The sequence below is a fragment of the Bidens hawaiensis genome, unplaced genomic scaffold (assembly GCF_021521415.1).
Source record: "Bidens hawaiensis isolate Kalapana, Puna unplaced genomic scaffold, B.hawaiensis_p1.1 tig00004743_1, whole genome shotgun sequence".
Lineage (NCBI taxonomy): Eukaryota > Viridiplantae > Streptophyta > Magnoliopsida > Asterales > Asteraceae > Bidens > Bidens hawaiensis.
Genome location: NW_027491293.1, coordinates 1401133 through 1473221, shown reverse-complemented (window position 1 = coordinate 1473221; position 72089 = coordinate 1401133). Strand labels below are relative to the sequence as shown.

The 72089-nt window shown below is 36.4% G+C and overlaps 3 protein-coding genes, 3 non-coding genes and 5 pseudogenes across 7 annotated transcripts; 5 read left to right on the top strand and 6 right to left on the bottom strand.

Annotated features, from left to right (window-relative positions):
* The first annotated feature begins 18519 nt into the window (after window positions 1-18519).
* Window positions 18520-21537, top strand: LOC143627850 (uncharacterized). The gene is made up of 5 exons (XM_077097571.1): window positions 18520-18679; window positions 19124-19281; window positions 19522-19919; window positions 20666-20886; window positions 21005-21537. Exons 1-5 carry the CDS (start codon window positions 18520-18522, stop codon window positions 21535-21537), a joined length of 1470 nt encoding a protein of 489 aa, XP_076953686.1.
* A 228-nt stretch (window positions 21538-21765) lies between these two features.
* LOC143627849 (uncharacterized) lies at window positions 21766-22556 on the top strand. The gene is made up of 2 exons (XM_077097570.1): window positions 21766-22431; window positions 22545-22556. The coding sequence occupies exons 1-2, from the start codon at window positions 21766-21768 to the stop codon at window positions 22554-22556; spliced, it is 678 nt and encodes a 225-aa protein (XP_076953685.1).
* A 4383-nt stretch (window positions 22557-26939) lies between these two features.
* LOC143627869 (cytochrome P450 84A1-like) lies at window positions 26940-29874 on the top strand (annotated as a pseudogene). Its single transcript, XR_013152658.1, has 3 exons — window positions 26940-27040; window positions 28153-28954; window positions 29041-29874. The product of XR_013152658.1 is annotated as a cytochrome P450 84A1-like (transcript).
* Window positions 29875-31506: 1632 nt separating this feature from the next.
* On the bottom strand, window positions 31507-33174 carry LOC143627814 (cytochrome P450 84A1-like; annotated as a pseudogene).
* A 4693-nt stretch (window positions 33175-37867) lies between these two features.
* TRNAK-CUU (transfer RNA lysine (anticodon CUU)) lies at window positions 37868-37940 on the bottom strand. The gene has a single exon. It is a non-coding gene; the product is annotated as a tRNA-Lys (tRNA).
* Window positions 37941-38465: 525 nt separating this feature from the next.
* On the top strand, window positions 38466-40229 carry LOC143627870 (cytochrome P450 84A1-like; annotated as a pseudogene).
* Window positions 40230-40365: 136 nt separating this feature from the next.
* TRNAQ-UUG (transfer RNA glutamine (anticodon UUG)) lies at window positions 40366-40437 on the bottom strand. The gene has a single exon. It is a non-coding gene; the product is annotated as a tRNA-Gln (tRNA).
* A 1210-nt stretch (window positions 40438-41647) lies between these two features.
* On the bottom strand, window positions 41648-41720 carry TRNAK-CUU (transfer RNA lysine (anticodon CUU)). Its single transcript has one exon. It is a non-coding gene; the product is annotated as a tRNA-Lys (tRNA).
* A 21392-nt stretch (window positions 41721-63112) lies between these two features.
* On the top strand, window positions 63113-64915 carry LOC143627813 (FBD-associated F-box protein At2g26860-like; annotated as a pseudogene).
* A 432-nt stretch (window positions 64916-65347) lies between these two features.
* LOC143627812 (putative pentatricopeptide repeat-containing protein At3g08820 pseudogene) lies at window positions 65348-67443 on the bottom strand (annotated as a pseudogene).
* Window positions 67444-69709: 2266 nt separating this feature from the next.
* LOC143627811 (GDP-mannose 4,6 dehydratase 1-like) lies at window positions 69710-71740 on the bottom strand. The gene is made up of 2 exons (XM_077097544.1): window positions 71194-71740; window positions 69710-70557 (listed from the first exon to the last, which is right to left on the bottom strand). The coding sequence occupies exons 1-2, from the start codon at window positions 71733-71735 to the stop codon at window positions 70017-70019; spliced, it is 1083 nt and encodes a 360-aa protein (XP_076953659.1). The 5' UTR covers window positions 71736-71740; the 3' UTR covers window positions 69710-70016.
* Window positions 71741-72089: the final 349 nt, after the last annotated feature.

The window sequence follows — 72089 nt, the reverse complement described above, 5'->3', positions numbered from 1 at the left end:
TTTTCCCACACGCGCGAGAATCTTGAATGGACCAACATAACGAGGAGGAAGCTTACCTTTCTTCCCAAAGCGGACAACACCCTTCCAGGGCGACACTTTGAGGAGAACAAGATCATCAACTTGAAATTCGAGAGGCTTTCGCCTACGATCTGCGTAACTCTTCTGTCGGCTTCTGGCAGTCAGCAGATGATCACGGATCTTGGCGATTTTATCTGTTGTCTCTTGAACAAGTTCGGGTCCTGTGATTTGAGTTTCTCCCACTTCGCTCCAACAAATCGGGGAGCGGCACTTACGACCGTAAAGTGCTTCAAATGGGGCCATACCGATACTGGAATGATAGCTGTTATTATAAGAGAACTCAATCAAAGGCAGGTGTGAATCCCAATTACCTCCAAAATCAAGAACACAAGATCGGAGCATATCCTCAAGAGTCTGAATAGTTCGCTCAGACTGACCGTCAGTCTGGGGATGATATGCCGTACTCATGTCCAAGCGAGTTCCTAGCGCAGATTGGAGAGATTTCCAAAAGCGAGATATAAAACGGCCATCGCGATCGGATATGATGCTCAAAGGAGTACCATGGCGGCAGACAATTTCCTTGACATAAAGCTGCGCGAGTTGCTCAACACGGTAGTTTTCACGAATGGGCAGAAAGTGAGCAGACTTAGTCAAACGATCCACTATTACCCAAATGCTATCATGTTTGCTTGCTGTCAAAGGTAACTTGGTAATAAAGTCCATCGCTACACATTCCCATTTCCACGTAGGAATTTCTGGTTGTTCGAGCAAACCAGATGGGCGTTGGTGTTCAGCTTTTACTTTAGAACAAGTCAGGCATCTAGCTACGAACACAGCAATATCCTTCTTCATACCGGGCCACCAATAAGTAATGCGCAAATCCTTGTACATCTTATCAGCGCCAGGATGAATAGAATACCGAGATTTGTGCGCTTCACTCAGGATATCAGCGCGAAGATTCACATCAAAGGGAATCCAGATGCGATTGAGATAGCAGAGAATTCCACTCAGATTAGGCACAAAATGCGCTTCCGCGCCACACGCTAACTCGGCGCGAAGGTTACCATTACTGATGGATGCGCGCTGCGCGTCACGAATACGCGATTCAAGGTTGCTTTGAATCGGCGCAAAGTGAAGATGCGTGCGCGGCAAAATACAGTTAAGCTGGCAGGCTTTTCGGCTGAGCGCATCGGCTACTACATTAGCCTTACCAGGATGATACCGGATCTCACAATCGTAATCGCTGATGAGTTCGTTCCATCGGCGTTGTCTCATGTTAAGTTCCTTCTGATCAAAGATATGCTGAAGGCTTTTATGGTCAGTGTAAAGGATACACTTAGTACCATAAAGGTAGTGTCTCCAGATCTTCAAGGCAAAAACAACTGCACCAAGTTCGAGGTCGTGAGTTGTATAATTCTTTTCATGAACCTTGAGTTGCCTTGATGCGTAAGCGATAACCTTGCCTCGTTGCATAAGAACACAACCGAGACCTTGGTTGGAGGCATCGCAGTACACGACAAAATCATCATTACCCTCAGGTAGCGCAAGAACAGGAGCTTCACACAACAAACGCTTGAGCGTTAGAAAGGCTTCTTCTTGCTTCGAGCCCCAAATATACGGTTTACCTTTGTGCGTTAGAGCTGTTAAAGGCAAAGCGATCTTCGAGAAGTTCGAAATGAAACGCCGGTAATAACCAGCTAAGCCCAGAAAGGAACGGATCTCAGAAGGAGAGGATGGCGTAATCCAGTTCTTGATTGCTTCAATTTTGGATGGGTCGACATGAATACCCATCTTGTTTACAACATGACCAAGAAACTGTACTTCATCCGACCAAAATTCACACTTGGAGAGCTTGGAAAGAGCTACTCGGTTCGAAGCTTTTGCAACACCAACCGAAGATGTTGCTCATGCTCGGCCTTGGTCTTAGAATAAATCAGAACGTCATCGATAAACACAATCACGAATTTATCCAAGAAAGGCCTACACACCCGATTCATTAGATCCATGAAAACGGCGGGTGCGTTGGTTAAACCGAAGGACATGACCAAGAATTCAAAATGGCCATAACGAGTTCGAAAAGCTGTCTTCGGAACATCTTCATCGCGGATGCGCAACTGGTGATAGCCAGAGCGGAGATCAATCTTCGAGAAACAAGAGGCACCTTGGAGTTGATCAAAGAGGTCGTCAATACGCGGTAAGGGGTACCGGTTTTTAATGGTGAGTTTGTTCAACTCGCGGTAATCAATACACATGCGAAACGATCCATCTTTCTTTTTAACGAACAACACCGGAGCACCCCAGGGCGAAGAGCTAGGGCGGATGAATCCTTTAGCAGTCAACTCTTGAAGTTGGCTTGCCAATTCTTGCATCTCAGCGGGTGCAAGACGATAAGGAGATTTAGCTACGGGGGAAGCACCAAGGACAAGATCAATACGGAACTCGACTTCACGAGCGGGAGGGATACCAGGAAGATCATCCGGAAAAACTTCAGGGAAATCACGCACAACAGGGATATCGCGAAGCTTCTTTTCTTCAGCAGGTTTAACCACATGGGCTAGAAATGCAATACACTTCTTCCGCATGAGTCTTTGGGCTTCGGCGCAAGACATAAGTTTAAGACCACTGGAGGGTTTTTCGCCGTAGATATGAAGATCACCATTTTCTCGAGGAATGCGAATCAACTTCTTGGCGCAAATAACTTCGGCGCGATTCTTCGAGAGCCAGTCCATACCAATGATAACATCAAAGCTTCCAAGAGGCATGGGGATGAGGTCAATCAGAAAATCGTTTTCGTTAAGGTTAAGCGTACAATCTTTAATCACTGAGTTTATTAAAACAGTTTCACCATTAGCCAATTCAACTGAAAAATCTTCTTTTAAATCGTTGCGCGGTCGCGCAAGCTTCTGCTCGAAGGCGCGAGAGATAAAACTTCGATCGGCGCCAGTATCAAAAAGTACAGAAGCATAAAATCCGTTAAGCAAAAATGTACCATTAACTACGTCATTATTCGCTTGCGCTTGGTGCGCGGTTATGTTAAAAGCTCGTCCGCGTGTCACTTGGTTCGAAACCTGGTTCACCGGATTCGCTTGCGTGATCTGAACTTGTAGTCTCGGGCACGCGTTCCGGAAATGACTGGGATCACCGCAGTTAAAGCACGATCTGGGTCGTGGGTTTTGGTAGGTTGGTTGAGGGGTTTGCGGGTAGACTGGTGGTGTTGGCGCAATTGGGTTGGCGGGAAGGACTCTACAGTTTTCTGCAAGGTGACCAGCGCGGCCACATCGGGTACAAAGTCGACATGGGACTTGAGGTGGGTGGTGGAGTCTACAGGTTGGGCAAAAGGGGTGGTTTCCTGTGTAAGGTTTCTTAGTTGGCGGGGCAGGGAGTGCTGGATTGGTTAAGGCATAGTTATGGGCTACAGGAGGTGTTGGGTAGGTTGACAGTGGGTTAGGCGCATAAACTGGAGGTTGGTATGCGGGTTGCTGGACAATGGGCGGGTTGATAAGCGCATAGGCCTTGCGCCTGCGCTTGAGGTTGTTACGGTTTGAGGGTTCTGGTTTGGTTTCTGTTGGTTCAGGAACAGTCTTGGTGAGTTTGGTCTTTTCTGTTCCCCGCAGGAACAAGGTTCCTGCTCTGACATGGTTGTCGCTGAGCACAGCGGCCAACTCAATAGCGTCAGGGAGGGTTACTGGGTTTCTGGCCCATACAGAATCTTGAATTTCCATGGGGAGACCCCCAAGGAATTTCTCTATGGCTCGGCGGGAAGGGGTAACAAGGTGAGGGACCAGTAAGCTTAGCTCGTGGAAGCGCGTCGCGTACTCGCGCGCTTCACCGCTGTATTGCTTAAGATTCCAAAATTCCTCCTCCAGGCGCTTAACTTCGTTGGGAGGGCAGAATTCTCGCGTAAGAATTTCCTTGAATTCCTCCCATGTCATGCTAGAAGCAGCCTCTGCGCCACGCGCATGAGCTACTCCATTCCACCATGTAAGCGCTCTGGATTCCAGGACACTGGAAGCATACAGGGTTCGTCTGTCTGAGGGGCATTGGGTGTGGATGAAAGTGTTTTCTATTTTCTCAAGCCACTGGAGCATCACGGTGGCTCCTTCAAGACCTGTGAACTTTGGAGGGTTACCCGCGTTAAAGGACTTAATGTTGTAACCAGAGGTGTTGGTATTGTTTTGGCTCAAAGCTTGGGCTATTGCGGCGGCCATTTCCTGGGAACGTTGCTGTCTACGCATGCGCGAGGCTTCTCTTCTCTGAAATCGGCGAGATAGCGGAGGCATTCTATAAAAATTTTAATTTTAGTTAATATCTTGGCTTTAGCGCAAAGTTTTAATCTTATAAAGCTTGGTTTCACGGAGTCAGTTACTGTCAAAAGTTAAAGTAAAATAAATGATCCTAAATGCAGACTTAATAAAGGTAACAAATTCGAATCAAGAATCGACAATTCATGTATCACCATGACTTTCCGAATTCCCAATTTTAAAATATACGAGCAAACGAGTATTGGAGATTGACGATTCATGTATCACCATGACTTTTCAATCTTCAATATAAAACATACAAGAAAATGAGTATTGGAGGTTGACAATTCATGTATCACCATGACTTTTCAACTCTCTAACCTCAGAACACAATCGTAAAGGAAAATTGAAAATCAACTATTCATGTATCACCATGACTTTTCGGATTTTCAAATCCAACAAACGAACATTTAAGTAAAATCAATAAAAATCGAAATTCGACAAAAATCGAAATATCGCGAAATAAAACATAAAATCATATACTGCGCAAGTGTGAGCATATTCATAAATAACGAGTAATTAACAATAAGCGCGCAAACATGAGATTTCTCTCATGCGCGAGAAGGGACTCTTAGGTATTCTAGGCCGTTACGTCTAACCACCTATCCTAAAGTCAACGAGCTCTGATACCAATCTGTAACACCCCGACCAAAGGCGGATTATACATCGGGGCGCCACATATTGTTTCATTACTCGTGACACTATTGGGTGTCAATATTTAATAAATACATTCATTCGCGCAGGCGCAGGGTAAACACAAGATATAAATAAACCAACATAAATTAATATATTATAAATCATAATATTCGAACAGCAATAACTTGTCTTGATACATTTTAATCTAGGTCCAAAAGTAAAAACGTCCTACGCGTCCACAAGCTCCAAAAGTAGCTACAGCAAACCTGAACATGTGTTAAAATAAACGTCAAACACTTGCGTGTTGGTGAGAAATCAAGTTTAATACAATACATAGATAACAATAAATCTGCGCGCAACATGTGTATGTCTGGTTTTCAACAAGGGTGTAATCTGATCGGGACCAACTCTAAGATTCATAAGACTGCCAGTGCTCACAATTGAGCTCACAAACAAGACAAACTGTGCATGTGTATACAAAAGAGAAAATCATAAACGATAGTTCTCCCGTGTTCATCTAATGGTACCATGAAAACTGCGGAATAGACCGACAAGACGGTTAATGATCCACACATACAAATAAACAGCCAAGTCTACGTCCTCAACACATGGGATACTGCGCGACTAAAGTTCATAAACAAGTTTAAGACTCTAAGTTTGTATGAACACATGAACATCCCAAAACATTAAAAGCAAAAAGGGATTAGGTACGAGATTACTCACTTGATAAACGATGCGGTGTAAGATAAAGCAAGAACCAACTTTAAACAAGCACAAGTTAACCTATAAATAAGATTATTGTTTTAATGATTGGTTTAAGTCTTGATTATAAGTTAGCATAATTAATAAGTAAATTATTATATATAACATATATATTACCGAAAATCAGGGCAGAGGAGAGGAGAAAACGGAGGCAAGAGAAGAAGACGGCAGAGAGAGCAAGGGGCAAGAGAACAGGAGAGATTAAGTGTTTTGTGTGTGTAGTGTTATGAAAATATTGTTATTATTTATAGGAAAACCCTAGGAGACATAATCCCTAGAAAAGGGGAAAGGATCTTTAACAGGATCAAGCAAAAGATATCAAAAAGCATAAGAAAACAAAAGCAAAAGATATGGAAAGATATGGCAGCTGCAGAGGCAAGATAAAGCTGACAGGTTAACAGTAAAAAAAAAAAGCATGGGCGGGTCAGATAAAGGTACTGGTCAAGCATGGCAAAAGCAGATCTCAAAAGATAATGCCAGTCACTTTTTCTGCCAACCAATGGGGTTGGTGCGCCAAAAGTGGCTTTTCAGACATAAAGCAGATTAGGTCAACAGCTCAAAGATAAGACAACACAAAAGCAACGGCTAGATTAAACAGAAGAAAACTCAAAGGGTTCAGCGCGAGAAGGCTAAGGCGCGAAGGCAGACACAGAAGGTCAAGAGAGCGCGAGCGCGAAGGCAGACAGAAACAACCTTAACGCGTCGCGGGAAGAACTACATTTCTAAGCGCGTCGCGGGAAGAATCACATTTCTTAGCGCGCCGCGGGAGGAACTAGAATTCTTCGCGCGTCGAGGGATGAATTACAATTCTTAGCGCGCTGCGAGAAGAGTTCGTCTCGCGTATCGCTGAAACAGGTGGTCTTCACGCAGGCTTCCTTGCAAGGGGTCTGCGCAGACAACCTTAGGCGGGAAGGAACAAAAGAGTTAGAAGAAAGAGGAAAACAAGGCTTAAGGGCGGGACGGCGACAAGAGGGAAAAGAAGGCGGAAAGAGAGAAGGAGAGGGACGGGACGGCGGAAAGAAAGAGAGAGAAAGAGGCGGGAAGGAAAATATATTATTATTATTAAAAATAAAGTATAAGTATAAATAAATATCACATCATAAAAGAAAGAGTTCGGGTCAGAGAAACGGGTACCTGGGTCGGGTCGGATCGGGGCAGATGTCACAACTTTGAGGAGAACAAGATCACCAACTTGAAATTCGAGAGGCTTTCGCCTGCGATCTGCGTAACTCTTCTGTCGGCTTCTGGCAGTCAGCAGATGATCACGGATCTTGGCGATTTTATCGGTTGTCTCTTGAACAAGTTCGGGTCCTGTGATTTGAGCTTCTCCCACTTCGCTCCAACAAATCGGGGAGCGGCACTTACGACCGTAAAGTGCTTCAAATGGGGCCATACCAATACTGGAATGATAGCTGTTATTATAAGAGAACTCGATCAAAGGCAGGTGTGAATCCCAATTACCTCCAAAATCAAGAACACAAGATCGGAGCATATCCTCAAGAGTTTGAATAGTTCGCTCAGACTGTCCGTCAGTCTGAGGATGATATGCAGTACTCATGTCCAAGCGAGTTCCTAGCGCAGATTGGAGAGATTTCCAAAAGCGAGATATAAAACGGCCATCGCGATCGGATATGATGCTTAAAGGAGTACCATGACGGCAGACAATTTCCTTGACATAAAGCTGCGCGAGTTGCTCAACACGGTAGTTTTCACGAATGGGCAGAAAGTGAGCAGACTTAGTCAAACGATCCACTATTACCCAAATGCTATCATGTTTGCTTGCTGTCAAAGGTAACTTGGTAATGAAGTCCATCGCTACACATTCCCATTTCCACGTAGGAATTTCTGGTTGTTCGAGCAAACCAGATGGGCGTTGATGTTCAGCTTTTACCTTAGAACAAGTCAGGCATTTAGCTACGAACACAGCGATATCCTTTTTCATACCGGGCCACCAATAAGTAATGCGCAAATCCTTGTGCATCTTATCAGCCCCGGGGTGAATAGAATACCGAGATTTGTGCGCTTCACTCAGGATATCAGCGCGAAGATTCTCATCAAAGGGAATCCAGATGCGATTGAGATAGCAGAGAATTCCACTCAGATTAGGGACAAAATGAGCTTCCGCGCCACACGCTAACTCGGCGCGAAGGTTACCATTACTGATGGATGCGCGCTGCGCGTCACGAATGCGCGATTCAAGGTTGCTTTGGATCGGCGCGAAGTGAAGCTGCGTGCGCGGCAAGATACAGTTAAGCTGGCAGGGTTTTCGGCTGAGCGCATCGGCTACCACATTAGCGTTACCAGGATGATACCGGATCTCACAATCGTAATCGCTGATGAGTTCGTTCCATCGGCGTTGTCTCATGTTAAGTTCCTTCTGATCAAAGATATGCTGAAGGCTTTTATGGTCGGTGTAGAGGATACACTTAGTACCATAGAGGTAGTGTCTCCAGATCTTCAAGGCAAAAACAACTGCGCCTAGTTCGAGATCGTGAGTTGTATAATTCTTTTCATGAACCTTGAGTTGCCTTGATGCGTAAGCGATAACCTTGCCTCGTTGCATAAGAACACAACCGAGACCTTGGTTGGATGCATCGCAATACACGACAAAATCATCATTACCCTCAGGTAGCGCAAGAACAGGAGCTTCACACAACAAACGCTTGAGCGTTAGAAAGGCTTCTTCTTGCTTCGAGCCCCAAATATACGGTTTACCTTTGTGCGTTAGAGCTGTTAAAGGCAAAGCGATCTTCGAGAAGTTCGAAATGAAGCGCCGGTAATAACCATCTAAGCCCAGAAAGGAACGGATCTCAGAAGGAGTGGTCGGCGTAATCCAGTTCTTGATTGCTTCAATTTTGGATGGGTCGACATGAATACCCATCTTGTTCACAACATGGCCAAGAAACTGTACTTCATCAGACCAGAATTCACACTTGGAGAGCTTGGCAAAGAGCTGCTCGGCTCTAAGATTTTGCAACACCAACCGAAGATGTTGCTCATGCTCGGCCTTGGTTTTGGAATAAATCAGAACGTCATCGATAAACACAATCACGAATTTATCCAAGAAAGGCCAACACACCCGATTCATTAGATCCATGAAAACGGCGGGTGCGTTGGTTAAACCGAAGGACATGACCAAGAATTCAAAATGGCCATAACGAGTTCGAAAAGCAGTCTTCGGAACATCTTCATCGCGGATGCGCAACTAGTGATAGCCAGAGCGGAGATCAATCTTGGAGAAACAAGAGGCACCTTGGAGTTGATCAAAGAGGTCGTCAATACGCGGTAAGGGATACCGGTTTTTAATGGTGAGTTTGTTTAACTCGCGGTAATCAATACACATGCGAAACGATCCATCTTTCTTTTTAACGAACAACACCGGAGCACCCCAGGGCGAAGAGCTAGGGCGGATGAATCCTTTAGCAGTCAACTCTTGAAGTTGGCTTGCCAATTCTTGCATCTCAGCGGGCGTAAGACGGTAAGGAGATTTAGCTACGGGGGAAGCACCAGGGACAAGATCAATACGAAACTCGACTTCACGAGCGGGAGGGATACCAGGAAGATCATCAGGAAAAACTTCAGGGAAATCACGCACAACAGGGATATCGCGAAGCTTCTTTTCTTCAGCAGGTTTGACCACATGGGCTAAGAATGCAATACACCTCTTCCGCATGAGCCTTCGGGCTTCGGCGCAAGACATAAGTTTAAGACCGCGGGAGGGTTTTTCGCCGTAGATATGAAGATCACCATTTTCTCGAGGTATGCGAATCATCTTCTTGGCGCAAATAACTTCGGCGCGATTATGCGTAAGCCAGTCCATACCAATGATAACATCAAAGCTTCCAAGAGGCATAGGGATGAGGTCGATCAGAAAATCGTTTTCGTTAAGGTTAAGCGTGCAATCTTTAATCACTGAGTTAATTAAAACAGTTTTGCCATTAGCCAATTCAACTGAAAAATTTTCTTTTAAATCGTTGCGCGGTCGCACAAGCTTCTTCTCAAACGCGCGAGAAATAAAACTTCGATCGGCGCCAGTATCAAAAAGTACAGAAGCATAAAATCCGTTAAGCAAAAATGTACCATTAACTACGTCATTATTCGCTTGCGCTTGGTGCGCGGTTATGTTAAAAGCTCGTCCGCGTGACACTTGGTTCGAAATCTGGTTCACCGGATTCGCTTGCGTAATCTGAACTTGTAGTCTGGGGCACGCGTTCCGGAAATGACTGGGATCACCGCAGTTATAGCACGACCTGGGTCGTGGATTAGGGTATGTTGGTTGTGGGTTCTGTGGGTAGACTGGTGTTGGCACAATTGGATTGGCGGGAAGGACTCTACAGTTTTCTGCAAGGTGACCAGTGCGGCCACATCGGTTACAAAGTCGACATGGGACTTGAGGTGGGTGGTGGAGTCTACAGGTTGGGCAAAAGGGGTGGTTTCCTGTGTAGGGTTTCTTAGTTGGCGGGGCAGGGAGTGCGGGATTGGTTAAGGCATAGTTGTGGACTACAGGAGGTGTTGGGTAGGTTGACAGTGGGTTAGGCGCGTATACTGGAGGTTGGTAGGCGGGTTGCTGGACTATGGGCGGGCTGGTAAGCGCGTAAACTTGTCTGCGCCTACGTTTCTGGTTATGGTTTGAGGGTTCTGGTTTGGTTTCTGCGGGTTCATGGACAGTTTTGGTGGGTTTGGTCTTCTCAGATCCCCGCAGGAACAGGGTTCCTGCTCTGACATGGTTGTCGCTGAGCACAGCGGCCAATTCGATAGCGTCAGAGAGGGTTACTGGGTTTCTGGCCCATACAGAATCTTGAATTTCCATGGGGAGACCCCCAAGGAATTTCTCTATGGCTCGGCGGAAAGGGGTAACAAGGTGAGGGACAAGCAGGCTTAGTTCATGGAAGCGCGTCGCGTACTCGCGCGCTTCACCGCTGTATTGCTTCAAGTTCCAGAATTCTTCCTCCAAGCGCTTAACTTCGTTGGGAGGGCAGAATTCTCGCGTCAGAATTTCCTTAAATTCCTCCCAGAGCATGCTGGAAGCAGCTTCTGCGCCACGCGCATGAGCTACTCCATTCCACCATGTAAGCGCTCTAGATTCCAGGACACTGGAAGCATATAGGGTTCGTCTGTCTGAGGGGCATTGGGTGTGGAGGAAAGTGTTTTCTATTTTCTCAAGCCACTGGAGCATCACGGTGGCTCCTTCAAGACCTGTGAACTTTGGAGGGTTACCCGCGTTAAAGGACTTAATGTTGTAACTAGAGGTGTTAGCATTGTTTTGGTTTAAGGCTTGGGCTATTGCGGCGGCCATTTCCTGGGAACGTTGTTGCGAACGTCTGCGCGCGGCTTCTTTCTTCTTGAGATGGCGACGAGATAGCGGAGGCATTCTATAAAAGTTTTAATTTTAGTTAATATCTTAGCGCAAAGTATAATCTTATAAAGCTTGGTTTCGCGGAGTCAGTTACTGTCAAAAGTTAAAGTAAAATAAATGACCCTAAATGCAGACTTAATAAAGGTAACAAATTCGAATCAGAAATCGACAATTCATGTATCACCATGACTCTCCGAATTCCCAATTTAAAATATACGAGCAAACGAGTATTGGGGATTGACGATTCATGTATCACCATGACTTTTCAATCTTCAATACAAAACATACAAGAAAATGAGTATTGGAGGTTGACAATTCATGTATCACCATGACTTTTCAAGTCTCCAACCTCAGAACATAATCGTAAATGGAAATTGAAAATCAACTATTCATGTATCACCATGACTTTTCGGATTTTCAAATCCAACAAACGAATATGTAAGTAAAATCAATAAAAATCGAAATTCAACAAAAATCGAAATATCGCGAAATAAAACATAAAATCATATACTGCGTCTGCGCAAGCATATTTATAAATAACGAGTAATTAACAATAAGCGCGCAAACATGAGATTTCTCTCATGCGCGAGAAGGGACTCTTAGGTATTCTAGGCCGTTAGGTCTAACCACCTATCCTAAAGTCAACGAGCTCTGATACCAATCTGTAACACCCCGACCAAAGGCGGATTATACATCGGGGCGCCACATATTGTTTCATTACTCGTGACACTATTGGGTGTCAATATTTAATAAATACATTCATTCGCGCACGCTCAGAGTAAACACAAGATAACATAAATCATCATAAATCAATATATTATAAATCATAATATTCGAACAGCAATAACTTGTCTTGATACATTTTAATCTAGGTCCAAAATAAAGAACTTCCTACGTGTCCACAAGCTCCAAATGTAGCTACAGCAAACCTGAACATGTGTTAAAATAAACGTCAAACACTTGCGTGTTGGTGAGAAATCAAGTTTAATACAATACATAGATAACAATAAATCTGCGCGCAACATGTGTTTGTCTGGTTTTCAACAAGGGTGTAATCTGATCGGGACCAACTCTAAGATTCATAGACTGTCAGTGCTCACAATTGAGCTCACAAACAAGAAAGACTGTGCAAGTGTAAACAAAAGAGAAAATCATAAACGATAGTTCTCCCGTGTTCATCTAATGGTACCATGAGAACTGCGGAATAGACCGACAAGACGGTTAATGATCCACACATACAAATAAACAGCCAAGTCTACGTCCTCAACACATGGGATACTGCGCGACTAAAGTTCATAAACAGTTTAAGACTCTAAGTTTGTACGAACACATGAACATCCCAAAACATTAAAATAAAAAAGGGATTAGGTACGAGATTACTCACTTGATAAACGATGCGGTGTAAGATAAAGCAAGAACCAACTTTAAACAAGCACAAGTTAACCTATAAATAAGATTATTGTTTTAATGATTTGTTTTAAGTCTTGATTATAAGTTAGCATAATTAATAAGTAAATTATTATATATAATATATATTACCGGAAAAGCAGGGCAGAACAGGGAGGAAGACGGAGGCAGAGAGGGAGGCGACAGAGGATCAACGGCAGAGAGCAAGGAAGAACAGGAGAGTTTAAGTGCTTTGTGTGTGTAGTGTTAGGAAATTAACATTATTATTTATAGGGAAACCCTAGGGAACACAATCCCTAGAAAAGGGGAAAAGATCTCCAAAAAGTAAAAGATTCCAAAAGCAAAAGATATCAAAAGATATGGCAGCTGCAGGGGGCAAAGGAAAAGCTGACAGGGAACAGTAAACAGGCATGGGCGGGTCAGATAAAGGTACTGGTCAGGCATGGAAAAAGCAGATCTCAAAAGATAATGTCAGTCACTTTTTCTGTCAACCAATGTGGTTGGTGCGCATGCTGCGCCAAAAGTGGCTTTTCAGACATAAGATAGGTCAGGTCAACAGCACAGAAGATAAGACATCACAAAAGCAAACGGCTAGATTAAACAGAAGAAAACTCAAAGGGTATAGCGCGAGAAGGCTTGAGCGCACGCGCGAGGGCGAAGGCAGACAGAACAATCCTTAGCGCGCCGCGGGAAGGACTATCATCCTTAGCGCGCCGCGGGAAGAACTACCATTCTTAGCGCGCTGCGAGAAGAACTACAATTCTTAGCGCGTCGCGGGAAGAACTACCATTCTTAGCGCGCTGCGAGAAGAACTACAATTCTTAGCGCGTCGCGGGAAGAACTACCATTCTTAGCGCGCTGCGAGAAGAACTACAATTCTTAGCGCGTCGCGGGAAGAACTACCATTCTTAGCGCGCTGCGAGAAGAACTACAATTCTTAGCGCGCTGCGAGAACAGTTCGCCTCGCGTATCGCAGGAACAACTGGTCTTCACGCAGGCTTCCTTGTAAGGAGTCTGGCGCGTGGAGCTGCGCAGACAACCTTAGGCGGGAAGGAACAAAGGACAGCAAAGAGTAAGGAGAGAGGGAAACAAGGCTAAAGGGCGGGACGGCGACAAGAGGGAAAGAAGGCGGAAAGAGAGAAGAAGAGGGACGAGAAGGCGGAAAGAAAGAGAGAGAAAGAGGCGGGAAGGAAAAATTATTAAAAGTAAAATATAAGTATAAATAAATATTAAATCATAAAAGAAAGGGATCGGGTCAGAGAAACGGGTACCTGGGTCGGGTCGGATCGGGGCAGATGTCACACTGCCGCCCCTAGACCCCGCTGCCAGGGGCGTTGCCCCCGGACCCCCGTTCGTTGTGGGTCATATAAAGATAGAAATACATTATGAGAAGTGATAGTTAATTGATACGTATACTTGTTATACAGTCAGCCGTGCACAACTGAAGAAAGGAATTACGATTAACGGTGAACGTAACCGTGTTCAGGTGAGTTTCTAGCCCCATTTATGTGTTACGTTTTCGGGGCTGTGTGCATACTCGATATGTTTGTTAATACACTTATCCTAAGAGATAAGTGTATGCCTTATATGGATAATGTGAAATATATGAATGATTGCGTGATGGTACGTGAACAATCTTCAGATATTGCACGTACTGTCAGGTTGCAGCGCTAAGAATAAGGTAAGTATGTTATGTATGTTTATGTGTATGAACATGATAGAGATAATAGAAGAAAGAAATGATAACGTATGGTTGTATGGTTACGAAGAGGGTTCCGAGCCCTAGTAATACTCGAGGAATGTAGGGCGTAATGCTTTTTACAACGTAAGATATGAAAGTAAGATAATACAAAAGAAAGTATGAACGAAAGGATATAATTTTATGTGTATGCCGTGTATGGTATATGTGATCGATACGATTGATTGCTTGACGGTACGTGAACGATCTTCGGATATTGCACGTATCGTCAAGGGAAGTGACTAGCTCCTTACATGGATATTAAATAGTAAAGTATAGTGTTCCTTTTATGGAAGGTATAGTGTTCCTTTTATGGATAGTAAAGTGTTCCTTCTATGGATAGTATAGTGTTCCTCCTATGGAAATTATATATGGTAGGGTAATGGTAATGGTTCTTTTAATAAATATTACGTGACGATCCTCCTATGGATATTTATACAAGGTTAAGGTAGTAATATGTGTCTTCGGATACGGGAAGTAATATATGGGAATAAATTGTATGATACCTGATTAACTAGAACTCACTCAGCGTAGCTGACTTTTAGTATGCACGCAGGTGAGCCGATTACAGAGCTAGTAAGAGGATGACGCATGGCATGGATTGAACGACTGGCATCTGAAGAAAGAAGTAAAGATGTTTTGAATATAAAGTTTTGTGTTATGGTATTAAAGAAAAGATTTAATGTTTTGTAACAAATGATTGATGTTTTATATTCCGCGAAAAGTTTTAATAAACTCTGATTTGAAGGACTGTGTTTATGAGTAAATCCGACGCTAAAGTAGGGCTACCGGGTTCGGGGCCTTACATAAAACTAGGGAGACATCTGTGATTCCGAGGTATTTTTCTGATTTTTTATTTAAATTTGTTTACATATTTAGTATACATTTCTTATAATGAACGTCTTCATGTATGTTACATTGATAAATTCTTTTTTATTTCTTTTAGGTTTCCAGTAACAGTAACTTTACAAGACTCTACTGGCGTTTGCTTTTTAACGTTGTTTGGCGCAGTAGCGATTAAGCTTTTGAATATTTCTACAGAAGATCTTAAGTCCCTCTATGCAAAGACTAGACTAGCGGCGCGTTCTGGCCTTCTGAATTGAAAACTTTAGTTGACAGGAAACTCGCCTTTAAGGTGCAGGTCACAGAATACAACCAAAATAAGCCATCCAATTACTTCAATGTACTAAAAGTATTGATGATGTTGAAGTTATTGAGCAGCTTGATAAAAAGTTAAATGAATTGAAGGTGATGACGCAAACTTTAATAATTTTACACAACTTATATAATATTTGCTTGCATCATTTTAACTTTCCTCAATTTCAAAATTTAGGATGGTGAGTCATTTTCTTTTGACATAGATGATCAGCAAACAACAAACCTTAAGGTAATTCTTATTATATATTAAATTATAATGCTGAAGTGTCTAACCTCAATCTATGCAATTAATTTTCATACCTTTTAGGAATCATTCTCATTTACAAGTCAAAATGAGACTCCTGGTTCTGTTTCATACAAGGATAGTGGAAAGGCGTTGGGATTGGTTGGTGGTTCAACAAAAAGGAATCTAAATGAAGTCTATGATGTTGAGGAGTACGAAGCTACTTCATCTACAAAAGCGCGTAATAAATCTAAAGGTCTCAATGCTACCTCAACTTAAAAACTTTTGATCCAAAATTGGAGAAAAATTAACTTTTACAGTTAGAAAAGAAATTAAGCTGTTGGATGATTTTAATTTTATTGTCATTTCGGATAATCATGTTTGTTTTGAACAATTAGTCTTTGGCGTTTTGGATTATGTTCTTGGTTTTGAATAATTATGCTTTGGATTTTATTTGGTGATTATTTTTTAAAGTATGGTTGGATTTATTTTCTTTTTGTCCTGAATTTATTAACTTCCACAATAGTGCCTTGGTCAAAATTTTTATTTACATATTTATTTTAATGCATTATAATAGTTAAAAGATCCTAGAAATGCTAAAAAAAATTATTATTTTTTATGTACAGTACCTATGCATGATTACATGACGCCAATTCCAAATCGCAAACGTCCATACATGAAGTTTACATTACAAGGTTAAGTCTTATTATTCTTTAAATTATTTTTTCATATAAATTATTTTCAAAAATTAATATCCTTTTAATAATTTTGGATACTTTTCAAAATCAACTACAGATTTACTTAATGTCTCTAATACTACAAATGCCAAGGAACAACGCAACAAGAGGAAAATGAAATTGGATTCTAAGAGACAGAAATCATATTCAAATAATCTAAACAATGGTTTGCCAACAAATTCCAAAGGTACGTTGTAGAATACAAATATTTGTGAATTCATGTCTTTTTGAACTAATTTTGGATTTTCAGCAAAATAATTTTTCTATAATGTAAACTAATTTTGGATTTTCATCATAATAATTTTGGGTAATCTTATTGTTGTTTTAACTAATATATTGTAGGTAAAGACAACATTCAATTTGGCTTAACATCGCCACTTGAAAATAAATGTATGTCTTTGCAAAAAGAAAATATGCTTGGCATATCAAATGAGGTGACCTCACAAAGGACCCTACCTAATAATTCATTCACAGATGCTAGAAGTCATTTTTCAGACATTACAAACGGTATTTCTTTATTTTACTATATTAAATCTTAAACTAATTTGGCCCGTTTAAGAATTTATCGGTTTTTATTTTGCAGCTATATCAAATTTCAATAACAGATCGACTACGGCCACAAATTATAAAAGTCCTTTAGATGTTGTTAAAACTTTTACAACTTCCACTACAAATCTTTATCCGCAAAACTCTCCCAACATACTTGAACCTGGTAAATCTTAATTTTATTAATTAACATATATTTAAGTTAATTTCTATAACAAAAGAATTATGTCTTAATTTTATAGAATGCTATATCTAACCATTACTAATGTTTTATAAAAGAATTATGCCTTTATATGTCTTTTGTAATACATACAGGTTCAGGTATTGTCATGAATAATACGAATTACAAAGAGAAACGCAAAGACATGAGAATCATTTTGGATTCTAAAAGAGAGAAGTCTGTTTCCAATCAATCAAGCCACCGACTAAGTAGCCGTTCTCTGATTTTAAATAAAGCTCAAGTTTCCAAGGGTACGTTAGATCTACTTATGTTAATATTTTATTTTTAATTAATAAGTCGTCACATTAATTTTACAGGTAGATCAAATTACAATAATGTTTCAACGGATGCAATTTCGAAAGGTATACTGTACGCAAATTGTATATCCTATTATTTGTCTATATATATATATATATATATATTTCATTTTTAATATTTTTGGTTACAGATTACTTGGATCATGGTGATCAAAGTGTTGAATGTGAAGTATGCCATGCGAAACTTTGGCCAAGTAAAGCAAAACACTCTAAAAAAATGAGCGATTTAACATGCTACTTCTTGTGTTGCCATTACGGGAAAGTTGAGCTTCCAGATTATAAAGAAGCGCCTCAATGTTTCAAGATCTTTTTACTGGTGTTGATCAGAAGAGCAATTATTCATGAAGAACATACGACGTTACAACTCTATGTTTTATTTTACTTCTATAGGTGGCAAAATTGACAAATCTATTAATAGAGGTTTTGCTCCTCCAATATTTAGGTTGAGCGGACAAAATTACCATTCTATGGGAAGTCTTCTTCCAGTAAGAGGTTCAAAACCAAAGTTCTCTCAACTATATATATATATATATATATGATACCGAAAATGAGATTTCCAACAGAATAGGTGTTTTCGGGTACGATTTACTCTTACTTTGTTTAAAACAATACTCTCGAATTCTGTTAATATTTATACTTAACTAATAATATCTTTTTTCAGTGATTCAAGTATTGCGTCCACATCCTTTGATGATAATGATGATATTGAGCTTATCAACTATTTGAAGAGAATGTTAGATTCGAACAACATATTGGTTCAAACTTATCGTATGGTGAGAGACTGTTTTAAAGATAATCCTCAGGTGGAAGTAAGGTTACGCCTTATTGGAGGCAGGCAACAAGATGGCAGGACATATAACTTACCTACATCTTCTGAAGTGGCTGCTTTGATTGTTAGAGACATTGGTGACTGTCTTTGAAAAGAGAGATATTGTTGTTAATACTCAAGAAGGATCATTAAAACGCATAAGTGAACTTCATCCTTCATATATGCCGCTTCAATATCCTATTTTTTTTCATACGTTGATGACGGTTATAGGGTTGACATCTATCATAGAGCTGTTACTGAGACAAACAAAAACAAAAGAGGGCGATTGACAATGAGGGAATTCTTTGCATATAGAAATCAAGATAGAGCTAATAATTTCTCATTGATTACAAATGGAGGAAGGCTTTATCAACAACTTTTAGTTGATGCATATACGTCAATTGAAAGCGAGAGGTTGTTTTATATACAATGCCAACAGAAAAATCTTAGATGTGAGTCATATAAAAAGTTAGTTAACCTACATAACTCTGGAAATTTTGATATATCTAGCATTGGACAACGTGTCATTTTGCCTTCTTCATTACGGGTGGTGCACGCTACATGAGGGAGAACTACTTAGATGCTATGGAGATATGCAAGTGGTTTGGATACCCGGATTTTTTTATTACCCTGACTTGCAATCCAAAATGGCCAGAAGTTAAAAGATTTTTTAACCACAAAAACCTGAAAGCTGAAGACAGACCTGATATATTGTGTAGACTATTTAAAATTAAACTTGACTCATTTGTCACAGACTTAAAGGAGGGTTCGTTGTTTGGGAAAGTTAAAGCATGTATGATACTATGCTCTTTTAATATATATTTGATTTAATGAACACATTTTAGAAAAGCACATGCTAATAACAATGTTTCTAATGATGTAAATTTTTATTGCAGTTGTTTACACAATTGAGTTTCAAAAGCGTGGATTGCCTCATGCTCACGTTTGTGTCTTCATGCACCATGATTACAAGATTAATAATGCTGACAAGATAGATTCGTTTATTTCTGCTGAGATTCCTAACAAGCAAGAAGATCCAGAGTTGTATGACCTTGTAAGCGAGTTTATGATTCATGGGCCATGTGGTGCTGAAAACATAAGTTGTTCATGCATGATTAATAAAAAGTGTTCATAAAACTTCCCAAAAAGTTTTTCCGACCACACTTCTGTTGATTCGAATGGATACCCTATATACAGAAGGCATGAAGATGGAGTTTTTATTAAAAAGTCTGATGTTAACCTAGATAACCGAAGCGTTGTTCCATACAACCCGAAACTTTTAAAATGATATCAGGCACACATAAATGTTGAGTGGTGCAATCAATCAGGGTCGATAAAATATTTGTTTAAATACATCAACAAAGGTCCAGATAGAGCAACTGCTTTCTTAGAGCAAAGCAGTTACACAGAAGATGTTCCTGAACAACCAGTTGACGAAATTAAAGAATATTATGATTGTCGATATGTGTCTGCTTGTGAATCTTCATGGCGTATATTTTCATACGAGGTCCATTATACACCATCTGTTGTTAGACTTCCATTTCATCTTCCTGGACAACAACATATTGTTTATGGTGAAGAGGAAGATATTGACGATGTCCTCGACAAAGCATCTGTTTCAGAATCATTGTTTACAGATTGGATGACCATAAACGGTATGTATCCAGAAGCTCGAAAGCTCCCTTATGTCAAGTATGTTTTCTTTTTACAAAGGCGGACATCTATTTTCAAGTGACGATGTCAAGCCTAATTGAATGTTGTCCTTACCTACACTAAATTAGTTAAAAAAAAACCAAAATTATTATGATGAAAATACAAAAGTACTTTAAATTGTTAAAAATTATGATATGAGCATACAAAATTAGTTCATAAAAAAATATGATGAATATTTATAGTCAACAAAGCACTTTTGGTATTTGTTGGCAAACAAATTTGGTAATTATTTGAATTTTATTTTTGTCTCTTAGAATCCAATTTCATTTTCCTTTTTTTGCATTGTTCCTTAGCATTTTTAGTATTAGAGACATTAAGTAAATATGTGGTGGATAACTAAAACTATCTAAAATTATTAAAGGATATTATTTTGGAAAATAAATTATATGAAAAAAGAATTTAAAGGATAAAAAGAATTAACACTATAATGTAGTCTTAATGTATGGACGTTTTCTATTTTGAATTGACGTCATGTAATCATGCGTAGGTGTGGATCCAGAAGCTTGAAAGCTCTCTTATGTTGAATTTCCTTCCAGTTTCGTTTGGAAAACTCAAGAAAGGAAATGGAAACGAAGAAAAAAAGGTTGTTCAATTGGTAGAATTCATTTTGTTTCACCTGCAGCTGGCGAAGGATACTATCTACGAATTTTATTAAATAAAGTCAAAGGTCCTACAAAATTTGAGGACATTCGCACAGTTAATGGTAACATCCTTCTGACCTTTAGAGACGCGTGTTATGATCTTGGTCTTTTAGACGATGACAATGAGTATATCAAATGCAATGTGGAAGCAAGCAATGCAGGTACCGGGTTTTACTTAAGAAATTTATTTTGCACAATGCTAACGTGTGGAAGTCTATCGAGACCTGAAATTGTTTGGGAGAAAACATGGAATTATTTGGTAGAAGATATTATTCACAAACAACAGCAGCTTTTGGATTGTCCGAGTATTATTTTTTTAACAATAATATTAATAAAAAAAATGTCTAGATGTTTTGTTTTTTTTTGGCTTATATGTTGATCTTTGCAAAGAATGAATGTGGTTATTTTGTTATTAAATTGCAGGACTATCAATTAATGAGGAGCAAATCAAGAATTTGACTTTGCTTGAGATTGAGAAAATTCTGCTTCGTAACAATTCCTCATTAAGAAGATTTAATACAATGCCGTTTCCCGATCTTGAATCTGTAGACTCTGCAAATAATCGACTTATTATTGAAGAGACGTGTTATGATCGTGAAAGTTTACAGCATGAGTTTGATACTCTTTTTGTCTCACTTACAGATGAACAGCGCGGTATTTATAATGAAATAAATAATGCCATTGAGAAAGAAAAAGGTGGTGTGTTTTTCGTTTATGGATATGGAGTAACCGGTAAAACATTTCTATGGAAGAAGTTAGCATCATCGGTCAGATCTAAAGGCCTTATAGTCTTAAATGTTGCTTCTAGTGGCATTGCTACGTTATTACTGACCGGTGGCCGAACAGCTCATTCCCGGTTTAAAATTCCAATCAATCTAACTGAGGATTCTATTTGTTCTTTTGATCCTCAAAGCGAAGTTGCAGATTTAATTAAACAAACCAGTTTGATTATTTGAGACGAAGCCCCAATGATTCATAAGCATGCATTTGAAGCTATGGATCAAACTTTTAAGGACATTTTAAAAAGTGATAACCTCTTTGGTGGTAAGTTTGTCGTGTTTGGAGGAGATTTTAGACAAATACTTCCGGTTGTTACTAATGGAAGCAGACACTAAATAGTGAATGCATCTCTAAGTTTGTCCTACACTTGGAAAAATTGCAAGGTGCTTAAACTTACAAAAAACATGAGGTTAACTGTTGGAAGTAAAGGTCCAAACATTGAGGAAACTAGATTATTTGTTGAATGGCTTTTAAAAATCGGGGAAGGAAAACTTGGTGGTCCAAATCATGGTGAAGTGCAAATAGATATTCCTCATGATATTCTTATTAAAGATTTTGTTGATCCAACTTCTGCTTTAATTGAATTTGTTTACCCGTCAATACTTCAGAATTATAAGAAGAGGGATTTTTTTCAAGAAAGAGGCATACTAGCACCAAAAAACGAAGTTGTTCAAGAGATTAATGATCTATTACTAGCAAGGTTTCCTGGAGAGCATAAGGAATACCTAAGTTCTGATAGTATTGACAAGTTAGAATCCGTAAATGAAGACTTTGATCCTAGCTTATACTCACCCGATGTTCTCAATGGTTTAAAGTTTCCTGGTTGTCCTAACCACCAGTTGATACTAAAAGTTGGTGTCCCGGTTATGTTGCTAGGAAATATTGATCAGAAGAATGGTTTGTGTAACGAAACAAGGTTAATAGTAAAATCTCTTGGTAATCGGGTTATAGAGGTAGAGGCTGTATCAGGCAGTGAGATTGGCAAACGTCATGCTATACACAGAGTTACTTTGAATCCGACTGATAAAAAGTTTCCATTCAAATTCAACAGAAGACAGTTTCCGCTTTCTGTATGCTTTGCTATGACGATTAACAAGAGCCAAGGGCAATCTCTTTCCAGGGTCGGTTTGTTCCTCCGATGTCCTGTTTTTTCCCATGGACAATTATATGTTGCGTTATCTAGGGTAACCAGTAGACGTGGTTTTAAAATTTTGATATTGGATGATGAAGGGAATACTTGTGATAAAACTACGAATGTTGTATATAAAGAAATTTTCTCAAATTTGTAAATTTAAGACTCTAAACTGGTTATTGTTTGTAATATGTATTTAATTTGTTTTTCCCTTTAATTTTGTATCTTTATTTCAAATAACGAACTTTATTAAGTTTTATCATTTAAAAATTCTCGTGTATTACACGGGCTCAAAAGCTAGTTTAGTTATAAACGTTTATTATGTTCGATAACTGTTAAAACTTCTTTATGTGAAAGCACTTCAAGTAATTCGTTACAATTCCAATTAATTCTTTATTTTTCAACCAAACGTGTAATCTTTTAAATTCATATATTAATTCTAACGAACTCCCTAAACCAAACATGTAACAAATAACTCATATTTAATTTTAATGAACTCAAAAAGTGAACTTGTTTTTGTTTGGAAAGCGCAGATGGATCGTATATCGACTAGGGAAGGCCTTGCTCAAAGAAGCATCCATCTCGACCCTATCAACCGCCAATTCTGTAACGAAGCTGCTGAAAATGCTCCACAACTGCTATCATCTTGTCAATTTGCCAATTGCATATGGCACTTCTTGAGTCTGTGGTTCAAAATCCCTCTGTTTTTCGTTTTTTCGGTCTGTGATTTGTCTTGCACAAAATTGCCCCTCTTTGTAGTAAAAGGAAGAGGTTTTGCAAGGGGTTATTATGGCAATTTGTTGATGTATTTGGAAGATGTGTAATGAAGCTCACTTTGAAGCTAATGCTATTTCGGACACTACGATGACCAAAGACATTTAATCTTTGACGCATTTTTGGATAAAAATATATCCTCATTTAAGGCGTTAAATTGGAAAGATTGGTATAAATGTATAATTTCTTCTTTTGATGTTTTTTTTTTGCTCTAGCTTCTTTTTAGGTCTGTCTTTTTAATGAAAATTGTCGTTTGAAAAAAAAATGCCAATTAAGATTATTGTTAAAGAGTTGACAACATTAATTGCAATTTTTAGTAAATGAGTATATATTCATCGCAAAAAGCAAATGGCTTTGTGGGTGAAGAACGTAGATAACAAAATAGGATATTGGAGATTGGAGTGAGTGTTCTAGTTTTAGAGATGCCATCAAGGATTCATGGGAACGGTAAAAAAAATGTGCTAACAACATGAAAGGTGAAATTAGTGAATGAGCGAATTATTTGGGTAGCAGGCCCAGTTAGGCCCGGACCGGACTGGCCCAATTCAGGCCTGGCACTACAAAGGATTCCTAGACTGCTAGCCAGTTTTGCATTTTTTGAATTACTAATCGATTTATAAGCCCATTAGTCATTATACAATTCTTTTTTATAGATTTCATGGAGTAAGACATAAAACTAATAATACTGGAATTCACAACCTTGCGTCAAACCGGAAACTATTTCAAACATCATTTAAAAAATAATCCTAGTATTTAAGCCACTTTTAATATACATTATTGAGATTAATTTCCTCTTAATGTCTATAACTGTTTAGACTCTTTTGTCACTTAAAAGAATTTTTGCTTTGGTTTATTTAATATAATTTTATTACTTGAATTAAACGCATCAATTGTTATTTTTGTTGTGGGTCAAAATCTCGCTTAGGTCCTGAGTCTTATTATCTTGCCAACAAGGATCCCAGGCATGCTTGGTATCCTAAACCCTTTATTTAATTCACTAACAAATATACTTTGCAGGTAATCATTGGTGACTTAATTAGCAAATGCATGGGTGAAATATCTGGAATGAGTCTCGTAACTGCTAAGAGTAATTATCACATATTCACATTAAAAACTCATTAAACAAGAGGGATCCTTGGCGTCGGTTACGCTTGTGAAGAGTATCTTAACTAAATTCAGTTCTTAACCGCCATACAACGGCTAGTAGACCAGATATTAATGAAGGAGTTCGTGAAAACCAAGCTAACCAGACCCAACGTCTAGACAAAAATCAATAGCATTAATTACGGCATACCGATTACTATATATGGGGCTATGATGAAGAAAATATGACACTTGCTCACTTGCAAATTGCTACATACACACTTCCGTACTCTAGCACTTGTTCATCACTAGTTCTTGAGTTGTAACACTTTTACTTATTAATAAATCTGAGGCAGACATATAATTTTCCACTCCCGAGATTTTTTGCCGGAGATCCTATTCAGAATCAAGGGTTTTTCCTCGCTATATCCTGAGCCATTTACTGCTTTAAACCCACACACCCACTTGCCATATTCTAAAAAACACGCTAACTTACTTACAAAGTTTGATCACGAAATTACCTAGGTAATTTTTAACCAAAACAATTTTATTGGAACCAAATATCATAAAACTTTTAAACTACCCTTATCAAATGTTTTCTAATATAGCATGTGGGATAACTTCATATATATAGATAAGTTAGGTTTGTTAACTAAAAAGGAAGAAGGAAAAGAAAAACACAAACCACATTTGTGTTTAGTTTTTACTTTTCTTGACATTTTAATATATTTTGTTGAAGACGAAGTTGTATTCAACATAGAGCACCGTGACGAACCTGATTCCGAATGAACAACATCGATATCGGTATTATCAAAATTGGCACCGACATTTTCTTTTATAGGTTTCGGTCAATATAAAACACATGTTGATATCTTTTTGGGCATATCACGACTATATTTATTGTTCCCTTTCATTTGCTATAGTGAGTGCCAGTATCGTTGAGTCAGTAACAACTGAATTCCCGCCAAATTAGGTGTTGTTTGTTTTTCTAAAAAATGTTTGCGCGGGTTCTTTTGTCTGCGTCGCATAGACCGCGCGCAGACATTATCATCTACAGACTGTTTGATTTTCGAAGACGTTACATTAACAAAACGCCTGTGCGAAATCTTTTTGGTGCAGATTTGACCCATCCACTTATACGATCTTCTAAACACCACCACCTACCAACACCCACTGTCCACCACCACCACCCACCGTCCGCCACCACCTATCGTCTGTCACCCACCACCACCATCCACCACCGCCACCATCCACCACCACCTTTTGCAGAGGTTTGGTCCACGTCTTCTTTTATAGATGTCTGCATATGTGGTTCGTAAATCACAGACATTTTACATTTGAAAAAACAAACAACACCTTACTTTGTTTATAAAGGAAGAAACTGGCATTTTCTTGAAACAAAGTAAGAAAACTATAGAATATGTATTTCATATGCATCAAATATATATATAATTAACTGTGAATCTAATTCAAGGGTTATCATAGTGAATGTTTTGAAGTTTTTTTACATCATTACAAGACGAAATTAAAGTGGGTTTTAGTTAAAGTGGCATGTTATTTGTCAAGTGTGAACTTAAACGATACCGCTAAATGTGAACTTAAATGATTCTACGAATGGTTTAGCTTAGCTTCTTGTTGGGCGTTTTTAAATGAAAACCTCACTTCAAAAAAAAAAATAGTGTTACTAACTAATATAGTGAGGACATTTAGCCATGTGATTTAAAAATATCCTGTTTCTGTCAGCCGAACCATTGATGATCCGTTTAATAGGAAGTTTGTTTGTTTTGCTTATTTATAATCGTGACGTTTGTTCATTTATGCATTTGCCTTTACATCATTTATGTTCTTTAGCCTATGTTTGTTTAACTTGGTTCGTTTACATTGAAGAATTTTGGGACCATCACAATGTATTATAGTTTTATTAAGTTTTCAGATAAAATTGATGTTCACATTTATTGTTAATTGATGCTCACTTAGTAATGTTTCTTCATCTATGTTCAGGCATATTTATATAAAGAAGGCTAGGAATAACAAATTCAAAAGCCCTATTAGTGCAATGAACATAATAAACGTGGTGTTAGCACTGCAACAAGTTCGGTTACATTCGTGAACCGTTCGTTTATGCTATTAAAGCTAAACGAACGAACGGACATGTCTCGTTCAGATCATTTGGTTCTTTTGCAGTCCTACATGCTTATGAATTATGATTCAATAAATCTTTTCTAAACAATGATAGTACCAAATGGTATTTTGTATATTGATATTTTCTGATCTTGATTTTATGGATACAAGCCAAATTAGGCAACAGTGTGGCTAAATGTAAGGTAAGTCGAAGGAGGGGATCAAGGGAGAAAATATCACATTAAACTTGTATACATAACATATCCTTAATTTGTACATATGCCAAAACAGGCAATATTCCAATATCTTCCAATTATGGTAGACTGCTATTGAATTCATTAAGCACAATAGCACTCATTTTCAAGAACCTTAACAGTAAATCCACACGCTTTCAATCATGGTGTGCCCACTAAACTTGTATATATAACATACCCTTTGTTCCATTTTTAACCAGCAACACTCATCCAGTTGCCACTTGAATTAATAATGGATTCAATCCAAATCCCTATAGCATTAAGCTCTCTCTTAACCGTTTTCTTTCTCGTTTGGCTTCGCCGAAAACCTCTCCCGCATGGAATACTGATATACGATTAGATGACAAGCATGGATACAAACAATGGCATTTCCAAGAAGTTCTAACATGCATATACATATAGCATACCACTTTATTACCCTATTTCCTTTATGGGGAAGAAAGAAAATTAAGGAACCTGCAAATATTGTCCATTTTCCATAAAGGAGCCGAATGAAACCAAAGTTTCATGTTCGGTTTTGAATTGGAGACGTCCAAAACAGGCCGTATGGAGTATAGCCAAGTGGTAAGGCATCGGTTTTTGGTACCGAAAAGCATTATCCATTTCTAATTCCGAATTCTCATCCATGCTAAAGTTTCAATCAATTCCTGCCAATATCCACGCCAGGAAATTAAAGGCGGTAACAGAACTACGGCAACTCCGGAACGCATCATGCGGTTTGTTTCAAGGCATGGGTTATGGTCTAGGAGAACTCATGCGACTATTGGCGTTGGGGAGGCAACTGATCTAGCTCCTGAAATATATAACATTCTTGATCCTTCCTTTTACTAGTTTTCTCGGCTGACCGAAGAACCGAAAGAGATGCTGGTATAATATGGGGTCTCCCCCTCCAGCGGGATCAGAATTAATTTCTCGGTCCCTCTAGTCGGGTGGGCGCCGGCCGGTCTTTCGACCAGATCCCCCTAAAAACCGTACGTGAAATCCACTCTCAATCGCTCTTTTTTTTAGTTGGCGGCCTTATCTCGGTAACGGGGTCTGTTGATTCGGAATCGTGGGATGAGTATAGTTTACTATTGAGGGTTCAAATCCCTCTCGAAACTCATTGCCCATGGATAAAGAAAAACCGTTTCAACATCAAAAACAACAAAAACTAGAGCAAACATATAATAGCGGATCCTAAATTGTAACCAAGCGTGTAAAGCAATGGAAGAGAGGAAACAGGCATAACCGGGAACCATTTACGGCTTGAACACTCCTTCTTGCCTTTCAATCTCGACCGCCGCAATTATTGTTATATATATATATATATATATAGTCCTGACCCGGAAAGGTACTAGGCATGGGTCACGCCACCTTGTTCAGGCGAAAGCCCATCCGAACTACTTACTGAAGGGCAAGCACCAACGAATTACTCACTTCATTCACAGCGCCGGCCCAATGGGGTGGCCGGTCATTGGCAACATGTTGATGATGGACCAACTCACCCACCGTGGCTTAGCCCGCTTTGCGGAAAAATATGGTGGCATTTTCCATCTGAAGATGGGATTCAGCCACACCATTGCAGTGTCGTCGCCTGAGATGGCCCGGCAAATACTTCAAGTCCAAGATCACATATTTGCCAACCGGCCAGCCACCATTGCCATCACTTATCTGACTTACAACCGAGTCGATATGTCCTTTGCGGATTACGGCCCATTTTGGCGCCAGATGCGGAAGCTGAGCGTCATGAAGTTGTTCAGCCGTAAACGGGCAGAATCCTTCGATTCTGTCCATGATGAGGTGGATTCCATGGTGAAATCCACCGCGGTTAACTCTGGTTTGCCTGTAAATTTAGGCGAGCTTGTATTTGGGCTGACCCATGATATTATTTATCGTGTGGCTTTCGGGTCGATATCTAGTGACAGTAAACAAGAATTCATTAGCATCCTGCAAGAGTACACGAAGCTGTTTGGTGCATTCAACTTGGCTGACTTTATTCCATGGCTAGGGTTCATTGACCCCACTGGGTTGAATACCCGTTTACCTGTTGCACGAGCCGCTTTAGACCGTTTCATTGATAAAATCATCGACGATCATTTGAGGAAGAAGGAAATCGGCGATCAAAATGCAGATAATGATATGGTTGATGAGATGTTAGCGTTTTATAGCGATGAAGGAAAAGTCAACGAAGCCGAGGATTTGCACAACGCTATCATGTTGACCCGAGATAATATAAAGGCCATAATTATGGTAACTAATTTAGTTCAAATATGTTTTATTTGAATATACAAGTAATAAGCATATGCTAACATTTGATACATATTTTGGATTTCAAGGATGTAATGTTTGGAGGTACTGAGACAGTGGCATCTGCGATAGAATGGGCAATGACCGAGCTAATGCACACACCCGAAGCACTAAAGCGCGTCCAGAAAGAGTTGGCGAATGTTGTTGGTCTCAAACGTCGGGTTGAAGAGGCTGACCTAGAAAAAATGACTTATTTTAAGTGTGTTATCAAAGAGACGCTTCGCCTACACCCTCCTATTCCCGTTGCTCTTCACAAATCGTCACAGGACACAACGGTTATGGGCTACTACATCCCTAAGGGGGCGCGTGTCATGGTTAACGCATACGCCATCAATCGTGATAAGAACTCTTGGGAAGATCCTGATACCTTCAATCCGTCTCGTTTTTTGCAAAATGGGGCTCCGGATTTTAAGGGAAGTAACTATGAATTTCTACCTTTTGGTTCGGGTCGAAGGTCATGACCTGGAATGCAACTTGGACTGTACGCAATGGAGTTGGCACTAGTCCACCTCCTTCATTGTTTCACTTGGGAGTTACCCGATGGAATGAAACCGAGTGAAATCGATATGGGTGATGTGTTTGGACTCACCGCACCCAAGGCGACACGACTAGTTGCAGTGCCAACACCACGTTTATTATGTCCATTGTATTAACAGGGCTTTTGAATTTATTATTCCTAGCCTTCTTTATATAATATGGAAGGAGAGTAGCATCATATTCACTTCTTCAAATCTTGTATTTTTCGAATTTCCCATTAATAACTATAGGGTTTTAACTTATGATATTTGAAAAGACATGAATATAACTATTATTTATAAAGTCAACTAAATCAATTATTGATCAATGTTGGATATTTCCAATTGTAACTTTCAAACTAAACAAAGTTCAAAAAATCTATGTGGAGGCGCAGAAATTGGCATAACAAAAATGAACATATATTAACGTAATATACACGCACATTTTGAGATATTAAAGCCAATCTTGCAATAATTTGGAAGTTTATCAATGAGCTTTAGCTTAATTGGTATAAGAAGGAAAGTGTTTGGGCTTAAGATCACAAGGTCTCAAGTTTGAATCCGATGCTAACAAAGGTTTAACCACAATGGGCCTTCTAACAGCTAGTTTTCTCTGGAACAAGAGATGGTGGGTTTGGGTTACCCAGCACTGTCTATGATCGCGGACTTATGGGTCACCTTTTGCCATTAGGTTACCCAGGGTATCCGGGTGTTATTCGTTGGTTGTTAAAAAAAGAAAAACACTTAGAAATACAATTTTATATTATCTTCTAAAATAAAGGGTCGACATAAATTATTACCTGATCTATCGATTAACAAATTCCAAATAGTCCCACATTTTTATATGTAAAAATGTCATTATCATTAAGCAAAAATTCCACCACCATGATTGATGAGGATGAGCATATTTGAAGTGGATTATTCCAGTGTTTACTCCATTACCATGTTGTTGAACTGAGATGTCATCTATAGTGGTGACCCTTTTAATCGCATACAAATGATTCAGGATAAGTGTATTCATAGGTGGAATTTAAGGGGAAAATATCTATGTATATTTAACCACACATGGTTTTTTAGTGACATAAGCAAAAACTGTGATACATCACGCAACGAAGTAAAGACATTACATAACTAGTAGTCTAGTATATATAGCCAAAACTCATTACGGCAAAGAATCTGATATGTTTGGGTGTTGTAACAGGTTCTACACTAAGTTAACAGACTATAAATATTTTTTTTTTTAATATATGAAGACTACTATCAACTCCTGCCAATCAAAGTAGGATCTAACGCCTTCAATCGAAAAAGTGCCCTCAAACTCCAATTCCCACACCCACATGCCATTTGCGAACCCAAGGCGATATGTTGATCCATCTCCGCCAATCCCTCAAGTATCTCGTCCAACTCCACTACCTAGAAATGTTAACCAACCTCTCATTCAACAAGCAATTTTTATTAGTCACCAAACTATATGATCTACGAAACTAAACAGCCAAATTTGAATCTCCAATCCACTGGTGCATCCAAAGCAACTTAATTATTACTACCTCTCCCCATTTTTTCTTTTTCTAATGATCGAATTTGGTAAAATGCCTTCATGATGAACTTGTTTACGAATACGATGAAGCTATTAGTTATTACTAGTAATACTAATTGGCCCAGTATGCATCAACACAATTAAACTTTAGAACCAGCCTGGTGCAATCAACTAAGAACAATAGAAGTTTATTTACGCCCCCTTAAAACTTAGTGAATGAACACCAACAAAAACCAACGCATTTATTTTCTTAACGAGCAAAGAATCCATCGGGTTCATGTTTTTTAATTTGTTCGTTTAGCTAATTTAAAAAACAACATTTTAAATACAACTTTACACTTATTGCGATCATTCAAAAAGTACTAGTATTGAAATTGAAAATATAAGTAGTTAATGCATTTCTTACATATTTTATAAAACAAGAAAAATGCAATAAAAAAGCCTCTTAATACAACGGGCATAATAAACGTGGTGTTGGTACCGCAACAAGTCGTATTGCCTTTGGCGCGGTGAGTCCAAACACATCCCCCATATCTATTTCACTCGGTTTCATTCCGTCGGGCAACTCCCACGTGAAACTGTGAAGAAGATGAACCAGCGCCATCTCCATTGCGTATAACCCAAGTGGCATTCCAGGACACGACCTTCGACCCGAACCAAAAGGTAGGAACTCATAGTTACTTCCCTTAAAATCCGGGGCCCCATTTTGCAAAAAACGAGATGGATTGAAATCATCCGGATCTTCCCAAGAGTTCTTATCACGGTTGATGGCGTATGCGTTGACCATGACACGCGCTCCTTTAGGGATGTGGTAGCCCATAACCATTGTGTCCGAAGATGATTTGTGGAGAACAACTGGAATTGGAGGGTGTAGACGAAGTGTCTCTTTGATAACACACTTGAAATAGGGTCAACTTCTCTAAGTCAACCTCTTTGACCTGGCGGTCAAGACCGACAACATTAGTCAACTCTTGTTGGACACGCTTTAGTTCTTCGGGTGCACGCATTAGCTCTGTCATTGCCCATTCTATCGCGGATGCCACCGTCTCAGTACCGCCAAACATTACATCCTTGAAAAAAAATGCATTAAATCTTAGTCATATGTTTATTACATGTATATTCAGATCAAATATATTTGAGCAAAATTACTTACTATAATCATGGCTTTTATATTTTCTCGGGTCAACATGATTGCCTTGTGCAAATCCTCGGCTTCATTGACTTTTCCTTCCTCGCTATAAAACGCTAGCATCTCATCAACCATATCTTATCCACATTTTGATCGTCGATTTTCTTCTCCTTCCTCAAATGATCGTCGATGATTTTATCAATGAAATAATCTAAAGCGGCCCGGGCAGCAGGTAAGTGGGTATTCAACCCATCTGGGTCAATGAAGCCTAGCCATGGAATAAAGTCAGCCAACTTAAATGCACCAAAAAGCTTTGTGTATTCTTGTAGAATGCCAATGAATTCCTCTTTTCTTTCACGGGAAATCTACCCAAAAGCCGCCCGATAGATGATATCATGGGTCAAACCGAATACAAGGTCACCTACGTTTACTGGCAAACCTGAGTCAACCGCAGTGGATTTCACCATGGAATCCACCTCATCACGGACAGAATCCCAGGATTCTGCCCGTTTACGGCTGAACAGCTTCATGACGCTCAACTTCCGCATCTGGCGCCAGAAGGGGCCGTAGTCTGAAAATGCCATATCGGCTCGATTGTAAGTCAGATAAGTTATGGCAGTGGTGGCCCAACGGTTAGCAAATATATGATCTTGGACTTGAAGTATTTGTCGAGCCATCTGTGGTGACGACACTACAACTATGTGGATGAATCCCATCTTGAGATGGAAAATGCTGCCGTATTTTTCAGCTAAGCGGGCTAAGCCACGTTGGGTGAGTTGGTCTGACATCAACATGTTGCCAATGACCGGCCACCCCATTGGGCCTGGCAGGAGGGGTTTCCGACGAATCCAGATGAGAAAAAAGACAATTAAGAGAGAGATTACAGCGTAGATTTGGATTGAATCCATATTTGTATAAGTTGTTGAATGCTGCTCCTAACTAGAGATATATGGGCGTGCATATATACAGTTTGATTTATTATAATTATTATACACTTTTAGATTAATTATAATATTATCACGTGGCTAATTTTTAGCCATCATGTCTTAATATTTTTATTAAAAGATCGCTTATACAGATTTCATTCTTATTGATGAAAAAGGTCATAGAAAGTTGATGGAAACGTACGTCAAAGCATGCACACTACGGAGGAAACCATTAGTCAATAGTTTTGAATAAATATGGCTATATCACTCTTACTGTCCGATTAAAAAAATATTGTCATATCAATTTGAATCTACACTTGAAACCCGAACCTAGGCATTGTTAATTAATATATATATTTTTTTTTAATATGAACATAACCATGAGCAAGAAATTACGCATAATTGTAGGAGCTAAAAAAATCATTAAGCAATAGTTAATGGTTCCACCACAATTAACACATGTTTTTGACCAATTACTAAATATACTGATGGGATTATACCACCAAAACCGTTGAGTTAAGACCAGTTCGGAGACCAAAGGCAATTAACATGTTAGTCGAGCCCATTCAGGGCTTGGAGCCAACTATTCAATGTAATACGAGTAAGCTATCCTTCGATTCCACCTTCAGAAAACTGTAATGTCACGTTGATCGAAAGGAATCCATTATTAATTAACAGAATAAGACAATGAAGTTGGACCCTAAACCGTGACTGAAGAGAATGATGTGGGAGAAAAGAACAAGAACATGTCGCAGCCTGAGACATGGAGTAAGTCTAGTATAAACATATATAGGAAGTCGAAGAGAATGTCAAAACGACAAAACTCCAACACTTGATATTAAGAGCAATAAAAGGGAATCATGTTAGCAAGCATCTCATTGGTCAACAGTGAATATAGCCAGGATGCAAACCAACAAAAGGGTAACGACTGCCATGGCTTGCATCATAGCGTCTTAAACGATAGGTACCTATTAGAGGCATCATATGGTAAACTTAACTATATGAACAAAGGGCCTTTATGATTTTATGGTGCTTGAACCTTCCTTGCACCAATGAATGTAACATCCTACCTAACTACCTAAGCATAACCAGGATAAAAAATTGAAAACCCTTGGTTAAGTGACCCTATAAATACTACACTTCCCTCCAGACATCACTTCTTCACTACTCTTACACACTACTTCATTTCCTTTACTCACACTTCCCAACAAATATTTATCCTCATATTGGAGGGTCGTAATGGGGAGAAATCCATTTTGTCACTATCGAGACTCATAATCTCAAAGCCCTAACCTAAATCAACCAGATGAAGACTTGCGTAACTAGAAGTGTAAAGTGTTAGTCCAATCTTGCACTAAACTTAAACCTTTAGGTGATGAGTCTTGTAGCAACATATATCAACTAGCAGTTTACCCGTCCGGTGGACGGATATAAACGCAGTAATGTGATACTAACATTAAGTCAATAACATATGCAACGGTTTGGTTGTGGTACAATACATTTTGAGATATACGGATTCACAGGAACTGCAAATAGAAGTGTATTACTTCATGCCTATGTATATATTTATGCGTTGGAACAAAAGAGCGACCACATTTTTTGATACACCGATTTAATTAGACATTTGTCAACCTATGTTTCACATTAAGAGATTCATGTAAATACGCATAAATATATTTTACATTAGTATATGACACGAAATTAATACACTCGTATAACTACTCGTAACATGTTTAAACCTTAATACATATATATATATATATATATATATATATATATATATCAAAACAATTGTAACACACATTTAGATAAAACTTGAAATAACAAACATAAAAAGCGTAACATAGACTTGAAATAAAAAACTTAAAAAGCGTAGCATAGACTTAATCAAAACATGCATGCGTTCTACGACTTACTATAAAAACCAGTCAAACCCGAACAACCCGGTTGCGGCTGAGGACCCTAATTCTTGGAATATTGGAATTTGGAGGGGAACTTGAATCTGAGTCTCCGGTATCATCTTCTTCATTCTCCTCGTCATCGCTAGGCACTTCAATTATCTCATGCTGGTTTTCATCCTCGGAACTCGAAACATCAATTACCTCATCCCATTTCCATTGAATAAGTGCTCTTCTCCTTTTGCTTTGTTTTTCAAATTCGCGATCCTATTAAAAAAAAATAAGTTAGTCTAGTGAAGAACATTAAATTTAAGACAAAAATACGAACGTACCTCTTCGCTGAATTCACGTTGAAGTTGAGATTTGTATGGACTAAAGTGTGGACTGAAGTCAATAATCTGAACACTGCCACTATTTTCCTGATATTAACAAATGTAATAGGATTAGTGTATTTTAAACTAATAAACAATTGATTTGATTGAAATTGACTTAAGTTATAGATACCTTGTTGTATCAAGAGAATGTGGTGTTTTCTCATGCTCAGTTTCATCATGTTTGGTATTTAAGTTCATCGTCTAAGTTGTAAGTACAAAATTTATAATATTAGCTATGATTTGGTAATAAAAGTTTGTAGTGACAAATTTAGGATAATGTAATAGATGAAAAAACCTGTGGTTTATCAGTAGCTGGCATAATTTTCGGTTGAACCTGTTCTACAATTAAAGATATTGATATCTTTTAATAAGAATGGTAGTATAGAAACTATAAGGGAAAAATGAAACATTCATACATTTACATTGTCATGAAGGAAATCTCTTGAGATTAAGATGTCTTCCATGGTTTTCTGTATGTTTGTTTGTGTTGAAAATATGTGTAAAAGAATAGTTTACTTCCTTATATATAAATGAAAATAAAGCAATTATAAGTAGTATAAATTTTAAAAATGTTGTTTAAAAATTTGTTCCCTCTCATAAACCATAACCCCACTAACCCACATCCTCAAGTGTTATATCTTTAGTGGACAATAACCACTCCTTAACTTTGCAACATAGTTTTGAAACAAGTTTAAATTAAATCTTCACAATAAATAAAATGTGTTAATAAGTAAATGTTATTTGCAAATGAACCAAAAATTTTGAGTTACTATACCCTAAGTCACCTTACTATTCATTAAACAATTATTAGTTGCAGCATAACTTATCATATAATTAATGGTAATGCATATATTTAGGATTTTACCGAATCCATATGATTATAAAATAGCATAAACTTATAAAAGCTAGTAATTACTTCGTTTGACTAACCGTTTCAAATTAGGACCAAATCCATAATTAAATCATATTGTTAAAAAAATATTATTATCATTATTATTATTATTATTATTATTATTATATATTTAAATTTCATAACCATTGAAAATTATGTATCTCATAACCATATATAAAAAAGGTTTAAATTTCCCTCCTAAATGCAAATAATGAAAGTAAAACTATAAAATTAAATCAAAATGAACCACCTAAAAAAGGGTATGCAACTAAGTTAGTGGTAACTTACCACTACCTATGATCACCTTATATTTCTCACTAACCATTTATAAAGCACGATACTAATAAACATCTTCAAAACCAAATGTTTTTAATTAAAACTTAGATAACAATAAGCATATTTAAATATTATTCAATCAGTCTATGTTTATTATTTCTATTTTCACAATAATACAAATGCTAAAAATTAATTTCAAAGAAGATAAAACAAAATAGATGTGATATTTTTAAGACACTAATTCAAATTAAAATTTAAAAAAATTTGAGCATATTTAAGCCACCATTCTAATTGAATAATGTTCCATAAAAGTTTATACCTAAGCCCATAAACCTTTTGTGGAAGCATCTTGAAAGTAGATATTGGACTATAGTTGATTCAATTTGCTTTGCATTGTATTCTTTTTTTTTTTTTTTGTAATGTGACGTCTCTTGCTGGAAAAGTGAGTGAAAATTAAGTTTTGTTTAAGCCAAAAATTGTTTTTGTCAGTAACTTTAGACATACACATTATAATGTAACTTTGATTAATATAATTTCTGTGTTCCCGTTCTTAGGGTATGATTTACTCAACTTTATATATAACTTTTTATATATGTATAAGTATTATATAATTTGGATATAAAAAATAGCATATAAAAGAATTTAGTGATTATATCACCTGCAATATTCAATATCAATATCAATAGTTGAATTTTCAAATATAGTGGGTTGTTGGATATTCAAACATGTGTGGAAAAGAGTTAGTTTTAATCCTTATCAAACGGTCAATATTCAATCTTTTTATCGGACGGTTAATATTCAATTTTGGATGCCCTTATCAGACGGTTAATATTAAATCTTGGATTTTGATCCAAGGGTCAATTTCAAATCCCACTCTATGGTAACCATATATATATAATGTTGGAAGTCCCCACCGTGTAGCTCATTGGTTAAGGACGCGTAAGACTTGGAACGATGTTGGAATGATCATATAATTTTCTTTCTAAACTAAATACATATATATATTCTTTTTAATTGTAGAAATAATACATAGTGCTTTACACATGACCCAAACTAGCATCTTAAAATGCAACAATCAAACCAAAATAAGATGAATCTAAATTTGGTTACGGACACATGAACACAGATTTCTTAAAACGTATTTAGTAAACTAATCGTGTATCTAGAAATGAACTAGCTACCAACAAGCAAAAACTGTCAAAAGAACTTTCTACTGATCTCATCACCTAACAATTCAGCTCAAACAATAACACGCTCATCTCACCACAAAACATACTCCAAAATGAAAATGCATTAAAATAAAACAATACGCCCACCGTGGGGCTCGAACCCACGACCACAAGGTTAAGAGCCTTGCGCTCTACCAACTGAGCTAGACGGGCTTGTTGTTTGCTTTGTGGCTGTTTCCAGATACAACATTATTTCATTTTCTGAATATCAGCCAACTTGGCATCAATTATTTGGCCCATATTTTAACTGCAGCAACCATCTTTTATCGCAACCAACATTTTATGATTTAATTGTTCAACTGGTTAGGAACTAACCTAACCCGTCGCTTCAGGATCGGTTTGTAAACAATACTTTGAACCGGTCAAACCTGAAGTGGTTAAAACCCGGTTTCAAACGCGTACCAGAAGACGTATACTTCCTCTTCAAAAACAGTTCCAACTATATCCTGTTTGAAAAAGAAAAGGGAAAAAAAAAGAAAAAATTGCGCCCCCTTTAACCCAATCATTTTGGAAGTTGATATTATAACATAAAAAATGTTGAATGAGAATCATGATTGATATCCTCGGACAGCTAAATCATGGGTGGTTACGATTATATGTATCAGTAGACAGTAGACACATGCTCTACTCCCTTTCTCTGTATATAATTTATATATAATTTTTTGTTTCTATTGTTCTATAGTTTTTTAAATAAAGTTTGTCTAGTAGTTAAATCCTTTTAAATGAAACACTTGTTATCTCCACTCTCTTTTAAATAATGTTACATACAACTTAACCAGTTGCCACATATCTTTCTACTAGAATCAATAATGGATTCAACCCAAATTCCCATACCAATCTACATTATAATCTCTCTATTATTAACATTCTGTCTCGCCAGGCTCCGCCGAAAACCCCTCTCACCGGGCCCAATGGGCTGGCCCGTCATCGGCAACATGTTGATGATGGACCAACTCACCCACAGCGGCTTAGCCCGCTTGGCAGAAAAATACGGTAGCATTTTCCATCTCAAGATGGGATTCAGCCACACCATTGTAGTGTCTTCGCCAGAGATGGCCCGCCAAATACTTTAAGTCCAAGATCACGTGTTTTCCAACCGACCGGTCACCATTGCCATCACTTACTTGACTTACAACCAAGCCGATATGGTATTTTCCGACTATGGCCCATTCTGGCTGAAAATGCGGAAGCTGAGTGTCATGAAGTTGTTCAGCCGTTCACGGGCAGAATCCTGGGATTCTGTCCGTGATGAGGTGGATTCCATGGTGAAATCCACCGCAGTCAACTCTGGTTTGCCTATAAATTTGGGCAAGCTTGTATTCAGGTTGACTCATGATATTATTTATAGGGCGGCTTTTGGATCGATATCTAAGGAAAGTAAAGAGGAATTTATTAGCATCCTAGAAGAATACACTAAGCTTTTTGGTGCATTCAACTTGGCTGACTTTATTCCTTGGCTAAGCTTCATTGACCCGGCTCAGTTGAATACACGTTTACCTGCAGCCCGAGCTGCTTTAGACCGTTTCATCAATAAGATCATCGACGGTCATTTGAAGAAAAGGAAGAAAATCAGCGATAAAAGTGTTGATAACGATATGGTTGATGATATATTGGCGTTTTATAGCGAGAAAGAAAAAGTCAATAGAGCCGAGGATTCGCATAACACCATGAAGTTGACCCGAGATAATATAAAAGCCATAATCATGGTAAATTTAGTTCAGATCAATGTTATTTCAACTTATTACTGTGCGCATATACATTAAAAACATATATGACTAATACAATTTTTGGTTCTTAGGATGTAATGTTTGGTGGTACCGAGGCAGTGGCTTCTGCTGTAGAATGGGCTATGGCTGAACTAATGTGTACTCCGGAGGCGCTAAACCGTGTGCAACAAGAGTTGGCTAATGTTGTCGGGCTTGACCGTCGGGTCAAAGAGGTTGACCTCGAGAGGTTGACATATTTTAAATGTATTGTGAAAGAGACACTGCGCCTACACCCTCCTATTCCAGTGGCTCTCCACAAATCATCATCGGACACAACGGTAATGGGCTACCACATACCTAAAGGATCGCGTGTCATGGTCAACTTATACGCCATCAATCGTCATAAGAACTCTTGGGAGGATCCAGATACTTTCAACCCATCTCGTTTTTTGCTAAAACTAGTCCCGGATTTTAAGGGGACCAACTATGAATACCTGCCTTTTGGTTCGGACCGAAGGTCGTGTCCTGGAATGCAACTTGGGTTGTACACAATGGAGATGGCACTAGCCAACCTCCTTCATTGTTTCACGTGGGAGTTACCCCATGGAATGAAGCGAGTGAAATGGATATGAGGGATGTGTTTGGACTCACAGCACCAAAGGCGGTACGACTTGTTGCGGTACCAACGCCACGTTTATTGTGCCCGCTGTATTAAGGGTCTTTTAAATATTTTGTGAAACCTCAACGTGTAATTGTTGGCGTATCACTTTACAGAAATAAGAAATAAAGCATAACTAGGTAGCATGCCCTGCGTGTTGCGCCAGGCTGCTTGTGTATCATGTGTATGCATGTATTGTGCAGAATTTCATTAAAGGTCCTACCGGGAGTCGAACCCAGGTCGCTGGATTCAAAGTTCAAAGTTCTAACCACTACACCATAGAACCAGATATGACACATTTGCACGTACTTGAATATGTAAACCGAGCCGATACATACCTGATCAGCGCCCATTTTGTGCCTCTGAAGTAAATTGTTTTGCACTCTGAATATTACACCTGCATCAAGAATGGAATTTTGTTATCCTTTTTACTATTGTAGACTTTTTAAAAATGAATACATTTTTTCCATGTATATATAATATCGATCAAACATGTTGTACTTGGTGGGGCTCTGTTCAAAACTGTCACCAAGTTTACTTGTTCAGTTCCAGAACTGCTGCCTTACAAACAATCAACTTAAAAATGCATTTAAATCTCAATAATTAAGAGCATAAAAGTAAATATTCCTTTACCTTTATAGAAGCACATATGGGTATTGCCGGCTGGAACACCTTGGCCGATATGAGGACATGGGAGCTTCAATTCCGTTCCTTTTGACCTTGGTGGGGTTCTGCCACCACTAATCACCCCCCCAATCATGTCGGGTGTGTTCATTGCTCGTATGGTTCATGAAGAAAAGAAAAACTTTCTTACCTCTGCCAATAGAGTATCCCAAACAAAGCAATCACCTGTCATCTGAATCTAGCAGCAGACTCGAGAACTCTGAAGACCTTGAAGGCGAATCTCTTCTTTTTTGTGATGACTCTGCCTGCTTGACACCATTAGATGATGAAGACATACGTGACTTGAAAACTAAAGAAAGCAGCAGTCACATTTATTTATACAACTATATTCTTAATCAAGTATGCTAAGCATAAACTTCAAGCATTATCAAAGGTACCGCAGCAAGTTAGGATAATCAATACGAATATATAAGCACAAAAGAATCTATACGAAGTACAAACAAATTAAAAATCATATGACAACCTTCTTTGTTCATATTCCATTGGATTAGTGGGTTGGCGCGGTGTGTTCACTTCTACCTTAATCGTTGATTCATATTTTCTCACAATCAAGAACCCGTCGGAAACATTACCACCAATAGAGACGCAAACCTGGTTGAAGTCGAGCATCAGAGTCATCACAAACTGGAGTGCAGGAAGAATAAATCAAATTATATGCTATTAGAATTCCCGATTATTAATTTTGTTATTAGTTTGCACCAATGAAATATTAAGCTTTCTTATTATATTTCTTTTGGGTTTGTTGGTGAATGAGCATCCTTATTATTCATGCGTATAACAAAAAAAGTGAAATTACTATAAAACAACAAACACGCCCACCGTGGGGCTCGAACCCACGACCACAAGGTTAAGAGCCTTGCGCTCTACCAACTGAGCTAGACGGGCCTGTTGACGAACCAACAGATACATAATAGTTACACTATGTTCCAAATTCTTTCTCTTATACAAAAACCAAGTGGTTGTATACGCTTGGTATGTTAAGCCCCCTATCGCTCCTCAAGAAGAAAAATCCTAGGTCCGTCACTGATTCTCAATCAACATTATCATGAGTTGTTACAAATTAGACCGCCACATATAGCGCTAGACACTTGCTTTATAGTTTATACAAATATGGGTTTATCAAGCTAAAAGTTGGCTTGAGTTGAATACGAGCTGAGCTGCCAGCTTACATAGGCATTTCAAGTTGACAAAGGTCCAGCTCGTACTTGAATTTAAGGATAACAGTTATTGACGGAAAGATTTAACATCAATGGTACATAACGTACAACTAACTAGGTCACATATATAGTAAGGACATGAATATCTACCTATACTATTAAAGCAATAAGGTTTTTGGACATTTGTTTTCTTCCTATTGGTCAATTCTCATAAATTCCATATATACTATGCATTCTTAAAATTTTTTGGAATTTAAATAATTCAAAACTAAAATGTATTGTTAGAATTTATTGGAAATTAATATTTTCCACCCATCAAAATTGTTCTACAGTAATAACTATGTTTGTTTAATTCATATAATAATGTAACTGCATTGGATGTTCATAAATTAGTAGTAAATGCATTTTGTGGCGTTTGAAGTTAATTCAACCATTCTCTATAAAAAATTAAGCTACAAAAATGACATGGAATTAAACTAACAAATGTATTTACGTTTTTTAGTAAATTCACACAACCTTAAATATTCAAATAATTATCAAAATGCAATTTCTTGATTATTTGAGCATGAATAGGTGAATACAATTTAAGCTTGCACCTTTTATTGATTCATATGCAATACACAATATTGGTGGCCTAGACCCTTTTACATAAATGAATTTCTAATCTTCTATGCCGATTCAAGTGCTGATAGTCTTGATATCTGGTAGAGTAAGTTATGTTATAGTTGTTTTCAGTGTAATATTTCTAATTTCCATGTATTTAATATTTATATGAACACCCGATATAAATAACTTAAAATTGTTACTAAAGCTAATACTATTTGTTGTCCCGGTTTTCTAATTTTTCTATTTTGTGTACTAAAATCCTTCATTAAGTCAACAATATTGAACCATCATGCTCTATAAGTTTCGGTTTTTATATTTATGTTGTTCATCCTTTTCATATGCTAACCATATTATATTCTATTACAGATGTCTTCACAATCAAAGAAACGCGGTCAATCATCATCTTCCAATAAGAGGAGTAATTCAAACGGTTAGTCATTTTGCTATTTTTTATTTACCCTTTAAATGGTATTTAAGAGTGCATTTTTGTAAACGTGCATTTTCAACGCCAAGAGAGCCGCTGACTAGCATTTCGAATGGAAACAGTTTACTTTAAACGCGTTAATACACTATAGTTTATTTAAATATATTTTGTTATGTTATTATTCTCAAGTTAAACCTTACATCAACAAATACAACCTACAGACGTCAAAATAAAGTAAATAAAAATTAACTTGTTATTAACTATAAATTAGGCACTTGTAACAGACGAACTCAAAAGATTTTTAATATAGTTATTCTAAACTGCATTATACCTTTTAAATAATCAAGATTCTTAATAATATTGAATGCCTCTTTACACAAATTTTTTGTATTTTTTTATTTTTGAAATGATACGAAACATAATTTTCATGTACTCAATACTATTTTATTTTCTTAAAGCCAATTAAAATACATGTTTTAATTAACATGTGTATTCAAATTAATTTATGTTAATTAGAGAAGCAAAGATGTTTCTCCATAATTTATTTACTTATATTTAATTTACTTAATTTATATTGTTTCCACAAATTTAGATGTAGTCCAAATAAAAAACCAGTTATTTGATTTTTTATATGGGATCATATTAATTCTTTTTTATATTTAAATTTGAACTAAAATTTTCATAAATGAATTACGGTAAATAAAATCAATAGGACCAAAATTACTCAGACTCATACAAATTTAATTAAAAAATAAAAATAAATAATTAAATAATTGACTATAGGGTTAAAAAAAACCATACGCACCATAAGCATATGTGTTTTTTTTAATAATAATTGACTTAATTATTTATGTTTGGTAACAGTTTAAAGTTTTTAGATTATATTTATATAAACAGTTCTTTTTATTTAATTAAACAGCTTAATGAATTTAACGGTTATCATATTTTGTTCGGTAATTAATTTGCATCTATAAATCAGTACATTGTTTGTATGGATTTTCATTGTTTTTTTTTATTACAGATAACTATGCTATTACTTATCCAATTTCATCATTTAATAATAATCGATTATATGGTGGTAAAGAAAATCAAGCCGTAAATACTATACAAGGTTGTATGTCAACAACATCAAGTAATATAGGTATAATATAGGTAGGGGTGTTCAAAAGTATCCGAATCCGAATCCGTATCCGAATTATCCGATAATCCGTATCCGAATTATCCGATAAACCGTATCCGAACTATACGAAATTTCGGATATCCGAATCCGACCCCGGATATCCGAAAATTCGGATTCGGATAGCATTTTCGAGATTTTTCGGATAGTTCGGATATCCGAACTATCCGAAATATATATTTAATCATTTTTTATTTTTATTATATATACCTTGTAATTTAACCCTAATTTCAAATTTCAATGCTTGCAGTCTCTCATCTTTGCTCTCCCTCTATCATCCATCTGTACTATCCATCTGTACCACCTTCACGCTTCCAGTCACCACCTCCGTCCTCCGGTATCGTCACTAGTCACCACCTTCGTCCTCCGGCATCATCACCAACTCTACCCGCCGCCTTCTTCGGGTTCTCCCTTCCGTTCTCCGACATCGTCACTGTTTCTCCATTCTCCATCTCCATGGATTGTGTTGATTTTTAATAATTGGTTGTGTGTTATTTGTTTTTTTTCTTTTTTATATATTTTGAACAATTTATGTTTAGATTCTTGAATTGAAAAATTGGATGTTATTTGCTTGTTTAGGTTGTTGGATTGGAAAACCTGGTTGTTAGATTAGCAAGTTGTGTGTGTTTTTTTTTTATTTTTATTTTTATTATTCTTTTCATATTTTCTTTCGGATATCCGAATCACTATCCGATCAGATATCTGAAATTTCGGATACGGATTCGGATAGAAAAATCCACTATCCGAAAGGTTCAAATATCCGAAATTTCAGATTGAACAACCCTAAATATAGGTATGTTGTCTGGAACAATTTTTTTTACACATACTACATGTAATTACAATTAATTTCTTTTATTATATCACATTTAATTCAACCATGTTTTTTGGCGTTAATGACAGATTAGGTATGTTGTCTAACCTTTAAATGAGGTTTTGCAAGACATTAGTGGCAGATTTTTAGCGTTATTTCCGGGAGACAAAGTTGAATTCCTCAGTTCTGATAGTATAGATCAGTCTGATACTGTTGGCCTTGGTTTCGATCCAGCTTTACACTCACCGGATTTCCTAAATGGTTTAAATATGTTTGGATTGCCTAACCATAGACTGGATCTAAAATTCGGTGTGCCGATAACGTTACTAAGAAATGTTGATCAGAAGAACGTTTTGTGAAACGAAACTAGATTGGAAGTAATTAATTTGGGTAGGCGCTTTATTGAAGTTAAAGTTACTTCAGGTACTAATATTGGTTATCGCACTTATATAACTCGTAGTGGCCTAAGCGCTTCAGATAAGAAAATTCCGTTTCAACTGAAGAGAAGACAGTTTCCAGTTGCGGTTTGTTTGCAATGACCATTAGCAAAAGTCATAGGTCAGTCTCTGGCAAGAGTTGACATATATTTCAAAGGCCCTATGTTTATACATGGATAACTTTATGTAGCTTTATCAATAGTGAATAGTAGAGACAGTGTTAAAATGCTTATATTAGACAAGAAAAGTAAAGCTACAAATAAAACAAGAAATATGGTTTATAAGAAAGTCTTTAGTAGCTTATGAATTTTACATTTTCAACTTTGATTATGTTTCTGAAGATTGTAATTTGAATGTAATTTTGGTTTATCTTTATGTTTCACAATCATTTGTTTCGTACCAATATTGTTTACAACTTGAAGTATGTTGTCGACCCAAAAAACATATAACGACTTATGTTGTCCTTTAAATTAAATGTGTTTATTAGATAATTTCAATATTTTCACCCGTGTTGTACACGGGTCAATAACCTAGTATAGTATAAAGAAATAATACAGCAAGAAGTATAAAGAAATATAATTAAATTTCTGACTCTCGAGATCCTCCTTCATGTCATCATCAATGTCCATGCTACCAGTAAAATACTGCTTCAAATTAATGAGTCTCCCATATCATTTATCTATTTCGATGATCTTCATATATCATACTAATTTATCTTACTAATTGAATATTTACACGGAACAAATGGACAAAGATAACTTCAAAAATATGCATACTAATGGATGCATTTGTGCTACCTTATCCGGTTTTTTTTTAAACTTAAACTAATGAGCATGAGCCATCTTTGGACTTCTACATCTAATCGTCCAATTTGTTTTTATCTAATCGTCCAATTTGTTTTGATGACATACTAGGTTATTAACCGTGTGCTACACGGGTGGAAATATAAAAATCATCACATGTATGTATGAATGTGTATATATAGGGCTTGAATCAAATACAAATTAATTTAGCATGATAACTGTGAGAATCAAGTAGTGTAACTATATATACAACATAACATTATTATAGTATAGTGTAAATACAGTATAGTGTAATTGCATTACGATATAATTACATAGTTACACTACTTGTAAATATAATTGCACTACTTGATTCTCACAGTTAGCACGTTAATTTAATTTGTACATTAATTTTCCCTATATGTGTGTGTAGTATGTTTTGTTTTAGACGACAAGATGATTTATAATTGCAAGTCATATTAAAACGGAACATAATATTGAAAGACAAGTAGAATGTTTACAAAGCAAAGAGTAAAGTGCCATTTTCGTCCTTGTGGTTTGGCCAATAATGTGAATTTAGTCCAAAAAGTTCATTTTTTGCATATATACCCTTCATGTTTCTCAATTCTTGTCAATTACATCCAAATCATTAACCTCATTAAATTTAATCATTAAGTTAGGGATAGACATGTCTTTTCACTATTTCTTTATTATACGAGTAAAGTGCCAAAATCGTCCCTGAGGTTTGGTCATATTTGCAAATTTCGTCCAAAAATACTTTTTTTCGCAAGTAGCCCTTGATTTTTCCCAACCGTTGCCAATTTCGTCCAAATTGTTAACTCGGTCTAAATTCAACGTTACTTATGGGTATTACTGTCCTTTTACATGTTTGTTTACATTGAATTTAGACCGAGTTAATACCTCTGAGTTAACGTTGAATTTAGACCGAGTTAACAAATTGGACGAAATTGTCAACAGTTGGGAAATATCGAGGGTCTAATTGCAAACAAAAATATTTTTGACGAAATTCGCAAATGTGACTAAACTTCAGGGACAATTTTGGCACTGTACTCATGTAATAAAGAAAGAGTGAAAAGACATGTCGACCCATGAGTTAATGATTCAATTTAACGGAGTTAGTGATTTGATGTAATTGGTAGGAATTGGGAAACGTGAAGGGTTCATAGGTAAAAAATAAACTTTTTGGACTAAATTCGCATTATTTGTCAAACCACAAGGACGAAAATGACACTTTACTCCAAAGCAAAGTTAAAACTTTAAAACATAAAGTACCAAATATTTCCTTATAAATAACATTTGTTGTTTTGTTAATAACTTTATCTTGCTTATCTAAAATAAGCATTTTAAGATCGTGTATACTCTTCAATCTTGATAAAACTATATACAATTAGCCATGTGTAAAGATAGTGTCTTTCATGCATGTACCAGATCTTGCTAGATTCGATCCGGAGGTCGCACACGAGCGAAAAACAATAAACTTATTAGTTAAGAAAACTATCCACTTAATCGATCGCAACCATCTGCAAGAGTTAAAATATATTAGAAAAACCAAATATATATATTGTAAAGCTTTGACAAAAGTTAATCCTTATTAGATGCAGCCTTAGTTTCAGGATCTCTAGGATCTCCTAGCTATAGGTAGAAAACCAAATTAACAAAATTTCATTCCATGAAAAAAAGAAAGACCAACCGTGACTGTTACATTATTGCTTTTTTATAAAATAAAAATGAGATGTCATTATAAACAGGGCCGGCTGGGGCATAGGCAATGCGGGTGACCGGCCGGGGCACTTAATTTTCAAGGGCACAAAATTAATTGAAACGTATAAGGCTTAAAAATCATTATTGCGATTTTATAAAAATTCCGATGGGTTCGGGATCGAAACGCACATAATATGTTGTTATAATGCGTAATGAACGATGATTAATGTTTCTCCGGTATAGTCTAAGTGTTTTACGAGATTTAATTGATTTGTAACGTACGTTTTAAGGCGTTTTTGATGTTCGCCGGATTTTTCTCGCCGGATTCCGGCTGTCACCGGAAAATGGAGGTAGGGGCCTAGTGGGTGACGGGTTGGGTTTGGGCTGGGTAAAAAACGAATATTATATATTATTTTAAATATTTTACACTTAAGGCCCTTGTAAAATCAAGTTGTTTTAAGAAAGAAAATTAAAGTAAAATTACAATTTGAACCTTGCACTTTGAAATATTATAAAAATGTAATAATAAGTTATAAACTTGGATATTTTGTTATATTATACTCGTATTGTTTGAAGATCGTTTGATTAAGAAATTTAATCCCGGAGTTTCATGAATTGGACAAACGAATAGAAAATGAACTATCGATAAACGTAAATCATCGAGATTGAAATATTAATGATGCACGATAAACAGGAATACATTGAAACGACAAATCGGGTCTGTTTAACGAATGCAAATGCAAATTCAAATTCGAATAAAAACAGAAATTAACGAATGTTACATGAAACGAATATTCTCACTTGAGACATTTTTAAGCTTATTTTTATACAAAAAATTTTTTACACAACCTAAATCATAACAAAGTAAGCCCATTTAAAAATTAATTGTTTAAACCAAACAAAAAACCATTTACATAAGACCAATTTTTTTTTATTTTTTTTTTGCTTATATTTCGTTATTCGTTAAGGTCTACGGGCCTTTTTATTTTGGCTTGACCGAGGCATATAAATTTTTGCAGACTGCCTTGAGTATAAAAACCTTATTCACAAGTACAGAGAACAAGTTGCGTTCTTGTTATGACCAACTCCTTAGCAACGCATAAATAGTCTGCAAGCATTATATAAAAAATCCCCGCATTATTAAAGTTTGCATTCATATAGTTTATGACAAATAAATAAGTTGGTAAAGCATAAACACATAAAAATGACATACCTTTAATGATCACCATTGATCACCAACCTCAACCTAGACTATACAAAAGTTAATCCGCATTATTAAAGTTTGCATTCTATAAGCTTATTTAAGAACATAGAAAATAATTAAAATTCAAGTAGAAAATGATCTAAAATTACCTCTGTATGAGACTTGTTGAAAGATAATCCACACATTTGTTGTTCCTCGAACACGAATCTAGTCGCAGGCTTCTCATTCCCGTTTCATGTACTAAAAATTTAGGTTCCTCCATAGATAGTTCTGCATACCTACCTGGGCTGTAAAAGAAAATATGTTTATGAATGCATTTGAGTTTGACTTTTGAGGTCAAACAAACTACTTTTCATCTTCAAAAATCATATTCCTCTTGAAAAATTAAGCAAACATTTTAATGATAACTAAATGGCGTACTTAACATGAATCTCATTGTCCCATAATTAAAATTAACCTATCATGACATGTTTTCTTTATTCAGTAGTATGGTAATCTCCGTTTTCCTCAATGCCATACTTAACATGACCTAGTTCGTTTTGGTCAAAAGTACAATGAAAAAACTCAATATAGAGCTTGAGAAGCTACTCAGGAACCGAGTTCAAGCTTCAAAATAAAGCTCGAATCAAATTGAACTCGAGCTAAACAGACCATTGACATATCTAATTTAACCCAACAGTTTATTAGACTTGTTTTTATATTTTCTAATAATAATATAAGAAAAGAAATTAATATAGAATATACCAGTAAATAGGTAAAGCGAAGTAAACAATAACAGGGTGGTTTCTATATTAGTTCAGTTTTGATCAGATGGATCAAAGTAAGCACTGACATATATGCTATGTACCAATTTCATAAAAGAATTTTTAGAGTGCCACACCCACCATGGGGAATTACGCATAAAACAAACTAATTTACTCGTTTGTGTAATCATACAACTTCATTCATAAGCATGCTTAAAATAAGGGTGACAAACTAAATATCCTTACTGCAACTACTTTCACAAGCAGAAATTGTACCAGTGCTGATTTATCATCGACCAACGTCAAACTTCCTACCCCTGCCAAAACAATAGTCTTGCAGAATGCATCCATGATTTCAAAACTAAATCAAAAACCATATAAACATTTAATGGCTAAATCATCAACACTTCATTGAAACATTACAGAACATAACAAATTGGGGAGAAACGGCGGTGCCTATAAGCCTACAACAACACCAATCAAGACAATGAATGCATCAAATAGTCAACAATATTAGTTTATTAGTGCTCAACACTTATTTGCATAACCAGTTAACTTCTAACAATTACAGATTAAAGATTAAGCTCTGTGCCTTTGTGGTAGTACGATTTCAGTTTCCCTAGATGTATCGAGAGAATCAATCAGTTAGCATATATTTGCATAATGATGACACTAAACTTTTTAGTCTTACCATTTGTAGAAGAAAATAGCTAGATTCTAGGTAACATACACCCTTAGCAGTAAGAATATCAGCTCGTTTCCAACAAATGACACACCTCAGTTCAATGTGCATATGAAATAAAACACCAAATTTGCATTTGGATATTCTCAAATCACAACAATAGTTGTTCTTAAAGCAAAAAAATTTGCATATATTTCTTAGTGGATTCCAAATTCGTAATATTGTAAGTTATTTTTGGGGTGTGACAACTATTGGCTCAATTGTGTGACAACAATGGATTCCAAAAAAAATCGTAATATTCTCAAATCTCAAATCCATTTTTTTTTGGATATCTAATATTGTAAGTTATTTTTGGAAAAAACTCAATTGAGCCAATAGTTGTCACACCCTAACATACGGCGGAATATGTCGGGGCGTCCAATTGATTGCACAGTAATTCACAAGAAACTATAAGTAATAATGACAATGGAGATGGATCAAATACAAACAAGAAAACTGTGCTAAACGTGCGAACCAAGTGAAATCAGGGTGGCAAATTCGTAATCAACATACAAAACCTAAGAAGTGATGAAAACACAAAAGTTAAGCGATGGAGAAACCCAATTTTTAATCAATTGTTATTCTTCTGATGAAATCGATCAAATCATATTCGTTTAGCTAACCTGATCGATAAAATCGAATGAACTGACACGCTTAATTGATGAATTGAAGCTTGCAACTATATTCGATTATCAACTAAGCCTTACAAATCGGATTTAACAATCATTTTGTAGTTACAGTGATTTTGAAGAAGACTAGTGCAAACCTAATCGATTAATTAGACTAACTAAAGCTTGTGAATTAGACTAATCGAACAATTAAAGCTTGTGAATCAAACTAATTGATCCATGGAAGCTTTGCGAATTGAATTACTTGATAACTAAAGCTTATAAATCAAAAAAACAAAAAAATGGAATTACAAGAGTGTTTGCGATGGCTTTATATGATAACATGTGTTTCAGTAATTACTCTACTTATATACGATAATTACTCTACTTACAAAACAACTATAAAGTAATTGTGTGTCAATAATTACTCTATTTACAAAACATAATTACTCTACATATAAAACAACTACGATTACAAAGCGTAATTACTTGTATAAGTAAGTAATTACTTTCTGGTGTGTAATCAGTTTTTTTTTGTAGCGTAATCAATTTTATAACACGATAGCTATTCTTATATTCGATTAGTCACTAAGGGTATGTTTGGTACGGGGTAATGGAATAGATGAGGGAATGGAATGGACGTGCTAATGGAATGGAGAAAGGAATGAAATGGATCATTACCATTCCATTGTCATGTTTGGTTACCATGTAAGAATGGAATGATTAATCACTTTATCATTATTAATATTTTTATTAGTAATAATAATAAATAAATAAATAAATAAATAATATTAATAATAAATGAATATTCATAATAAGTATTTTTAGGACCTCGTGCTGCAACGAGATCGTTAAACTATATATGCGTTGTGAAATGTTAACTCATCTAATTAAAAATAAAATATATTGATAATGTAGTAATAGTTCTAACATAATAATAGTTATATTATAATATACAAAACGATAATGATAATATAATAACTATAATTAGAAAATAATAATATAATTATAATTTTATAATAGTAATAATGATGTTGACTTTTTGACTTTTTCATTCCTTGAAGGAATGAAAAAAAACACTCATACCCAAATGAATGAAAATCCTAAAAATGAAAGGAGTTTCATTCCATTTGAAATGATTCATTCCATTCATGCATGGTAACCAAACATGTTTTTTTTCATTTCTTTGGTATGGCTTATTACATTCCACCTTCCATTCCTCCATAACAAACACTACCTAATAGTTACATAATTACTCTACTTATATATATAATTACTCTATTTTATAACTAGACTATTTATTTTGTTTAATAACTGTATTTGTTGTAATAGAAGTTGATTTTTATAACTAGAGTAATTTTCTTATAACTAGAGTAATTATATTGTTTAACAAGAATAATTCCAAGTATGCCCATAGCTTCCAAATGTTAAATGCAGCCTGTTCAACTTAAATTTGTTGATCTAGGTTCACAAATGAGTAGACTTCTATGATATGATAATGATCTAACAAGGAATAGCATATCAAATTTGGCTTTCAACCTACTACAGGTTGTTTTTTAGTCAAAAGAATTTATAAACATCAATTTACAGTTTTGAGTTTTAATTGAATTATTTTGTAAACTACTATAAATGAACAATAATCTACAATTTATAAGTAAACAATATTCAAATACAATTTTGCTTTTGGGTCAAACAATTTATAAGTGAGCAATAATCTGCAATCTCAAATCCAATCATTAATTTCAAATTCAATCCACTTTTATAGCTTTAGGTAATACTTGTATTGTCTCAATGATGTTCACGAATTACAACACAATTTTAGCTTATTGTGTTTGAATTCTCTAATTGGCTTTTTCGTGATTGACTTGGCAAATGTATATAATTATCTCTTTGCAAATCAGGCGAGTCTTCTAATTGTTTCCATTTCCAATCCTTTTCATTACATCGATCTCTATTTTTTAAGCTCGTTTTTGTATTGACAGTTCTTTTTTAGTCCTTTTCACTTTGTCAACAACTTCTCATCACCTAAAACAATATGTAATGATTCATCATTTGAGTATCTTAAGCCCTTATATTGCTATCCTTTCTGTAACGATTCCGGCAAATTCAGGTATACCCTAGCCGGTATATACTATTTATGTGTTATTTAATAATGAATATATGAATTATAATGCGTTCATACGAGTATGTATGATTCACATTACGGATTATACTCAATTATACAGTTAATCGTATTGGAAATACGATTAACCGATTAACGGTTATTGAAGCCCGAACGAATCGGGGATTACATTATAGACGAGATATATGATATTTAGTGATGTTTACGAAGTATTAAAGCTTCGGGATAAGTGAATTAAAGCACAGAAAAAGAATTTTCGATTTAATGGTACGTCGGTACATTAAATGAAACCTTCAATACCAAACCAAGCAAGAGACGATCGATCAAGCCGAAAAAGATGCGCAATTATTAATAATATAATGTTTTAAGTTAATAAATGTCATGGTTTAAGATTTTAAAGTTTTTAAATCGGTTTTATATAAATTTCATTTTTTAAGCCGAAAACGACCGTTTTAGCCTCGTTTTAAGCCGAATTAAACATTTAACCGAAAAACGAACTGAACCAGATTATCCACAACATTATCCGGATTTTCAAAATCCAAATGTGTGGCTAGAATTGGAAAGGTGGGTCCCACCCCACCCCCCTTGACTTCCGATCGGCATAGGGGATAAACCCCTTTGCCTTGTTATTTTTTTTTGGTAAACAACATTCAACATCCTTCATACCTCTCCATTCTATGAGCCAAAAATCTAGAATTTTAGCAAGAAAACCGAGGTAAAAATCGAGTTATTTACATGTTCATCTTCTTTTCTTGAGTTTATTTGCAAGAAAATGAGGTTTCAAGTGAAAAAGGGTGAAAACCCGAGATGAAACCGATTCTTGCATGATCAAGTGATGTATACGGGTTATACAAGGGATCTTGGTCCAAGAAAGGAGTTAAACGAGCCAAAAACGAATTTTTACGGTTTAAACTTTAGTTTTGAAACAATAACCGAAACTATAGTGTAAGAGGCTTGATGGTGAGTGTAACTTGCTTGGTATTGTGGTATGTTGGTTGTAGGTTCTGTATTTAGTGGTAGATAAGGCGGAAAGACGAGTTTGTAGCTTGTAGTGGCGGAAAACAAAAGGTATATTCGGTTTATGTTCGGTTATGAGTGTTTTGGACAGATTGTGGTACGTTTAGATTTAGGCTACGAAATTTCACAGAGATGATCTACACATGAAAATATGAGATCTGTGAAAATTTGGTAATTTTTGGACAAAGGATGAATATTTGGTGAATTTAATGCTCGGTTTTGGCTAAAAATGGTGAAAATAGTTAAATATCATGAAAAATTCTGGAAAATTCCAGAAAAGCTTCTTATAGCATGTATAAGTCACACACAAAATTTTAGGTCAGTTGGAGAAGTATAAGTAGGCTTTTCGGTTAAACGAGTTCTAGGGTTTTCTAGCTCGGTTTTAGTGAAAATGGCATGTAAAAAGAGATTTTGGTTCTGGAAAAATTACAGGGGACTATGGGGATGGCAGGGGTCATCCAGGAAAAATTTGGGATTTTTCTAAGATCGTTTGGTATTTACGACATATTTAGTGTTTAAATGGTGTTTAAAAATAGATAAATAAATTTTAAATATAAAAATTAATTCTGGAAATATTTTTGTAAAATTCCCCACTGTCGAAAAGTGAGTTGTACAAAATTTCAAGATCCGAGATTAAACGGATAATTATTTGTGCTAAAAAGAAAATAAAAACAAACTTTTAAAGTTTAAAACTCGTAAACCGGTAAAGTTCGCCTAAACGAGCTGACTGGTGTATAAAAACCCTAAAAATGAACTATTTTCATATAATTGAGGTAAACAAGTAAAAATAAATCATCCGAAAATAATTCGGATGATTTGAGTAATTTTATCCGATTTAACAGTTTCCGGTACACTAAAGACGGAAACGGGTCCCGCGGCCAATCGGGGCGTCTAAACCGAGCTCTAATTTCACAACTTTAATTAAATTATCAGTCAACCACTATTTTCGGGTCGTGTGTGACCAAACTCATTTTTGAAACGTGAAAACGGATAACCGTGCTAGGCACGCAAAACGGGGAAAACAAACTAATAGTAATTTTGACTGTTGAACTCTGAACGATATCACAATCTGAGTCCGGAGAAGTGTTTCTGGGTTAACATTGCCCCAATAACGGGTACAGTACTGGGTTAACAGTGTCCCCGGATGTACCGGTTAACACGGTTAAAGTTATATTAATAGTGATTGTATAGTAACGAACTTAGGGATCGTATTACAGATCCGGATTAGTAGCTGCGTACTCTGTTACCTACTTGCTTACGAAAGGTGAGTTTCACGAGCCCCTTTTCTGAATTGTTTTTAAATATTTTCCCGGGGCGGAAAGCATGTTGTTATTGAAATGTTTAAGTACATACTGAACGCATGGATTTGCGTGTATTTATATATGTTTTATTGTACGGGAATCGTACGGAAATGTACTAAGATGGTAATTGTCTGAGTTGCTAACATTGTAAGGCCCCGCAACACGAGTGATTAGCTAAAAGCCGGTAGAGTGTGAATAGTACTATTGGTCTGACAAACCCAACTGGTCCGGCATGGATTTGCTGATGTTTCCCAGCCAGTTGCACATGTCTATTTTGTTGTTATTTATTTTGCTATGTAATGTTAGGCATAGCGGTTTGGGGCAGGTTCGTGGGCGGAGTATGCCACGGGGTTGTGTGTGGATAGTCAGAGGTTTCACTTGTGGGCTCAACATAATTACATCGCTAATATATGATTATTATAATGATTTGTCACTGTTTATTTAAATTAGTGAAACTCACCAACTATTCGTAGTTGACCCGTTTTCTTTACATGCCTTCTAGGTACTCCCAAACTGGAATAATTGCTACATGCTTGACGATGCGTGCTTTTTGTGGAAGCTTAATGATCTTTTTGTATTAATTATGTTAATGTACTGTTGGTAAAACTTATGTGCTATCGCCTAGACGATAACTAAACTCGGAACAATGTAATATGATGTAAATTAATGTAGTGGTGTTTTCCTTATAAGCAATGCTGTTGATATCAGACGTGTCTGTTGCATCCCATTTACGTTTCCGCTGCGGTTACGGGGTGTTACACTTTCACTTTTCCTCATTCTCACCATTAAATTAGCGTTAAAAACAACCAGCCTAAAACATATTAATAATTACTCCACTTATACAGACTAATTACAACACATACAAAACAGCTATTATAACTAAGATAATTACTCTAGTTATTCAATGTAATTACACTATAACCACTTAACATAGTTACAAAAGCTACGTACAAACTAATTACACTACATATAAAACTACTTCTTTCCCACATCCTTCTTCACCATATTTGTCTTTTGCTTTTTTTTCTTCATCACCACATCCTTTTTATCATCATTTTCTTTATCAACACCTTTTTTTTCGGTTTTCTAGAATAAACACTTTTGTTTCTTAGCCTACTTTTCTTCATCACCACATCCTTCTTCACCATATTCGTCTTTTACTTCTTAACCTCGTTTGCAGCGGTAAATTCGTCTCCCTGATGGTTGGGTAAAATTTAGTTATTATTATATATTAAATAGTTATATTTAGGTTAATAAATGGATTAACATTGGTACTTCAAACATTGTTATGTGTTTTCAGGACATTGGAAGTTAAGGAGCTTAAACGAGCTAATTCAGAGCCATCCAGATAAAGATTAAGCAAGCCTCGAGATAATGGAAGCATGGGGAAACATGTATTGAGGGTTAAGAAGGATTCGGGAGAGGATTGGATGAGAAACCTGAAGCCGAAGTGAAAACTGAACAAGATGGGTTACCAGGAAAGTGTGTTTTAGTAAAACGGGCATATCTTGGCCTAAAAAATGAGTTACAGAATCCATAATATATGAATTTCATGTTTCTCGACGAGAAAAATTCGAATATGAAGTCAGTTGCATCTTCGCGTATCACGAATATGCAGGACATGCAACTTCGCGATACGCGAAGATGCTCAATGTCGGCAAAAGTTAGGGTTTTCACTATATAAACGATTTTTCGACCCTATTTCGGATATTACGACTTTCAGAGGTAAAAGAGGAGTTCTAGGGCGATTTTCCATCATTCCAAAGCTTCCAGTTTGTCCTAAGATCTTATATTCATCAAGATAAGTACTTTAACGATTATGTCGATGTCCGGCTAATCGTGTGTGTTCGTTCTAGGCTAAGGTTTTGTGTGAAGTACTGTTTTGATCAGATTCTAATGCTTAATGGTTATAGCTTGATTGAATTTATATGATTTGTCTTGCTTAATTAGTTATTTGGTTGATTAAAGGTTGTGTTTGTGATTATTGATTTGTGTAACGTTTGTTTGGTTGTTCATCAATATTTAGGGTTAGGCTCTTGTGTCCCTGAACTATAATCATCAAACCTTTTCATTGAGTTAATTATCCTAGACATAGAATTGGTAATTGTGGTGTCCAGGTTCATTTGTGTCAACAATTCGGTTAGGGTATCGTTTGTCATCATAAATCAAACCATAGGACTAGCAATTATTATAAAACTAAATACTAAAGAATCTGTGATTGACGTATGGAACACATAACCCGAACCTAGAATGAATGCTTTTTAATTAATATTATTTACAATCTTTTCAAGTAATTGTTTAGTTTTAATTAATTAATATTTATCTAAAAACTGCTTGACATCGTCTGTCCGCTTAGGTTAAATAATTAGTTATAAATTAAATAAACTTGCACTTTCCTTGAGTCCCCGAGGAGACGACCTTACTTACCCGTACTAGTTTATAGGTATTTAAGGCTTAAAATTAATTGTTTGAGTAGACCGCGATAGCCTACGTCACTCCCCAATCACCTAAAACAATATGTGAAGATTCATCATTGGAGTATCTACAAACCATTTTTCATTGATATTCTTTCGCTCTTCCTTCTTTTCACTATTAAATTAACATTACAAACAACTAATTAGAAACATATTAATAATTACTCTACTTATACATACTAATTACACTATATATGAAACAAATGTTGTAGCTTTGATAATTACTCTAGCTGTGAAAATAATTACACTACAACCTTAAAATAGATTACAAAAGCTATACACAAAGAAATTAACATTATAAACAGCTAGTTATAAACATGTTATTAATTATTCTACTTATACAGACTAATTACACTATGCACGAAACAACTACTGCAACTTGGATAATTACTCTAGTTGTGAAAAATAATTACACTACAACGTTAGAACAAATTACAAAAGCTATAAACAAAGAAATTAACATTACAAACAACTAGTATAAACATATTATTAATTACTCTAACTTATACAGACTAATTACACTATCCACGAAACAACTACGGTAACTTTGATAATTACTCTAAATGTCAAAATAATTACACTACATTCTTAGAACAAATTACAAAAGCTATAATAGACAAATTACACACATACAAAGTTAATTACTCTATTTAATTGCACTATAATCAATTTACAAAGTAACAAAAAAATAAGCAGACTCACTGCATACAACTATGATGATAACACTACTTGACAAAATAATAAAAACAATAAACAGAATAGTTACCTGTTTTGGTTCAAAGTGGGGGTTTGTATATATGTGCAGACTCACTTTCATGGTTTTTTTTTTTTTTACTTCTTCGTTCACTATTAACTGGTGTATCATCATCTGCAATTGTATATATGTGTAGAAATTGCATTAAACATGAGAGATTTGAAATCAATTTTTCTTAACCCAAACCCTAGTTATACGTGTAAAACAAACAACACGCACACAAGTGATCAGAAGAATGAAATTTACCTTTAATCGCCATTCTTTTCATATGATTTAGCTTATGAATAGTGAAATTGATCGATGATTATAGGTTTTGAGAGAATCATTTGGGATTTTGATGAAATGAATTTGGGTTTAGACGATGAATTTAGGATTTATGTGAAAAAAAGAGATTTCAACTTATTTACATAATTGCCATCGCCATATTCTTTTATTCGCACGTTTTGTACGATTTTTTGATTTGTATGTTAACCCATCCCTAATGACAATAACTATTTAATTTAAGAAAACGGATTTAGGCTTAGTGTTTATCAACAAATCATTAAACTTTGTTTAAAACTCAAAAATAAACAAGATAAACACTCAAACTTGATAATTGTCTTAGATTAGTTGATAAAATTCGTAGATTGATGACTAAATATGCTTGGGAATATTCTAGAACTAAAGATTTGAAAATTAGATGAGATTAGGTTGAAAATTAGGAGATAAACGAATATAAAACGAGCGTAAACGAGCTGAAACACGAACTAAACACAAAGCTGCAGCTGCACAGGTCATTGGCCGCGCCGCGCAAACAAATAAACGAAATTGACGGATGTCACAATAGTGAGGAGCCCATGTGTCCAAAAAGCCTATTGCTTTAATAGTATAGATAAATGCAATTATGCATAACGTTGGGTAAATTCGATATAGTTAAAAATATTATTATGGGTAATTATGAGTAAATATAAAATTTTATGTGATATCTAATATTTAGATATCACAAACAATATAAAATCATACACTTTTTTAGTTTTAAAATTATTAAATGCGTGCATTAAACGAAACAATGAGTTTAAGCTTGCAAATGGACCTTTTTTTTTAAATAGGCTTACCCTTAACATTTTATAACTAATTTACGGCCATCTTAACTCAAAAGTTTTTATTCTAGATAAAATATATTCTTGTATTTTCAGTTTTTAAGAATTAACCGGTTTTTCTTTTGTTCCAAAAATGCCCTTAGCCACATTTATTTATTCAAATCTGGTTTTTCATCACAAAATAGTTTTAGGCCTATTTCAGTACTTATTAATGACTTATTAAAAGTTTTATATTGGTATTAGGGTGCTTGGAACCCAAACAATGGCTTCGGTTCAGTTTAGGCCCGTTAGCACTATTATGTTAAATCTTTAACAAAAATCATTTTTGGTTATCAAACAAGTTAGTACCTGCTATAATACATAAAAATAAGTTGTTTTAACATGCTATGAATTTTTAAAAATGTTACTTAGGGTTGCTGTTACGGGTACGAGCCCGGTTTTGACACGTTAAGGTTCTAGTTCGGTTTTAAAAATGTTGATTCATGTAAAACAATTATTTCGGGTCAGGTTATAACTCATCATAATATCATGTTTAGGGCTGTAAAAAGATTTTATAATATCAATTAGGTTTCAAGGCTTATTCTTATTCAAGCGAGCTACAAAACTGCCGGTTTAAACTGTTTTTATAGCTCGGTTTCAATATTATCCTTGGGGCTAATTTATAGCATCTCAAGGACTTAAATATGCGTGTTTAACTTCTAGAATTTTTTTTAAATGCCCAGAAGTTAATAAAGTCACATGTCGGGTTTGTTTTCAAACTAGTTTTCAGTTAAACCCAGATTAGGTATATAATCTACATGTTCTGGAAATATTATAAAGTTAAATGGTTTTCAGTTTAATAGTTGAAGATTTTAACTTTGTGGTTATGTTATTCCCGATTTTAACATGTATTTCATTATAGTTTTAGGTTACATATTAATATGATTTCTTATGATTTACAGGTTGAGGTTCACACGGGTTTAACACGATTACAAAGCTTAGAATTAACACAGAAACACAACAAATACGGGCCGCCATACCTCAAACTCTTTAAGGTTTCACGAGTAGGATTTAACTCCAGTTCTTGAGCTGATCCATGACAAAACAGAAAGCTTTGGGCTTTGAGTTGGTTACGGTTTATTAGAACAACAAAGGAAGAAGGAAAACATGGATTGAACAATATTAGATTAGGTGATTACCCGGGTTTCTTGGTGTTCCTCAGGCTGGTTCGTGAGTGCAGAGAGAGGTTTAGGGTTGCTGTTTGCTACCAAAATATCATTATTAGGAGAATTTCAATAGAATGGAAAAGGAATTGGATAGAACAATAACCACAACAGCAACAACAAATCATCTGATTTTCTTCTTGTTCTTGGACTGGGTCGATTCTTCAAGAGAGAGCAAAGAGTTGCAGCTTCTTTGCCAACATGAAGAATGAGAATTTTTTTTTTTTTTTTTTGAATGTTAAAGTTTTTTTCCTCCTACTATTTACATTATACCCCCATTGCCAGGAATCGAACCCTGGACCTCTCACCCAAAGGCCAAAGCCTTTACCATCCCACTAAAGTGGAGATGGCTGAAGAATGAGAATATTGATTAAGGAAATAGGGATTATAGATGAAGTAATCAGAGATTTCTTGAAAGAATGGACATGCAATTGATTTGGTTGGAGGATAAACTGACCAAACATGAATGCGATTGGGGAGTAGAGATTTTGATCAGATTATTTGAAGATTTGCAAGATATAATAATAATTTGTGTTATTATTAGTATTTTGTTATTTCTATAAGTTTCATCAATTATTTTATATAAACAAAATAAGAGAATCGGATGTCATTTAAGCACATAGGGTTATGAAATTTAAATAATTAGCGTGTCACAAATCTTGTTTGTCGGTTCTCGTTTCGTTTGCTTGGGTGGCCGGATGGTAGTATAACGGGTCGTTTGATATTTGGATTATATATATTTTTGGATACCTGGTACATTTAAATATTTATAAAATAATACAACTTATGATCAAACACACGAACTCGGCCAGCATTGATTTGCCTCGTTACAACATCGGCACTAAAACCCAATACTAAACCAGTAAACATCTAGAATACTCGTATGACTTCTAATACTAATAAACAACATATAAACAACGTTTATTCAGTTTATTCGGTTGGTAAAATGTGGGAAGTTTAAAAAATAAATTAACTCTTAATCTAAACCCATAAAAGTATAAAACCCAAAAACCTCGCTGCAGCAGTCGAAGATTTCATGTGGAGTTCAAAATTTGTCAGCAACTTTTTCCCCAAATTAGAATTAGATTTAGCCTAATTTTTAAATTTCTTTATTACCTGGTTACAGTTTAGAAAAATAAATTCATCTGATTCTTGCTTGCTTGTTTGATTTCTTGCATTTAATTGACAGTGACAGCGGATGCCATAGAATTAGAAACATTGTTATTGGGTAGGCTAGGCTTGTAACTATTTCAAGAGAAGCAATTACAATTGATGGAAAGCCTTTAATATTCTTGTTGGACAATGGAGACGTACGGTGGTGGAATCAAATAGTATAGAGGTGAAAAGTCGATATTGTCCCTGAAACTAACACTATTAAGTAACGGAGAGACTTAGATTTACGCTTTTTGAAATCATAGGGAATCATTCGGGTCATTTTGCCTCAATGGGCACAATGCACGCCCACACTGAAACCACATGAACGCAAATAGGTATTGTCTCAATTACTTATTTAAAGCAAAAAAAGAAAATAAAAATACGTAATAAAATCAGATGACTTGGCACGCGCTGGTGCCGTCACGTGGCTGGTTTTGCCGCACCAAGCTTCCTTATGACGCAAATTGGGAAAATTGCACAAATCAGTTTGTGAAAATACCATAGGCACTTTTACGGCGAAAGAGGCGAAAAAAGCAATCAATAGAAAGATTTGCGTCGCTCACTAAATTCTGTAGTTAATAGCATTTGTAGATCGGTGGTTCTGGTTTGGAAAAGAAAGGGTTTTCGATTCTGTTGAGATCAAATCCACAAAGGTAAATCTCCCCGAATGCCAATTTGAAATTTGTTCCGATGAATATGCATCGTTTTCCATCAAATCACGGTTTGCTTAATTCTTTCAATATTGATTTCTGTTTTGTAGTTGGAAACCTTAATTGGAGAGATGGATCGGATTTCACAGCTTCCTGATTACATTGTTCATCGTATCCTCTCATTTAGTAATACTTTGGAGCTTGTTCGAGTGAGTGTGTTGTCTAAGCACTGGCTTGACCTAACTGCTTCTTTCCCGATTTTAAATTTCAGTATCAATAATTTTACGTCTCGTGAAAGTTTTTTCAACTATGTCGAGTATACCATGTCCCGATTTTTCCCTCAAAATGTCCCTGCACACAAGTTCAAGCTCAGTACAACTATTGAGGAGCCTGCAGAGTTAGATATTGTTAACAGATGCCTTGAATTACTTTTTAGGAACGGCGTGAAGGTGTTGGTGATTGATATTGATAGATCATCAGAATCCACTTATGCTTCTGCTAAGTATCGTTTACCTAACATACTCTTATCGGTTTCTATGTTACAGTCTTTGGCCGTTCGTGGCTGTGAATTGCCTTCTTCCTTGATGCTTGATGTTGTCAAGTTTAAGTCTTTGATTTGTTTGGAACTTAGAGATGTTCGTATAGACAATGAAGGGATCAAGTATCTCACCACTAGCTGCCCTCTTTTACGAACTTTTCAAATTGTCAAGTGTAATGGTTTCAACAGTTTTTGTGTTCATAGGCATCAAAATCTTCGACACGTTTTAATTTTTTACAACACTCGAGTTGAGAGAATAGATATTGAAGCGCCAAATTTATCTAGTCTTTATGTAATAGATACGGTTGGAAACGGGGCACCACGAATGAACTTGACTTCATGCAAGAAACTAACAACAATATCTTACCTTGGGCATCCCTTACCAAACTCGAATGGTTTCACCAACTTCTTATCCAACTTTCCTATGTTCAAAGTTTGTTTTTGGCTACTAATTATAAATGCAGCAACTTTAAGTTGTCGAGTAATTCCTTGAGGAAATTGGTGTTGCATTCAAATTGTGATTTTGAAGAAATTGAGTTCAGTACCCCTAATTTGGTTTTATTTACTCACTCGCGTGATTGTCCTTTGGTCTTTCCTGTATTGGCTAAACGTTGGTCTTTGGTAAAGGATTTTACCCACTCGGAAGCGTGTATGCAGTGTTATCCTGATGGTTGTATAGATGTTCTTTGGTTCCAGAAGCTCAGGCTATTTTTGGCCAAGAAAAGTGGTCTCAAAGTTTTGAACTTGTATATTCATGCCACATATAGTCAGGTTCGTTTCTTTGATCTATTGCCGGGAACAATTATATAAATAATCATAAACTTATTCCATTCATTTTGCAGAAATTTACAGAGTTGGAGAAGCTACAAGCGATTGAGTTGCCACCTTAAGAACTCGAGCATGTTGTGCTACAACTAGAAAGCCACAAAGAGTCATTGGCTCATATAGCTTTTGTGGATGCTGTACTTTGGTGTTGCCAACCTCAATCCCTAACTTTAAGATCATCCTTTTCTTTTGAAGAACATAGTGATGTTGTGAAGGCAAGACTTATACTTCGTGAAATCTTCATTAACTATTTAACTTGTATTGGGTTTGTTCTAACAAAGATGATCGTATATTGTTGTTCAGTTTACATACAAGAAGCTACTTCAACAAGAAGTTCAAAGCCACACAAAAGTTCATATTGTGTGGCCTTCCTCTTCCGGAGCTCAAAAGCACATGATGGACTTGAAGTCATTGTCAATGGCATTACCTCATGAAGGAAAAGCAGTTAGCTTCATAAAGGAAGAAGCCAAAGGTACTCCTTACCTCACCTGTTAATATCGATACAGGATAATGGAACGGTCAAAGATATGCGGATATGGAGGTTTTATAATGCGTTTGATTTCAAGTTTATGGCAGAAACCAGTGAAAACTAATAAATTTTAGCGTATGTGGTGATGATGGTCTGAATCATGAAACTAATGTCTTGACTATATATGGGGAGCTTTTTATTCATTACTGATTGTTCTTATTCTATATCTCTGGGCCTTATTTTATGGTTTTTGCTAATCCTGCAAATCGAGTGCGTCTGTGGGGTAACGTTTTTAACGGGTCTATTCAGCAACATTCATGTATAGTTGTAACACCTCTGGGTTCTTCAATTTAGTTGGCAGTTCCATTTTGATCTAGTAAACCATTGTTTGTAAAAGAAACAAACCTTTCAAAATTCGTTCCCGCTATAAGAGAAACAAACTTTGTGTTTTTGGTTGTTTTAACTTGTTTTGTAAGAGAAACATGCCTATTAAAATTCCTTCCCATTGAATTATAAGTCATAATATGTTAAAGAAAATAATGATGCAACTTCTGACTATAATATTCCTTATGTCACCAATAATCTCCACACGAACACGACCCATCAACAAACGAATGGAACCGATTATTATCCCTTAAAACTATCTCTCTCCCCGTAATCTTCGAAAACAACTTAATTGCCATGTGGCAATCACCACAAACACGGATATTCTTCACGACCGGAATCACCTCACCCGGTAAACTACTAATCAAACCAAACGCGATAGCTAACTTCTCACTATGACAACCCAAAAAATGCTCTTTCTCCTCATCCTCCACATCAAACAACACAAACTCTGTTGTCGGCACATATCCCATTTGTTTCAATCCCATGTTTAACTCACTAAGTTTGTTATAAATCATTTCCGACATTGGATGAGACGTGTCCCCAACAAGAAACTCATGAACAACACCATTAACCTCAATCCAGCAACATCCTGGTATCTTTTTAATGCTTCTTTGACTCATAGTGGACCTTATGTTTTCAGCATCTTCCCATTTCTTATTAGCTGAAAATACATTAGATAAAAGTACATAGTTTCCAGAATTCCATGGCACTAATTCAATCAAGTTTTTTAATACATATTCAGCTAGTTGCGTATCGCGATGCAGCCGACATCCACTTAACAGAGCACCCCAAACAATAGCGTTAGGTTTCATTGGCATGTTTTGGATCAAAACATGTGCTTCGTTTAATAAACCCGCCCGTCCATAAAGATCAACCATGCACCCGTAGCGTTCGATTGTAGGAGTTATTGAAAACACATGTGTCATGTTATTGAAGTATCGTTTACCATCGTTAACAAGACCCGCGTGTGTGCACCCACATAAGATGCCAATGAAGGTTTTGTCATCTGGGTGGATTCCTAATCTCTCGAGTTGACCAAGTAGACCGAATAAGACTTTGGTTTGACCACTCATACCGAGGCCGGTTATTATTGCATTCCAAACAATAAGATCTTTTTCTTTTATGGTTTTAAATATCATCCAAGCTTTACCGATCTGTCCACATTTTGCATACATGTCGATCAATGACGTACCAACAACCGGGTTGTATAAAAACTTGTTTTGATCGATTAATGTGCGGGCCCACTCACCTAATTCTAGCGCTCCCAAGGTCGAACAAGCAGACAGGACTCCGACTATCGTGTAACAATCAGGTTTTATGTTATTACTTTTCATCTTGTAAAACGTGTTCAAAGCTTCTTTTGGTTTCCCATTTGAAGCATAACCTTGGATCAAAGCGCCCCACGTAACCGCATCTTTTTCACGCATTTGATCAAACGTCGCAAGAGCTTTCGTCATGCTCCCACATTTCGCATAGGTATCGACTAACGCAGTACCCAAAAATATGTTTTTAGCTATTCCAATATCCGTTATACAGCTATCTATCCACTCTACAGTCCTCAAATCCCCTAATTTCTCACAAGCTGACAAAATTCTCACTAGAGTAAAACTATCAGGTCTCAAATTCATCTCCAACAACCTCTTGAAAACATCAACCGCTTCTGCAAACCGGTTCTTTTCAGTATACCCGGTAATAATCGCGGTCCAGGATACCGAATTCTTCTCAGGCATTTCATCGAACACCTTACATGCATCATCCAAGTGGCCACATTTGGCGTAAAAACAAAGCAACCCAGTATTAATAAACACATCCAAATCAAAACCCACTTTAATCATGATCGTATGCAGCTCCAGACCCACTTTCAAATCCAAAACCCTGGTGCAAGATTTGAAAAGAAACGGAAACGTGAAGGTGTTTGGTAAGAAGCCTAATTGGCGCATGGAGTGGAATTGGGTGACGGAATGGTGGAAGTGGTTGTGGGAAATGAGGCCACGGATAAGGGTGTTGAAGAGGTGGGTGTTGGGGTGTTGGATTTGGGAGAAGAGGAGTTGGGGGTAATTATTATTAATATTATTATAATGGGTGATGGTGGTGACAGTGAAGGTGTGGCGTAAGAGGAGGTTGAGGAGGTAAGTGTCGTGAAGGAGGTTGAGACGGAGGAGACGAGCGTGGACATGTTTGAGCTGCTTGATGGAGGTGAAGCCTTGGAGAAGACGAGTCTTGATCTCGGAAGATATGTTCATGTCAATGGCTTCCGCCAACCCTCTGCCAATTTACATCCCATTTTAATTGTTCTGTAAGGTTGTAAATTCGAATTCCGAGCTCACTCGGTATTTTGTCCCAACGAGTGTTGTGTCCGAGAGTTCTATTTTTATGATATACAGCGGCTGTTAAGTGGCGGGTAGCGTATGGTTTTCTAAGGAAACGCCCAAGCCAAACTCTGAAGCCAGCGTAGACCCGGTTAAGACAACATAATCTGACCATAGTGGGACAACGGAGCTCTCCAATTTTGATGAGTGCGATGACTTAACACACAAGAAAGTTGTAGTTTAAAATAATAATAATAATAATAATAATAATAATAATAACTAGTGATAAGCCTTTGTCTCCTCCTTGAGCTTGAATCACCGAGGACCAAAATTAAAAGATACTAGAACCCGTAACTGTTTCTGCTGATGGCGACCAAGCTAAGGCATTAAAGGAAGTTGGAGTGAGTGAAGTCACCAACTGATTAAACCACCTATCAAATTATGTGTGATAATTTAGGGATTACCCTATAGAATAGTAACCAAATTTTAAAATTGATTTGAGTGTTTTTATACAATTTATATAAGTTTGGGTTTTTTTATTTATAAAACTAATATAATTTTTATGTTTATTATATAAGTAAACTGTTAATATATATTCTATTTATAAATTTAAAAAAAAATCAAAAAATTTGCTAAAGCCACCGTTCGCATGAACCACAGCAGGCTCAGGAGGCTTCAGCGACGGCTTCAACGAGTGTCCAGTCGGCATCCAGTTAGCACTGTGTGGCACAATATTATTTAATGAATTCAGAGCCCGACTTCAACGACGACACATAGCCTTAAATGAACAAAAAGAACACCTTATAACTATTAATTTATTTACACCCCCTTTTTAATCAGTCACAAAACTTAATTAGTTTTACTCAAGAAGCAATGATCAAGTTTTCCGCGCTTTGGTGATCAGCCTTCGTCTTATGCACTGGACCCTCCTCGAACCTGAATCACCAAGGACCAAAATAAACAGATACCCGGAGCGGTCTTTGGTGTTGTGTTTGCATACAAATCTGTCTTGGTTAGACCTCAGATTATAGGGGCTTCAGTCTGGTCATACCAGTTTGCGAACCTTTGACATCTGAACCAAACAAAAATGTCTGGCCTTGGGTTTGCTTTTTGGGTTGAAAATTGAAATAAAATAGCAGTTCAAAAAATTAATAAAATAAATCACACGATCGGATCACACATTGATTTGGCCTTAATTGCATGCGACAATTATGGAGGAAAATATCTTTCCTCATGTTAATGAATGCTAAATTGTCAACTCTTTTGTCAATAAGCCTCTTAAAAGTTAAAACCACCCATGAGAGGCATTAAACATTCAAACTCCTAGACGACGAAGAATGAAAGAAAAACATGTGGACAGTCTCTTTTGCTTACCTGATTACTCGTCCTTTAAACAAACCAACATCCAGTGAACTGTTCGAAAGAAATTTATTTAGGTTTTGTTTACTTAATAAACAAGCGAAAGTGAACAAAATTTTTTGTTCGTTTGGTTAAACAAACAAACCTGAGCCCATCACTCTTTTGTTTATTTATGTTCATAAGCGTTCGTTTACGTTTATAAAATGTTAGCCAAATCACATTTGTTTATTTATGTTTATTAATATATTACCCATTACAAGTTTAGTTTAATGAAACTAAAATATTACACATCAAAATTTAGTCTAGTTTTATTAAATTTTTATGCTCAACGCATTGTCCACATTTATTTTAATCGGTGTTAGCTCATTTCATTCATCTATGTTTAATTTTGTCCATTCATTTACGTTTGATAGCCATTAGTTTATACTAATGATGAACAAAAATAAACGAAAATAATCACGAACACGCTCTATGTTCGTTTTTGATCATTTGTTCAGTTAAAGTTAAACGAACGAGCACAAACATGCTCCAATCGTGTTCCTCCGGTTTTGTTTACAAACATAATTAGAGTTCTAAGGCCTTATTTATGTAAAATTTTAAATCATGAGGTGTTCTAAGAGACGGGCCTAGAAAGTGAAATCAAAGATGCCAAGTCCAACTTTAAGCTAAAGATGGGGTTCCAAGTAAAACGATTTTAATATCGGTTCTAAAATTCCCGACTAGACGTCGATTAACCCCATTAATACCCGATTAAAATCGTTAGTCCCTACCCCACCAACCAACCAGTGGTTGCTAGAACATTGATCGATGCCACATACATGACACAACAATTAAGGAAAAAGAAAATAATTTACTAAACATTATTATCCAAAGCCCAAAAAGTACATTGTATAAGATTTTGCAAAATAAAACAATTATACTACCACAACACCCAAAGTAATCAACTTCCCTCTCTATAAACTCATCAAATCTCTTGAAATTCTTTCAACACTAAATAAAGATTGTGCTCACTGAACATCAATCCAACTTTAAATTGTAAACAAAGAACTAAATTTGAATAACTAGTGCAATAATTAACAAGAAAACACTTAAATATAGGTACCAGATCTCATACCAGATCATAATCTGGTTTCAGATCAAGATCCAGATCAAGGCTGCTGTTGAGCATCCATGTATCCTGCATCAACAAGAACCTTTTCCCTTTTAGCCAACTCGATATCTTCATCAACCATCATCTTCACCAACTGCTCAAATCCAACTTTAGGCTTCCATCCAAGAACCTTTCTAGCCTTGCTTGAATCACCTTTCAAATTATCGACTTCCGCAGGCCTAAAATACTTCTTATCAATCTCAACATGATCTTTCCAGTTCAAACCCACATACCCGAACGCCTTTTCAAGAAACTCCTCAACTGTGTGTGATTCTTCAGTTGCAACAACATAATCATCCGGCTTGTCTTGCTGCATCATCAACCACATTGCTTCGACATAGTCCCCTGCAAATCCCCAGTCTCTTGAAGCCTGCAAGTTTCCTAAAAACAGCTTGCTTTGCAGCCCGATCTTGATCCGGCCCACTGCTCGTGTGATCTTTCTGGTTACAAAGTTTTCACCTCTTCGAGGTGATTCGTGATTGAATAGAATGCCATTGCAGGCAAAGATTCCATATGCTTCCCTGTAATTAACCGTATACCTGCATGACAAACAACTTCTTATAAGCCTCTAAAACATGAACCTATAGAAGTCTGATCAATGCTACTAATGGCTAAACCGCTAAATGTAGGTACAATATTCGTATAAAAAACGACACTGTTTCCACATCAAAAACACATTTGACCTAGAAATCTGAAGTCCTCTTGTAATTGATGAACAGAGTATATATGAAATTGACTATATACCTTCATAACATAAACAATGTTTGTTAAGCCTCTGAATTCGGAAACATAGAAAAGTCAGACTGATGCATCAAATTTCTAACAAATTCTACCAATGCTAGATGTAGGTACTACCTTCGTATTAAAAATCCACATTATTTTCGCATTAAAATCATGTTTGACCTAAAAATCTAAAGTCTTCTTATGATTGATGAACAGAGTAACATAATGTGGATTGTTTGTGAGATCAAAAATAAACTCTAATTCTTTGATATTATTAACCTAAATAACCTAAATTCTAGCGGTTCGATAACAGTGCATACAATGTAGACTAAAATAAGCATAAATTATGTTATTAACCGAGCTCAGCACAGCTCAATTCATATCAGCAACAATCAGATCAAACTAAATATATCAAACAAATTTAAGTTATTCAACAGTTTAATTATAATTACCAATGAGCAGCGCATTTAGAAGCCGCATACGGCGATCTCGGATGAAACGGTGTATCCTCGGACTGCGGAGGCGGCGTAGAGCCAAACATCTCCGACGAGCCAGCCTGATAATACTTAACATGCGTCCGTCCAGTGGCAGTAATATGCGACCTCAGTGCTTCCAACAGCCTCAAGGATCCAGTGGCCACCACGTCAGCAGTGTAGTCCGGGATCTCGAACGAGACGGCCACGTGTGATTGAGCGGCAAGGTTATAGATCTCGTCAGGGGCGATGGTGTCGATCCAACGGCGGAGAGAGGAGGCGTCGGTGAGATCGGCGTAGTGGAGCTTCATACGCGCCTTGTGAGAGTTGTGAGGGTCGATGTAAATGTGGTTGATCCGTTGGGTGTTGAAGTTGGAGGAGCGGCGGATGAGGCCGTGGACTTGGTAGCCTTTGTCGAGGAGGAGTTCGGTAAGGTACGAGCCGTCTTGACCGGTGATGCCGGTGATTAGGGCGACTTTGCTGGTGGTTAGGGGTTTGGTGGTGCCGTTAACGGAAGCCATTTTGGGATTTTGACGGAGGGATTTGTAGCGGGGTTTTGTTTATAAAGGGGGCGAGTGGAAATGACGCGTTTGGGTTTGATTTGTTTGCTTTGCATGACAGCAGAACGTGCCTCTCAGATCTCACACGGTGTCGGTTTTAAATTTTAATTATTGAATTGGTTGGTGATGGGCTTATATTTTAACGTATTTGTTTCAACAGTCCGTGACTAAATAACCTAACGTTGTTACTTGCATGTCGTTGGAAAAACAGTTCTATTTTTAAACAACCAATCATATAAGGAAGATTTTGATGAATTTTATGATCCAAACAAGGTACCGGTACAAGTGTGATCACATAAAGTAAGTTTTAATTTA

Bases quoted from the DNA above. Each gene is read 5' to 3' on its own strand.
- LOC143627850 (XM_077097571.1), top strand. From the start codon at position 18,520: ATGAGGGAATTCTTTGCATATAGAAATCAAGATAGAGCTAATAATTTC. The intron at 18,680-19,123 runs GTGAGTCATATA...TTTTTATTGCAG, and splicing joins CCAACAGAAAAATCTTAGAT to TTGTTTACACAATTGAGTTT. The intron at 19,282-19,521 runs GTAAGCGAGTTT...AAATGATATCAG, and splicing joins ATCCAGAGTTGTATGACCTT to GCACACATAAATGTTGAGTG.
- LOC143627849 (XM_077097570.1), top strand. From the start codon at position 21,766: ATGAGGTTAACTGTTGGAAGTAAAGGTCCAAACATTGAGGAAACTAGA.
- LOC143627811 (XM_077097544.1), bottom strand. From the start codon at position 71,735: ATGGCTTCCGTTAACGGCACCACCAAACCCCTAACCACCAGCAAAGTC. The intron at 70,558-71,193 runs GTAATTATAATT...TTTGTCATGCAG, and splicing joins TCTAAATGCGCTGCTCATTG to GTATACGGTTAATTACAGGG.